Source organism: Arachis hypogaea, chromosome 13 (assembly GCF_003086295.3).
Source record: "Arachis hypogaea cultivar Tifrunner chromosome 13, arahy.Tifrunner.gnm2.J5K5, whole genome shotgun sequence".
Classification (NCBI taxonomy): domain Eukaryota; kingdom Viridiplantae; phylum Streptophyta; class Magnoliopsida; order Fabales; family Fabaceae; genus Arachis; species Arachis hypogaea.
Window position 1 is genome coordinate 9,853,273 of NC_092048.1, and position 71,883 is coordinate 9,925,155.

Consider the following 71,883-nt stretch of genomic DNA (forward strand, 5'->3'; position numbering starts at 1 on the left):
TAACTAAGGCTCTTTATGGTCTTAGACAAGCTCCAAGAGCTTGGTATGAAAGGCTTAGTGCCTTCTTGTTGGAAAATCAATTTCAAAGGGGAACCACCGACACTACTTTATTTATCAAAGCATCTAATGATGACATACTTCTTGTTCAAGTTTATGTTGATGACATTGTATTTGGATCGGCCAACATTTCCTTGTGTGAAGAGTTTGGAAAACTCATGACTAGTGAGTTTGAAATGAGTTTAATGGGAGAGCTTACTTTCTTTCTTGGCCTCCAAATTAAACAAACTCCTAGTGGTACCTTTATTTACCAAGGAAAGTATGCAAAAGAACTTATCAAAAAGTTTGGCCTAGAAAATTCCAAAGCAATGGGTACTCCAATGCATCCCAACACAAAACTTGAAAAGGATGATGATGGTCAAGATGTGGATGAAACAAGGTATAGAGGAATGATAGGTTCACTCATGTACCTTACCTCCTCTAGACCGGATATTGTTCAAAGTGTGGGTGTATGTTCAAGATTTCAATCTCACCCAAAAGAATCCCATCTTACGGCTGTTAAACGCATCATTAGATACATTAAGGGAACTTGTGATTATGGCTTGTGGTATCCTAAATCTGATGAATTTTGTGCAGTAGGGTTTTGTGATGCAGATTATGCGGGAGATAGAGTGGATAGAAGAAGCACGTCCGACATGTGTTGCTTCCTTGGAAGCTCACTCAATATGTGGTCAAGCAAGAAACAAGCCACAGTGGCTTTATCCACAACTGAAGCAGAATACATTTCCGCATCTGCATGTTGCACTCAACTAATTTGGTTAAAAACACAATTAGAAGATTACAAATTAAAAATCAATAGTATACCCTTATTTTGTGATAATATGAGTGCTATAAACATATCAAAAAATCCTGTTTTGCACTCAAGAACAAAGCACATTGAAATTAAATATCATTTCATTAGAGAACATGTGCAAAAGGGAACTATTGATATTCAATTTGTAAAATCTGAAGACCAAATTGCTGATATTTTTACAAAACCACTCTGTGAAGACAGATTCTGTACCTTGAGAAAAAGTTTGGGAATGTTTGATTTAAGTTTCATTGAAAATTTGTAAATTTTTAAACTATGTTCAGTTTTGTCTCGTAGGTTTGGACGAGATAAAAACGCAAGCTTGATGAAGGAGCTTTGTTCAAGGGGGAGGCAACACAGATTTAAATTCTCCTGGGCCCCACCTAATAAATTCTGACCCCACCATGGCAGTTTAGTTAGTTATTCCTTTCTTGAAAAATAAAATCACAAAATCTCTTAGATTGTCTTTTCAAATCTAGTTGGAAGATACATATTGTCAAATCATATCTTTTCCTTCCAACTAATCCCTTGATTTAAGGAAAACTCCCTTTTTCAACTTTTGAAACTCCCTTCTTTTGGTTAATAACAGCGCCATTATGGTCATTAACTTCCTAAACTTCTCTCTCTCTCATCCTCATTTATTGCATCTCTAACCTCCTTCCATCATCCTCTCACTCGGCCCTCACCCCTTCATATTCAACCCATCATTCATCCACCATGAAAAAGAAAACGGCTGTTAGGCGAAGTGGCCGAATCCCTACTTCAAAAAATCCACCATTTTCTTCTCCTCCAACTCATACCCATATTCATCTCCATTCTACTTCCTCTTCCACCCATTCACCCCCCTCCAAGAAAACCGAAACCATGCGCCGAAAGGTTATTGCTCAGAAAACTTCAGGGAGAGGCAAGACAGGGAAGAACAAGCAACCAAGTATTGAAGAAGATGAAGAAGAATCACATACTACTCCACCTCCATCACCACCAAAAAGATCTACCCCTCATGCAAAAAGCTCTCAAAAGAAACAGAAAACCTTTGCTCTGCATGACACAAGCGAACCCCCCAATCTGGAATCTCTAGAGTTCAAAAACAAATTCCACAAAACTCATTCACATTTTGATCCTTCTCGCTTCCACTCATGTGCATTCTATGAATTTCACAAAGAAGTTCTTCTGCAGCGCCATCTCTGCCCCTCTTACTTGGTGAAGCTTCCAAATCTTGCCACCAAAGGAATAAACTTTTCGTATCTGTTTGATGCTCTGAAATGGACTCCTCTGACTCACATTCAGAAATTGGTATACCCGGGGCTGGTCCGAGAATTTTATGCAAACATGCGTTTGATTGGTGGGTCAATCCACTCTTACGTCAAGCGTGTTTACATAACCCTCACCCCTCAAACCATTGGTGCTGCTCTTGGGTATGAAGATGAGGGACCAAAGGTTTATATGGTTGATAAATGGGATGATCAAGTGGGAGTTACTCAACAAACTGTCATGCAACACATCTGTGCCAACCTCTCCGGGCTTGATGGATTAATCCCAACTCACAAATCCCTCGGCCCAGAGAACTCTCTGTTACACCGTATCATCACTCATATCATCACTCCTCAAAGTGGTTCTCATCATAGAGTAACAGTTTCTGATTCTATCATCCTCTTTGCTCTTATTACTTCCACTCCAATTTCATTTGCTTACATTATGACACGTCATATGTGGGAAGCAGTAAGAAGCACAAAAAAGGCTAATCTTCCTTATGGCATGTTTCTTACATGTATATTTGAATATTTTAAGGTTGATTTGTCTAATGAATCTGTTGAGAACAAAGTGTCACAGATTAAAGGAGGAGGAGTTTCGAACAAGAAAAGCAAGCAGTCTGTTGCCTCCGAACCCTCTCTAAGCGATTTGGAAAGCCACCCTGAACCCTCAAAGGTCACGGCATCCATCAGGGAGGCTCTCAGTGAATTCCGCAATATGTCCAAATTGATGCTTAAGTCAAGCAAGGCTGCCCGGAAACTGGCATATGCAAATGAGAAAGCCTGGAAGAAATGCTATGAAAGGGTCGGTTTCATGATTCAAACTTTTGATGATGAAATGGGAACAAGAGATTATGAAGATGATTCTGGTTCTGAGTTCAATGTTTCTGATGATTAGTGACTATTTCTCTACTTTTGTTTGATATTGGCTCCACTAGGCTCAATCCTTCTTTTGTTTTTTGTAAAGGCATGACTTGATACTCCCTGCCGTATGATACTCTGAACAATTACTGCTTTGTTATAAATATTATGTATTGCTCATGTCTCTTGTTGCAGGTCTTTTATGCCCCTTGATGCCAAAAAGGGGGAGGAAATTTAGATTCCAAAATTGAAATTGGAATGAAACAGGGGCTGGAAAAACAGGGGATAAGGGTTGAAATTTTCAAATTGAAAATTCATGATTACCCTTATTCAAAGAATGCATGTTTCTATTATACTTCCTGCTGTATGAACTGCATTTGGCATTCGGTCTATAATGATGTTTTACTGTGATGCATGATGTTTTATTGTGATGCCTGGCTGATGGTTCATATTTGACAAACTTGTTGGTTTGAAAATTTATTTTTGGCAGTTCCTTTAAACTGTGTTATCTAACATCTGCCATGCTTTGATGTGCTAATATGTGTTTCAAAAATATTTTCCTTATTTTGAATAACATTGCTCTGATATCTGGACTGGAAAATATTTGGAAACTTTCTGAACAACACTGGTTTGTGTTCTGTTGATATGTGTATGGTTGAGCAGATAATCAATTTATTGATAACAAATGAGTTTTGATTATCATCACACTCTGCTCATAAATCAAGCATTCAACATTTCAAAATAAAATATGTTGAATAACATTGTTACTTGAAGCTTGATTAAATTGTTACAGGTTAAGTGCTTCCCTTGATAAAAATGGCACATATTAAGGGGGAGCCATGTGACAATTTGAAAGGGGGAGAAATTCAATCTTCAAAGGGAGTATTCTTTACTCTATCTTTAAATTTCTTTCCATTTCAATTTTAATATTGTTTGTCATCAAGGGGGAGATTGATGAGTTTGGAAAACTCTAAATTAATATTTGTGATGACTAAACATTATTAAAATTAATTAATTGCAAAATTATTAATCTGAATTTTTCATTCAACATATATTGATTAAATAATTTTGCTGCAGGTCTTATTGGGCCGAAATAAAAAGAAATGGTGCTAGCCCAATTTACATTCAGCCTTGGTTTTGATAATAAATAATGAAAATGGCTGTTTTAATGTTACTTGGGCCCAAATGATTTTGATTACTCTAAGCCCAAGTGGGTTACATGCTTTCCATTTGTTTTATGCATGCTCCAAGTTTTATCAGGAAAGCAAATGTTATTAATGGGCCAAGATCAAATATTGTTGCAATCAAGCCCATATTTTATAAGAGTTCCTCATGCATGATCCGAAACCAAAAAAGGAAGAAAGCAAAATTGCTTTCAACGGATCCAAGGATTCAAACGTTAGATGGATTCCAAAATTCATTTAATTACAATGTGTTGCATGGGAACTATGAGAGAGAATATGAGTGACTTTGATTTGATGGACATCATTGAGCTACACGTTACTCAATAAAGGGAAGTGAACATTTATTTTGCTTTATCAATCTTACATTAGTTAATGTTCAATTTCTCTCTCTTCTCTCTCACAACTCTTTCTCTCTTCGGTCATTACTCAGAAAACATTGGCAGCCATGGAAGAAAAAGTGAGCTACCGAAATGGAGAGAAAGCAAGCCTAAAGACCATCACAATGATGGCAAGAAAACATACTAAAATAAAAATGAGCTGTGGCTAAGATACTTACCAAATATGGTCAGATTTGGTGAGGTTATCTTGAGCTTTGCATGCTCAAAAAGGAAGAAGAAGATTTCGGCCAGCTGGAGGAGATTCTTGAAGCATGGCTTGTCTTCGATTCTGCTCAACCACCACAGGAAGTAGCTAGAGTGGCGAAGTGATGGTTGAAGGCAGAGATTGAAGCAGATGAAGTCATCATCATCATGAAGCATCAAGGGCCAGAATTTCATCTTGGAGAGCAAGCCAAGGATGAAGGGCTCGGATTGATGAAGGGTGATGATCAAGAAAGGACTAGAGGTAATTGCATGTTGGTTAATGCATGGTTATCTCTTCTCTCTCTATGTGGCCGAACCGGTTTTGTTGAAGGAAGAATAAGTTGGTTCAGTTTTGGCTTCAATAAGTGGAGGCTCCCCTCTTCTATATTAAGGGTGGACAGCCACTGTTTGAAGCAAGGAGAAAATTTGAGAGTGCAAGGCACAGAGTTTTCAGAGCTACCTGAGCTAACAGTTTTCTCTTCTCCTTCAATGTATTCTGTTTTGTATTTTTCTGTTTAATTTTGTCATGTCTTGAGTCTCATGGTAAAAGGCAAACAGTGAGGTTTGTAATGAAAAAGCCATAGAGCGGAAAAAGGCAGAGAGTGCAAAATTAAAAGAAAAAGCCATAGATGTCTTAGAGTTCCTTTGTTCATCTATGTTGTGTTTCATGATTCTGTGGGAATCCCCTTGTAAGTTGGGTTAGCACTTTACAAGTTGTAATCTGTTTGATTATAGTGAAATTCCATCATTGTTGTGATGGAGACTGGATGTAGGCTGCACTGCACTTAGCAGCCGAACCAGGATATATCTAGGTGTATTTTTCTTCCTCTCCTACTCCATTTCTGTTTTCTACTGCATAGGAGCAAAAACCAAAAATGTCTCGTGCCAAGTGACGAGACAAAATAAAAATGTCTCGTGGCTAGGGACGAGCTAAAAACAGAAAAGTCTCCTCTGAATCCAGCAAGTGTTAGCAAGCGAAAAAGGGGCTAAGATTCAACCCCCCTTCTCTTAGCCACTGAAACCATCATATAGATAATATTTTTTTTTGAAAAATCACTAATAATTTAAGTTGTATTTAATTAGAAAATTAAGTTTCAATTTAATTATCAATTAATTAACTAATATAATGAAGTTAATTATCACTATTTTTTGAGTTTATTTATTTATTTTTATACTAAATCAAATTTAATAATATAATTATTATTATATGTTAAGTTTAACAAAATATTTTTTTAACATATAATACGAAAGAATTATTTATATTTTATTTTGGGATAAATATAATATAACAAGTTATATATATATATATATATATATATTAAAGTATTACTTTTTTTTTAGAAAAAAAATTGTGGGGGCAAATGCCCCTCTTCATTGAGTGTAGGTCCGTTCCTGTTCACATCCTAAAGCACAAGAATCTCAAAAACTTACTTCTTATTTTCATTTCTTAGACTAGTATTTCATCAACTTACACAGCAATGGGTTTTGGTTTATCCGGTATCGTAATTCATAAGAAAGGCTTCATTTACTTGATCTTCAAAAGCTATGGAAGTGCCAAAGGGCTATCTTGCAGTTTATGTTGGAGAGAAAATGAAGCTGTTTTTGATCCCCATATCATACTTGATCATCCAACGGGTGGCCTCAGAATTCCTTGTGAAGAAAATGTGTTGAATATCTCTTCTCGCTTGAGTTGATGTTTTAGGCTGACTTAGAGATAGACTATTTATGTGAGATATTTCTTAGTTGATGTTAGTATCATCATCTAGTTAGTAGCAATTTTTTTTTTTTTTGTAATTAGACCCGAATTGATCCGAACCACTCAACCAAATTAAATTAATTTGGATAAATGAATACTCGATTAGAATTAAATTGGTTAAATTAGTTGAAAAAAAAGGAGAAAAAAGAGGGGAAAAAAAGAAAAAAATTCATATAATGCTGAAAAATAAAAATAAATAATATGAGAAAAAATAGTAATCATAATTGAGGTGATTTGGAATTAGTAAAAGTTATATAAATATTATATTTTATATTTTTCTAATATAATAATATATTAGGTAATTGAATAGGTTCGAATATGACGACACAATCCATTTGGCACTTCCTCTTCAACATATAATAATAATATATTGGTTTACCTTAGCTGCCTCTATGCTTCCATGTCTGACTCTCCTTCCTCTTCCTCATCCTCGTCTTTGTCCTTATCTCTGTCATGTTGCATTAAGCAAAAGCATTGCTCTTCTTCTCTTGGAGCCATAAGCCGCTTCAAATTTTTTACCACAGTTTTGAGGCTTTTTGAGAAGCTAGCAAGTTCCTCAGCAGAAAGTAATCTCCTGAAATTCAATCTATGTACTGTTTGTTGCCTTCCACCAAAGCGGATACCTTCCATGCTTGTTTGTTCCTTGTAAACATACAGTCCCCATTGAAGTGGGATGATGTCTGGTACACACTTCACCTTCACTGTCTTCCATTCGTTATCATGCTCAACATGTGCATCAAGTCTCTTCCACTCCTCATCACTGAACAATACTCGTAGGTTGCAAAACAACACATGATTTTCTGCAACTCTGAAATTATGCGATGGTTGGTATGCAGAGCTTACATCTCTAGAGTCAATGGACAAGTGCAGCCTAACAGGTTGATACTTCATTTCTCCAAACGCAATTGCCAAAGCCACAACAGGGAACTTGCCACGTGCCTTGAAATTCAGGTCCCTCCTCCAACTTCCATGATAGTCCCACCATTTTGGAATCTTTGTATTGGGAGTTGGCATCACAACTTGTAATTTATATCTCTCTTTGCACACCTACACATCAAAGATATTGCTTCAGTATTTTTCTCTCTTCTTTTTAATCATTATTTTGGTTAAAAAGATATGAAATGATTTTAAAGTAACAAACCTGTGACCATAGCATACTTCTTGTCTTTGCACTTAAGGAATTGCAGTGTCTCAGATCCACTTCCCTAACACTAGAGGGAAGTTCTGGAATTTTTTGAAGATTTAGGCAGTAACTCAAATCCAAACTTGTCAAGTAGGACAATTCTTGAACGCATGCTGGAATAGACACGAAGTTGTTTGATGAAACATTTAAGACTTCCAAGTTTGGAAAACTCTGCATAATTAATTGAAGATCTTTGTCACATAAACTTGCATGGCTGAAATGCAGAGTTTTTAAAATTGGACGGCTCTCTGCAGTAGTTGAAAGGCTTTCTCTGAATCCTGCAAATGATCGACCAAGTTGAGGGCATCCTCCAACTTTCAATGTGACAAAATTTGGCAGCATAAATAAGCTGCTTGGAAGATAACCAAGTTTCTCGCAACTTGTCAAATCTAAATAGCGAAGTCCTACAAGATCAACAAAAGAATCTGGAAGCTCTTCAATAGCAGTAGCTTTCAAACAAATCTTTAATGGCTTATTCATCATTTCCACTATGAGTGGGAAGAGACCAAGTCTTGCACACCAGTTAAAGGAAAGGTGCTCTAGTGAAGGCAGACAAATTCTTGAAAGAAACTTTCTTAATTTAGTGCACCTTGAAGCTCTCAAATATGTAAGGTTTGGGAGAACTCCAACTGATTCATCAAAGCTAACCAAGTTTATGCATCCATTGAGTATCAATTTTCTTAAACTTTGGGCTTCAGATACATTAGGAAACTGAGTGATGGATTCACAATGGGAGAAATTCATGTAAGTCAAATGCTTAAACTTCTGCAAACAAATATTCAATAAATTATATGAATTGTACCAATCCAACCATTGAATTGAGACACTTAACCATATAGATTAATCATGTAACATTTTATAAAATTTGGAAGTGATTTAATATGTTAAACACTACTTTATTTTGACATAACACAATTTTGTAATATAAGTCAATTCTCATCTTTGGATTTTTGGTCTATTATTGGTGCCCTTTTGAATTTTCTAAAATTTGCTAAATTAATCACAAAGGTAATATAAATATATAAAAAGTTGTCTAATGGTGTAAATTAACAATAATTACGCATGGTCTAAATGGATCCTTGTGTATAAATTTCAAGTTTTAGAAGACAGTAGTATGCACAATAAAAGTGAACCTTTTACAAGAAGGGAATCAGACAACTAGTTGTACCTGAAACGGCTTTTCCAACGTGAGAGGACTATGACGTAAACTGAAGGCAACAATTTTTTTTAAGTTCGATGGAATAGAATTTGAAGGGTACCCCTTCCAATCAAGCAGCCTTAATTGCTCAGGTAGAGGAATAGTCCGACATGAAAGGTTTGTGTTCCGAAGAATGAGAATTCTAAGTTTCTTCATCTTTTCAAAGGCATTGTCAGTCCAATCATGTTCTTCACATTGAACAAGCTTTATTCCTTCAATTTTTTTATTTTCCTATGAAATAAGAATATGTCAAATTAAATGTTATTATTTTTTAGGAAGGCTTGAAGGGGGAATAAAATAAAACTAAACTTTTCAAAACTTTTGCAATGCCTATTGATGGGAGGAAGACAAATAATTAGAATACCCTGTATCTGACAGAAAAAGCGAAATAAGAAAGAAAGTTTGTGTAGTCTCACTTTATCATCGGGTAGTAGCTCAAGAACATCTTCATGAAACCATAATCTGCTGCGGTCTCTAACTTCTTTTGGTGCCTCCTGCTTCACAATCTCTCTACCCATATTCTGTATTAGATCATGCATCCTCAAGTAACCATCATTGATAGTTAAGAGAGATTTATCAACTAGTATTCTAATACCATCTTCTGTAAACATACCACATCCATGTAATACATTTTTTACATATTCCCATTTCTTCCCATTGAAGAAGCATGCTATGTCAAGAAAAATATCCTTTTCATTGCCTTCAAGACTATCATAGCTTACTCTAAGAACACTTTGAATGTCTTTAGGAGGATTCTTCTCATATTTGTCCAAAGCAGACTTCCACTCTTCTAAATTTTTATTAATCAAATTAGAGCCTATAACCTTTAAGGCTAATGGGAGGCCCTGGGCATAATGTATTGCTTGATTGGATAGATCTTCATAGTTTTCTTTGGGCCTTGTCATTTTGAAGGCGTTCCAACAGAAGAGCTCTAGAGATTCAGGGTCACTTAACAATTTCGTCTCGTAAATCTTTTCAACTTCATGAGCTGCTAAAAGATATTTATCCCTTGTTGTTATAACAATTCGAGTCCCGTAACTAAACCAATCACATTCTCCTGCCAATGCTTTTAATTGTTCTATCTTATCGACATCATCAAGAACAATAAGAGCTCTTTTTTTGCTAAGTTTCTCTTTGATCTTACTGATTCCTTCCTCAACACTGCGGACCTTGATTTCCCACTCCCCAAGCAACTTTGAGAGGAGCGTTTGCTGTAGACGTACTAGGCCCTCTTCTTGATCTAAAATTTTTCTAACATTGAAAAGAAAACAAGCACATTCAAACTGGTCGCAGATGGAGTTATACAAGGCTTTGGCAAGCGTCGTCTTTCCACTCCCACCAATTCCAACAATCCCCAACATGGTATTGTTGTTGTAGTGCTTTCTTTTGGGTGATTCGCCATTGGATAATACCCTGTCCCAAGAATATAGATCTGACTCCACTTCTTCAACTCGAGTTTGCATTCCAACCATATAATCCCCAATAAGTAATTTTCTTGGAGGTATACGAGTCAATGCCTTTTTCACAATTTCTTGAATAAACTTGAATTCATACCTGTAGATGTGCAAACAGCTTTCAAATATTGAGATTGGGCATTGAATGATCATGCAACATTTTAAGGATAATCTTTATAAGTATTGAAGAACTCTTTGAGCCGTTAAACACTCTATTCTAATAAAAGTTTTATTTAGTTGAAATTAAAATAATTAATGAATCAATCTTCACTTATATGGCCACGTACATATTACCACACAAGATATGGATTTAAATTAATATAGAAGTAAATAATGAAAATTAAGGATATCAATTTTAGAGATTATTGTTAGTTTATCACTCACATTCTTAGAAGACATCAAGACGACTAGACGAGATTTTTTTTTAACTGTCGACGAGTATTGTAATATCATCATACTATCCCTCCAATCCTTTGATAGTCAAGCATGGTATATAGTTATATAAATAGTGAAGCATACCACACATCCTCACAATTATAAGAGAATTAAAAATGTGATTTAGACACAAACAATAGGGGGAGAAGGTATTTATTACTTACCCTTGTTTCAAATGAAATCCTTTCATGTTGGATGTTTCGTCCAAAGCTTCCTTCCATTCTTTCACCTTCTGAGAGTGACAACCAAACCTGATTCCATGAGCATCCATGGCTTCCTTGTAAGTGTTCCTCTGATGCCGTACATCTGAGGGTTCTACTTTGTAGAAGACCGGAAACACAAGCTGGTTCCTTTCCCTGTGACACCGCAGGATCTGGACGAGTTCATCAAGGCACCATGTTGAAGCTGCATAGTTTGTTGAGAAAACAATAATGGAGATCTTTGAGGCTTCAATGGAATGAAGGAGTTGAGGTCGAATTGTTTCTCCTGTTCTGAGATTCTCATCATCGATGAAGGTGTTGAGTCCTTTGCGGCAGAGAGCATCATAGAGATGACCTGTGAATCCATGACGCGTGTCTTCACCCCTGAAACTCAGAAAGACATCGTAGTTAGTAGCCATGGTCCCAGAAGTTGAAGCTCGATTTGCCATCCATGTACATGCATTTACAAGCGGAACAATGTAATGATAGCATGATTCACAAATCACAATGGCAACCTGGCTTATATATTAAGCAATGAAACTTCCTTGGAAAAAAGGTTGATGAATCAATGCGAGTACTTGACTTGTTGACTTCACTTTCAACGGTAGCAAAACTTTTACAATTATATAATCTTACAAACATTATGGATGTAAATGCGGATGACAAGAATTCACTTTCATTAGTGAAATACTCAAGATATATACTTATATTATCCTCTCACATTTTATATTTACTAGATATATAATCATTTACAATTTTTAATATGGAAAAAAAAAATTATTGTCTATCAGTCTATGTGATGAACTACATCTAATTGAGCCAATATGTCGAGACAATTTTATAAAAGTCATGAAAATGTGTATGAAACAAATAAAAGCATAATTAAATTTATTATATAAAAATTAAATCCCAAAAATTATAGATAAAGTATTCTCCTTCGAAAGCTGCTGCTTTTTTTCTTCCCCGTTCCCACTAATTTTTTAGTATTTTCAAAGAGGTATCAATCTGTTTTTGTTGTAACATGTGATATGTGATAGCAGCCGCAACATATTAACCACGGTATAAAATAGAGTAAATAACAAAAAAAAAAAAAGGTAATCGTTGATAAAAATGTCTTTAAATTTTGTTTTCGACCAAAATATTTTTAAATTATATAAAAACTAGAATAAGACCCGCGCAATGCGCGAGATGGTAAATTAATGATAGTATATAATAAATATTAAAAATTGTTATATTTTATAGAAATAAATTAAATATGTATAAATTGAAGTTAAATTTAAAAGGTGTTTTATTTTAAATAATTTGTAGTACAAAAGATTCGGATGTTGGAGTTGTACAAAGTGATATTTTTATTTGGTGGTTTGATTTTTGCATTTGTTTTAGTTGATGGACTTAATCATCTTATGTGGCGCTCATCCTTCTTTTTTTTGTTGGTTGTTAGAGTTGGTGCTTTCTTCTTTTTGTCGTAGATTCTTGCGAAGATATGTTCTTTATGAATTGTTGAGTTTGATGCACTTTCTATTGTGTTATTTGGTTCTATTTTTGTATGTATGTTCTTCTTTCGAAGATGTGTCTTGAATTTGTATGGTTTTCTTTCTCCTTAATCTCTTGATGGGGTGATGCTTCAATGTCATTATTTTTTTGAAATGTCATTAGATTTGAAGCAGTTGTGCCTAATAAGTTTTTTGCGTCGCCATCAAATAGTACAAAAGTTATTGTAACACTTTAATCTAAAACCTTTAATTGAATTCTGAACCTAAAATAAGTATTGGGCTAGCAACTAATAATTTGATAGATGAGATTATGAAAAGTATATAGAGTTACCTTATTGTTGGATATTGTGGTGTTTGATTACATGTGCCACAAATGTAGTTGTTTCTTTTCTTTTATATGTTTTCTTCTGATATTTTTTACATTTAACATAGTTCCATCCTAATTTGTCATCAATTTTATTTATAGTTGCTAAAATTGTGAAGATCTTTTCCTATTCCAATATTCAATTTATGTCATCATTAGGTATATCAGTATATGGTATTTGAGTAAGTATAAATGTATGATGCATGTTTTGATTTTTTTTGTCATACCTGATCATCAGATTTTCATTGCATGGCCAGTAGATCTTTGATAGTTATTCGATTTCTAATCGTGCTGCTCTGAAAGAATAATGCTCTATTGAGTAAGTTTGAGATGTGCAGTTTGGAAATAAATTTTTTGTGCTAAATTTGATGTTATGTGAAGGAATAGTGATAAGAGACTTATATATGTAGTTTAAATGGTATGGAATTTAAATACTTCTAACGTAAAATGTAGTTGTTTCTTTTTTTTTTATATGCTTTCTTCACACTTTTTACATTTAATATAGTTCCATCCTAATTTGTCATCAATTTCGTTTATAGTTGCTAAAATTATGAAGATCTTTTCCTATTCCAATATTCAATTTATGTTACCATTAGGTATATGGTATTTGAGTAAAGTATGAATGTATGATACATGTTGTGATTTTTTTTTTGTCATACCTGATCATCAGATTCTCATTGCATGACCATTAGATCTTGGATAGTTATTCGATTTCTAATCATTCTGCTCTGAAAGAATGATGCTCTATTGAGTAAGTTTGAGATGTACAGTTCAGAAATAAATTTTTTGTGCTAAATTTGATGTTATGTGAAGGAATAGTGATAAGAGACTAATATATGTAGTTTAAATGATATAGAATTTAAATACTTATAACGTAAAATTTATTATGATTAATAATATTATTATGACATTTGTAATATGGATGTTTATTACCTTTAGTGAGTTATTTATAAAAATTAATAAATTAATTGTTGCAGTTATAAATTTATTGTATTGTTTATAACGGTAAGATATAATAAATATAGGAATATGAATTCAATGTATTTGAAGGTTACAAATTTATTAGATTCTATTTTTTAGTTTTTTATTTGTATATATTTTTTTTTGCTGATTTAAAAATAATAGTTGATTTGGCAATAATTGAGTGGTTGATTTTAACCAAATAATAATTATTCTAAAGTTGGCAATGCAATTGATGTAGTCAATGGCCTAAACTTATGGAGTTGCGGTCAACATAATTATTGTAATAATTATATATTTAGATTTGTATCCATGCGTGATGCATCTTATATGTACAAATAGACGCAACAAAAGCTAAAAGTTAAACATTTTTAGTAAAAAAAGAAAATAGTTAATTAGTATTTTGAGGTAAACATGCATGCATGATGCATCTTATATACTACGAATATATTTAATATGAAAATGTATGTCTAATATCATATATTTTTTGGTTTCGTTTTGATATTCTTTTAATAAATTTGTTGTTTTTTTTTTAGTTTTCAAATATCCTTTTCAAAATTTATATTGGTAAAATAAAATAGAATTTGTTTTTAATAATAAGTAAAAACTACAATAATAGTTCTTTGTACCTAGTGTTACTTCTAAAAATTAAAATGATTATTTTTTTTTACCAAAGATACAGAGACTCGAACTCGCGATCAATATGGGAGACTATGCCATTTGAGGTATAACTCATTGGTCAAAATTAAAATGATTATAATAAACATAATTATAATAATAAAATATATTTTTCATTTTTTAAACTTTTAATTTATAAATTAATTGTTGCGGTTATAAATTTATTGTATTGTTTATAACAGTAAGATATAATAAATATAGGAATATGAATTTGTTACGGACTGACGGTCCAGCCCAAGAAACCGCCGGGTCGGGGCACCGCCCCACCCAAACCCAAGGAGCCCTAACGGATCCCTTCGGGTCGGTTAGCCATAACCGACCCAGAGACCAACCACCTCACAACCGCGCCACTAGCCGGGTCGGAACCCCCAGGGTCGGTACCCGAGGTACCGACCCCCCAGTACGGACGACCCGCATGCGTGGAAAGTGACAGCTCAAACTCTCCACCAATGGGCCAAGCCACCACTAGGCCCACCCAACACGCTATATAACGGGAAAGGACAGCTCTCCCCCGAAGGTACGTCACATCCTTACCTAACTTTGCCACCCTTAGTACGGACTCTGACTTGATCGTCGGAGTGTCCTTGCAGGTGGCCACCCCCTCACTCCGCTCGCTCCCCAACGTTGCCGGTACCCGCTCCGCACTCGCCCGGGATCTCTCTCTCTCCTTATCACCATTCATCGACAACCCGATTACCCGAGAACCCCAGGTAACGAACATTGGCGCCGTCTGTGGGGATCCCGACGCAGACATGGAGCGGCACATCACCTCAAAGGAGCTCCGTGAAGGTGGCGGAGCCCGCTTGAGTAGAGCGAGCTCGACAGCCCGGAACGCCGAGCACCCGAGGCCGTCCGTTCAGCCCAACCAAATGTATACCCAGACCCCTAAGAGGTGCCATCCTTTCGGTGGGACAGGAGCCGACAGCGCCAGGATCATGCAAGAACTCAGGCACAGGGTTCAGAACTTGGAGCGGGAGTTGGCGGCAAGGGACCAATCCCAGGGAAACGCCGGCCACTCACACAGCGGCGCTAGCCAGTCCCACGCCCGCACCCACTCCCCCTCACATGTACACAACAGCCAAGCAAGAAGCCTAACAAGGCGCGAATAGACACACACAAGCGACCTCCAGACCCACCCGAAGCAAGTTGGAAGGTCGTTGGGGTCCCAGAAAGAGGAGGACCGTAAGAGAGAAAACCCCATCATCGTAGGGGCAACTCCTTTTCATCCCTCAATCCTTAAGGTCCGGCTCCCGAGGAACTTCGATAAGCCAACGGACATGAGGTATGATGGGACCAAGGATCCCCAGGAACATGTCACGGCTTTCGAAGCAAGAATGAATCTGGAAGGAGTAGGCGACGAAGTCAGATGCCGGGCGTTTCCTGTAACACTGGCCGGCTCGGCAATTCGGTGGTTCAACACTCTCCCACAAGGATCTATCATGACTTTCGCAGACATCTCCCAGAAGTTTCTAGCACGGTTCACGACGCGCATAGCAAAGGCGAAACACCCGATCAACCTGTTAGGGGTCACCTAGAAACCCGGCGAACCAACCAGGAAGTTCCTGGACCGGTTTAACGACGAGTGCCTGGAAATTGACGGCCTCATGGACTCGGTCGCTAGCCTATGCCTAACGAACGGCCTATTGAATGAGGACTTTAGGAAACACCTAACAACCAGGCCTGTATGGACCATGCAAGAAATCCAGAGCATAGCCAAAGAGTACATCAATGACGAAGAGGTCAGCCAGGTTGCGGCGGCCAATAAACGGCAGCCACCCAACCCGCCACCTCGGCATGCGCACCAGACTGAAAGGTACAAGGAAACTCCTAGAGACAGCACCCCAAACAAACTACCCAAGCAACCACGGGTAGGGAGGTTCACGAACTACACGCCACTCACGGCGCCTATAGTAGAAGTCTACCAGCAGATTGCAGACAAAGGAATCCTATCCAGACCAAGACCCCTGAAGGAGAGAACGGGAGGCAACAAAAGCCTTTACTGCGATTACCACAAAGGGTTTGGTCATAAGACCCAAGACTGCTTTGACCTCAAAGATGCCTTGGAACAAGCCATCAGGGAGGGGAAACTAAACGAGTTCTCCCGGCTCATTAGGGAGTCGAGGAGACGGGAAAGAGAATGCTCCGAGGAAGACCGAAATCGGGCCGTCAAGCCTAGGCAAGAACCTCCAGGGGACGCCAACAACCCAGCCTTTGTGGTTAACATCGTAGTTGGACGAGATAGTCCCCCTAAGTCCAAATCAGCAACAAGGAAAGATTCTCGGGTGCTCTCCATCTCAACAGAGAGCCCCACTGCCAGCAGGAAGCCCCCCACCATATCATTTGGCCCAGAAGACAAATGGTTCAATGACCTTCCCGAGGACCCCCCCCATGGTAGTCACAGCAATGATTGGAACGGGACTGGTCAAGCGCATCCTCGTCGACACGGGAGCCGACTCAAATATCCTATTCAAAAACGTCTTCGACGCCATGGGACTCAAGGAATCCGACCTCCAAAATCACCAACATGGAGTCATGGGACTCGGCGACAATTTTATCAAACCCGACAGGACGATCTCCCTCCCAATCAGCCTAGGAACTGGCGATGCCAGGAGATCGGTTATGGCAGATTTCGTAGTCATAAGAGACTCCACCGCCTATAACATCATCCTAGGGAGGAAGACCATCAATGAGTTCTCAGCTGTAATATGCACCAAGTTTCTAACAATGAAGTTCATAACGGACAAGGGAACGGTTGGTTCCATAAGGGGAGACCTAGAAACGGCAGTCGCTTGCGACAACGCCAGTCTCTCCTTAAGGAGAGAGTCCAAAAAAGCAGCTAGTGTGTTCCTAGCAGACCTGAACGCCCGAATAGAGGACAAACCAAGACCTGAACCAGAGGGAGACATGGAGAAATTTCAGATAGGGAAGTCGGTAAAGCAATTCACCTTCATTAACAGGAATCTTCCCCATGAACTAAAAGGCCCCCTCATGGAAGTCGTAAGGGCAAATAGCGACCTCTTCGCGTGGACCCCATCCGACATGCCGGGGTTGGACCCCGAAGTCATGTCTCACCGACTGGCCATAAAACCCGGAGCCAAACCGGTAGCCCAGCGAAGAAGGAAGATGTCGCGGGAAAGAGCTGAGGAAGTCGCTAAGCAAACAACAGGGCTGCTAGAAGCAGGGTTCATCAAGGAACTCGAGTACTCGACATGGCTATCAAACGTTGTCTTGGTCAGGAAAGCCAGTGGGAAATGGAGGATGTGCGTAGACTACTCCGACCTGAACAAAGCATGTCCTAAGGACTCTTTTCCCCTCCCCAACATCGACACTCTGGTAGACTCGGCAGCAGGATATCGATTTCTCAGCTTCATGGATGCCTATTACGGATACAACCAAATCCCGATGCACCGACCTGATGAGGACAAAACTGCGTTTATAACCCCAGGGGGCACCTACTGCTACAAAGTAATGCCCTTTGGACTAAAGAACGCAGGGGCCACCTACCAGAGATTGATGAGCAGAGTCTTCCACGACCTCATCGGCAAGACGGTGGAGGTATATGTCGACGATATACTCGTAAAAACGGCAGAACCGGGCCAACTGATAAAAGACCTCCAGGCCGTCTTTGAGGCACCAAGGAAATACAAAATGCGACTCAATCCGCTCAAATGCGCATTCGCCATGGAAGCAGAAAAATTCCTAGGATATATGATAACCTAGAGAGGTGTGGAAGCCAACCCGGATAAGTGCGAAGCCGTTCTCAAAATGACAAGTCCTGGGTGCATCAAAGACATACAACGGCTGACCGGGAGGCTCACAGCCCTATCTCGGTTCCTCGGAGCATCTGCGGAAAGAGCCGCCCTGTTCTTTAACCTAATGAAGAGAGGAATCACCTTTGAATGGACCCAGGAGTGCGAAGAGGCATTCGAGCACTTTAAAAGGATACTCTCGGAACCTCCCGTACTCAGCAAACCCGGGAAAGATGAGCCCCTAGACCTCTACTTGGCCGTGACCACGTAAGCAATGGCCGCAGTACTAGTCAGAGAGGAAGATAAGACCCAACGACCAGTATACCTCATCAGCAAAACACTTCAAGGGGCAGAGACAAGATACACAAAGCTGGAGAAGCTAGCCTATGCCCTACTAATCTCATCAAGAAGACTGAAACAATATTTCCAAGGACACACAATCATCCTAAGGACCGACCAAGCCATCCGACAAGTCCTCCAGAAACCCGACCTGGCGGGAAGGATGATGGCATGGGCAGTAGAGCTATCCCAATACGACTTACAGTATGAACCAAGGCAAGCAATCCAAGCCCAAGCCATGGCCGACTTCCTCGTTGAGGTCACAGGGGAAGCACCCGACGTACCGAATACACGGTGGAAGCTCCATGTTGACGGAGCATCCAATCAAACGTTCGGAGGAGCTGGAATCATCCTCGAGAACTCGGCTGGCATAGCCTTCGAGCAATCCATCAAGTTCGAATTTTCAGTCTCCAACAACCAAGCCGAGTATGAAGCCTTGATAGGGGGACTGATGCTAGCCAAAGAAGTCGGAGCATCAAGATTGGAAGTCAACAGCGACTCCCAAGTCGTTAGTTCCCAAGTAAACGGCAGCTATCAGGCCAGGGACATGCTGCTACAGAAATACTTGGAAAAAGTAAAAGAACTATGCAAAGGCTTCAAGGAAGTAACAATCCAACATGTTCCTAGAGAAAGGAATGCCCGAGCCGACCTCCTCTCCAAGCTCGCAAGCACTAAACCCGGCACGGGAAACAGATCTCTGATCCAAGGGCTGGCAACAGAACCTGCGATCGTCATGTGCGCAACCCAAGCTCCAAACCCGCCCTCGTGGTTAGACCCGATCTCCCGATATCTAGAGCACGCAGAAACACCTCCCAACCAAAAGGAGGCGGAATTTATCAAAAGGGAGGCCCCCAAGTACACGATCATACAGGGACAGCTGTACAAGCGAGGGCTCCACCAACCACTATTAAAATGCCTGCGCCCCGACCAGACAGACTACGTCCTGAGGGAGGTACACGAGGGGTGTTGTGGTCACCATATCGGGGGAAGATCTCTAGCAAGGAAAATCATCAGGGCAGGATACTACTGGCCCACCATGATGTCAGATGCTCAGGAATTCGTAAAGAAGTGTAAAAAATGCCAGGAAAATGCCAACTTCCACAAAGCGCCTCCCGAGGAACTCAATCTAATGTTGGCCCCCCGACCTTTCGCCCAGTGGGGAGTCGACCTCCTGGGCCCATTTCCCCCAAGACCCGGGCAGGTGAAGTACTTAATAGTAGCAATAGATTATTTCACCAAGTGGGTAGAAGCAGAACCACTAGCCAGCATATCCGCAGCGAACTGCCAAAAGTTCATGTGGAAACAAGTGGTCACAAGATTCGGGATACCGGAAGCCGTCATATCAGACAACGGGACCTAGTTCACCGACAAGAAGTTCAAAGGATTCTTGGAAGGACTAGGGATCAAGCAAAAGTTCTCCTCAGTCGAACACCTTCAAACCAACGGCCAAGTTGAAGCGGCCAACAAAGTTATCCTAAAGGGGTTGAAAAAACGACTCGAGGGGAAAAAGGGCTCATGGGCAGAAGAACTAGCCCCAGTACTATGGTCGTACAGGACCACCCCCCAGTCATCCACCGGGGAAACCCCTTTCCGACTCATGTACGGGGTCGACGCCGTCATCCCAGTCGAGATCGGGGAACCGAGTCCAAGGCTGCTCCTCGGTGGGGGTAGCGAGGCCGTTGAAAAAGACCTAGCCGACGAGACGAGGCAAATGGCACACCTGGCGGAAGCAGCTATCAAGCAGAGAGTAGCCCTCAGATACAATGGCAAAGTACTGAAAAAAAACCTGAGAGAAGGCGACCTAGTCCTACGACGAAACGACATAGGCCCACCGACACCAAGAGAAGACAAGCTAGCCGCAAACTAGGAAGGACCTTACAGAGTAAAAGAAGTCCTCGGCAAAGGGAGCTACAAGCTAGAAAGGTTGAATGGGAACGAAGTACCGAGAACATGGAACATGGCGAACCTCAGAAGGTTCTACTCGTAAGAAGGGGCGGCCAACGTGACCCCAACCCCCATTCCCATGTTCCGCTTTTACGATTTCTTTTATGCTTTATGTGAATACCTACCTTTGTTTAAATTTGTTTATGCATTACAAATCCCTTTGTCTAACAGTATGATAAGTTTATCTTTTGCAAGTTCATGCTATCCCAAGCCTCAAATAAAATGCAGCGTGAAACGGTCGACCTAACGGTGACCCGGGACTGATCACCCCGGGAACCATAAGGGACCAAAAAACGGCCCAAAGAAAATCAAAACGATAATAAACGAACAGAAGCAAAAAAGCCACGACGGCCCGAACATACGGAATAAAAAGCAACGACCACGACAGCCCGAATAAAATCCAACAAAAAGCACAAAGAAGTGTTCAAATATAACTAAAAGGCGTCCACCAACGGGCCCAAAATGATGAACATTACAAAATAAACAAAGTTAGATCCTAACAAATCAAAGGATGTCAACAATCTTCCCACCTTCCACAGTCTTCACCGCGCCAACCTGAGAGAGATCAAGGTCGGGAGCCAGCACCGCCACCTGTAGCTTTATCCCCTCCTCGGTCAGCTTAACGGCATCACGAGCTCCCCTGGCAAGATCTTTGTTTCTCTTCTTTAGGGCCGCTACCTCCCGAGCAGCCGCCTCCGCCGAACTCTCAAACAACTTCAACTTCTCTTCCAGCTCCTCAACCTTTTTCTTCACGGCTGCAGTCTTACCACGGGAGGCATTCAGGTCCTTCATTAAAGCCATGTCCCGATCCACTAGCCTATTAATCTCCTTAGCATCCTCCTCAATTTTCTTTTCACAGTCAGAAAGCTTGGTTTTTAGAGACTCCTCCCGGGATCGTGAATCCGTCAAATCCTTTTGGGAGTTCCTAAGCTTCACCTCCATGGCGTGATAGCTACCCAAGACAGGTTCAACCTTCTTGGTGATAGCAGCAGCACGGAGGAGACTACGATAGATCCACCTAGCCTGCCCGGAGAGGTTGGCCTCATGGAAATACTCCTCGGTACTGGGGAGTAATTGAGACTCGATGAAGCCCCCGGCATCGAAGTTCTTCTCCATAACAGAGAGGGCCTTGCCGGTGTCCCGTTTTCTCTTTTTAACATTTCCCACGAGTCTCAGTTCTTCATCACCAAAGTCGTCCTCAAAAATCTCCACCCCCACATCAGAAACCTCCTCAACCTTCTCGGAAGGGACAGCATCTCCCTGGTGAACCGGGCCGGTCTCGGCCGCCCGATCTCCGGTTTCCCCGGTCTCACCAACCTCCTCCTACCCTTGGCCCGCTGGAGGGTTCGATGGAGAGTCACCTTCACCCTCCTCATTTCCCTTGATGAGACTCATCAATTCAGCTAAAGTTTTCTTCCCGCCAGCCATGGAAACTGTGAACAAAGGAGAAAGGAAAGACGTCAATAGATAAGAAAAGGAAAATACAAAAGTGCAAGGAAGAGATATCCCACCAACATACGACCGATCGGCTTCCCGGTCTCCCATTAGCAAGCGAGGATTAAGATTCTTTTCACCAAAAATAGACAACAGAATGTCAGCAATGCTATGATCCTCCTTATTCAACCAGTCATAAGATACTTTGATAAGATAATCAGATCCCGCACCAAAACTCTAATAGGTCGGGATCAGACGAGCTCCCTCAGCCGAGAGCCAAAAAGGATGATGCCTTTCTACCGGTCTAACTTTAAAAAAGGTAGACTTAAACCCGTGAAAGGAGTCCTCAAAGAGACCAAAAATCCTACGCCCCTGTTGGGCCCTAAAAGACATATAACCCTTCTTAACCTTCCCCTGGCTAGAAGGGTTCGTGAGCAGAAAAAGGTAAAGAAAGACGTTCACTGAGATCGGAAGCTCGAGGAACTCGCAGACCATTTCAAAACACCGAATGGAGGCCCAGCTATTCGGATGAAGTTGCGATGGCACAACATCACAGCGATTCAGCAAGCCCATAATAAAAGGGGAAAAAGGTAGACGAAGCCCTAAAGTCGTGAACATAGGCTCGTAAACCCACAACCAATCAACAACTGTCGGGGAAGCCAAATTCTTATGGCACACGCGCTCACGAGCAGCAGGGACAAAGACCTGGTAGAGCGCCTCCTCGGGACCCCCCCCCCAAATAAGAGTCCAGCTTGTCGTAACTTCTGGAGACTTTCCCTAGTCACCTTGGAAGGGGTATCCTTCACGTCTGAGGAAACCCAAGCATAGTGGTCGACGAAGTCGGCCAGGGGGCGCTGGGCCTGGCTCGAAGAAGCAAGACGATCGTCCATACCTACATTGGGGGCACCACTAAAGTCAACATGGGAAGTCGGAAACCCTCAAAACAAGAAAGAGAAAAAGGAAGCTACAAATCTCCCCCTAAACCCAAAAATGCAAGCAAAAAACCCAGGAAAAACCCAGAAATACAAGCAAAAAACCCAGGAAAAATCCAGAAATGCGAGCGAAACTAAAGAAAAATCCAGTGGCACCCCCTCTAAAAAGGAAAAACAAACAAGAAACGCAAAAGATCCAAGCATGCAACAAAGCAAAAGCGCCAGAAATAAAGCAACAATTGAAACAAGGGAAGAACGAACAGAAAACTCACAAGAAGAAACAGGAGATTGCAAAGAAAACAAAGAGCAAGATGCTTCAAGCAACAACAGCAGTATGAACAAAAGAGGCAGCAACACTGAAGAACTTGCGGAGAAGAGAGGAAGAATAGTAAAAGAGAGGAGTGGGGGTTACGAAATTAAAGTAAGACAAGAAAAGCGTAACCGCCGAGGAGGAGCCCCTAAAGGGTAGGGGCATAACTGCCATTTCACCTAAAATTTCAAAACAACGAAGCGACGGGCATTAAATGCTCAGCGCCAAAACCAAAAGGCGGCACGAAAATCGAAGCGACCAAACGCGAAGAAAAACAAAGCGTCACCCACGAACTGCCGAGAAAAAGAAGAGCTCACGACGAACGCGCCCAGCCACGAGTCTCGGACCTCGAGGCTAACGCGTTGGGGGCACTGTTACGGACTGACGGTCCAGCCCAAGAAACCGCCGGGTCGGGGCACCACCCCACCCAAACCCAAGGAGCCCTAACGGATCCCTTCGGGTCGGTTAGCCATAACCGACCCAGAGACCAACCACCTCACAACCGCGCCACTAGCCGGGTCGGAACCCCCAGGGTCGGTACCCGAGGTACCGACCCTCTAGTATGGACGACCCGCATGCGTGGAAAGTGACAGCTCAAACTCTCCACCAATGGGCCAAGCCACCACTAGGCCCACCCAACACGCTATATAAGGGGAAAGGACAGCTCTCCCCCGAAGGTACGTCACATCCTTACCTAACTCTGCCACCCTCAGTACGGACTCTGACTTGATCGTCGGAGTGTCCTTGCAGGTGGCCACCCCCTCACTCCGCTCGCTCCCCAACGTTGCCGGTACCCGCTCCGCACTCGCCCGGGATCTCTCTCTCTCCTTATCACCATTCATCGACAACCCGATTACCCGAGAACCCCAGGTAACGAACAGAATTTAATATATTTGGAAGTTACAAATTTATTGGATTTTATTTTTTAGTTTTTTATTTGTATATTTTATTTTTTTGCTGATTTGAAAATAATAGTTGATTTGGCAAGAATTGAGTGGTTGATTCTAGTTGTGCCAAGTAAGTAATATTGCTGACATGATATTAGTAGGAGGAAAGAAATGTCTCAAAAGTAATGTGGTGCATGCTTATGTATCTACTTTTATATATTAAGAATAGATGTGACAAAAATACACATTTATAAACTTAGATATTCTTCGTTAATAGAAAAGAGTAATACGACAAAACAAAATTTTCTCTGTGACAAATAAAATTTTGACAAGTGAGCCACCTTAGAATTTTTTGTTAACCGAGTATTCTCTAGACACAGCAAGATATTTTTTATAAGTTTTTAAATTATTTGAGATATTTTTATTAATAACAAAATTAAAAACATTTTTATCAGTAAAAAGATAATTTTAACATAACTCATTTAACTCTAAACCCTACGACATTAAGCTTTGTGGGAGTAATGAAGATTTTGGTAAAAGAAAAAATAATGGAAATTAAGTATCAAATAAAAATTTCTTTGAAAAAAAATTGGATATCAACTAAGTTGAAATTAGAATAGGTTTTGGGAGTCAAAGTGAATTGACTGTTTGACTTGATCAAAAGAAGACGTTAGTAACATGCAGCATAGAAACGGACCTATCAAATCTTCAATGGTGCGCAGAACATATAGAGCTCGACGTTAACGGCGGCGCCGGGAACGACTAAACTAATGCCGTCGTGGTGGAGGCCAGAGTAGTCTCTGTTCGTGTTTTCTGTCGTTGAAGAAACTGATGACGGCGAGCGAGGAGGCGCAGAGATCAAGCTCCTTCGTCACTCGTCAGCGAACTTATCATCATGATGATCTTCACGTCGCCATGCAGCACCTCAAACCTCTCCAAGTATAGCGGCGGGTGCGTGGGCATCGCATCCATCGCCGCCGCGTCACCATTTCTCTGGAATTACTCGACGGAATTGGTAGGATCGTGTAAATGCGGAGGGTGGCTGTGAGGAAGGGCCCTGCTTATTTTTTAGGGAAAAATCAAAAATCACAAAATAATGCATTTTTATTTTTCTTTTCGTTTTCTTTTTTTTAATCGACTTTTCTTACTTAAACTAAGCCTTCAAGGAAAAACATTTCTCTTCTTTTTTTAGAATACAACCACAATCAGAAAGTATAAATTGTATATATTTTAGAGATGATGATCTAGTTAAAAATTATTAAATAATAATTTATTTAAATATGTTAATTTATTCGATAATTTTAAATTAAATTTAATTATTTTATAGATCTTTATAATTTTATTAAATTTTTAATATTTTTTAATTAAGTTTTATATTATATAATTTTTTTTAATTTAATTTCTGTTAAAGTTAAATATTTAAAATATATTAGTAAATTATAAATTTACTTATATATTCTTATCTTTTATTTATAATGGATTCATATCAACTGAAATTTTTTATTTTTCATTTTTTTTATTTTTTTGAGACATACACACATAAAAATAGAAATATGGATCAAAGTCAACAACTTCTTATATTATTTTTTTAAAAAGCTGTGTATCAAGAAATTTCAATAAACTTTGCATAATAACAAATGCAAAATATTCAAGTCACCAAAAAAAAATGCAAAATATTCTCAAAATACCATATTATTGTCTATTTGTTTTCTACCATCACACTTTCCAAGATTACGACTCACTACAATAAACTAGGATTCCTACTTCATAAAAAATGTTATATAAGAATCCGATTTTCGATAAATAAATTTTTTTTGGCTATTTTAAAATTTATTTTGCAAAATTTTGAATCACGGTTCAATAAGAAATAATGAGACTAATCCAATAATAAAAAATTAAAAATTAAATAGAAAAAAACTATTAGTGAGATTAAAATTAACTTTATAAGAATAATTAATCTTCTTAAATTAAATTTAACTAATAAATAATAAATATTAGTTTATTATTGATTTATTTCTCATTAGAGATTTTTTTAACCGAAAATTTACTTTTAATGACAGTTTTACATGCTCCGAAAAAATTCTTATAACCGAATACTAGAAAGTAGTGTCATTGATGAAATCCAATCCCAATTATATCATTCTCTGCAGCAATTTCTTCCAGCCATCTAACTAAAATTGTTGAAAATTAAGTCTTGATTGGTTAAAAGCCCTTGATTGAATCCTCATCAATCATTCAAGTGGCATTATATTTATAGCATATCATTTTATCTATATATATATGTTGATGGTTGCAAGCATTTAGCAGCAACACAATTCATTCACATCCTAAAGCACAAGAAACTCAAAAACTTACTTCTTATTTTCATTTCTTAGGCTAGTATTTCATCGACTTACACAGGTTTTGGTTTATCCAATATCGTAATTCGCAAGAAAGGAGTCATTTACTTTATCTTTAAAAGCTATGAAAGTGCCAAAGGGATATCTTGCGGTTTATGTTAGAGAGAAAATGAAGCTGTTTTTGATCCCCATATCATCCTTGAACCAACTTTCATTTCAAGACTCACTAAATCAAGCTGAGAAAGAATTTGGGTATCCAACGGATAGTCTCACAATTCTTTGTGAAGAAAATGTGTTAGATATCTCTTCTCGCTTGAGTTGATGTTAGCATCATCAAGATTAAGTTGACTAAGAGATAGACTATTTATGTGAGATATCTCTTAATTGATGTTAACATCATCATCTAGTTTTTTTTTTTTTTAAATGTAATTAGAACTGAATTGGTCCGAATCAATCAAAACCGAATTGAATTGATTTGGATAATCGGGTACTTGATTAGAATTCAATTGGTTAGATAAATTAAGAAAAAAGGGGAAAATGGAGGAAAAAAATTATGTAACACTGAAAAATAAAAATAAATAATGTGAAAAAATAAAAATGATAACTGAGGTGAATTATTTTTAGTAAAAGTTATATAAATCTTATGACGACAAATTATTTGCACAAAACTAAACTGACCAAGTACAGTGAGAATTGGTCACCTATAACCTTGTCAAATGTCAACTCATTACATGTTTCCTATGGGGGAACCTTAGCTGCCTCTATGCTTCCATGTCTGACTCTCCTTCCTCATCCTCATCCTCATCCTGTTGCATTAAGCAAATGCTTTGCTCTTCTTCTCTTGGAGCCATAAGCCGCTTCAAATTTTTTACCACAGTTTTGAGGCTTTCTGAGAAGCTAGCAATGGCAAGTTCCTCAGCACTCTTCTTCCAATTGGATATCTGTTCACTATATAGACCATCAACGAATTCCGACTCCTGAAATTGGATATCTTTCATGCTTGTTTCTTTCTTGTAAACATACACTCCCCAATGAACTGGGATGATGTCTGGTACACACCTCACCTCCACTGTCTTCCATGTGTTACCATGCTCAACATGTGCATCAAGTCTCTTCCACTCCTCATCACTGAACCATAGTCGTAGGTCGCACAACAACACATGATTTTCCGCAACTGTGAAATTATGCGATGGTTGGTATGCAGAGTTTACATCCCCAGACTCAATGGACAAGTGCAGCCCAACAGATTGATAGTTCATTTCTCCAAACACAAACGCCAAAGCCACAACTGGGAACTTGCCACGTGCCTTGAAATTCAGGTCCTGTGGACGACCGCGCTTCCAACTTGTACGATGGTCCCACCATTCTGGAATCTTTGTATTGGAAGTTGGCATCACAACTTGTAATTTATTTATCTCTCTGGACACCTACAAATCAAAAGATATTGCTTCAGTATTTTTCTCTCTCTTCTTTTTAATCATTATTTTCGTTAAAAATATATGAAATGATAAAAAGTAACAAACCTGTGACCATAGCATACTTGTTGTGTTTGCACTTAAGGAATTGCAGTGTCTCACATCCACTTTCCTAACACTAGAGGGAAGTTCTGGAATTTCTTGAAGCTTTAGGCAACAACTCAAATCCAAACTTGTCAAGTAGGACGATTCTTGAATGCATGCTGGAATAGACACAAAGTTGTTTGATGAAACATTTAAGACTTCCAAGTTTGGAAAACTCTGCATAATTACTTGAAGATCTTCGTCACATAAACTTGCATGGCTGAAATGCAGAGTTTCTAAACTTGGACGGCACTCTGCAGTAGTTGAAAGGCTTTCTCTGAATCTTGCAAATGATCCACCAAGTTGAGGGCATCCTCCAACTTTCAATGTGACAAAATTTGGCAGCATAAATAAGCTGCTTGGAAGATAACCAAGTTTCTCGCAACTTGTCAAATCTAAATAGCGAAGTCCTACAAGATCAACCAAGGAATCCGGAAGCTCTTGAATAACAGTAGCTTTCAAACAAATCTTTAATGGCTTATCCATCTTTCCTACTATGTCCGGGAAGAGTCCAAGTCTTCTACACCAGTTAAAGGAAAGGTGCTCTAGTGAAGGCAGACAAATTCTTGAAGGAAACTTTCTTAACTTAGTGCACTTTGAAGCTCTCAAATATGTAAGGTTTGGGAGATCTCCAACCGATTCATCAAAGCTAACCAAGTTTTTGCATCCATTGAGTATCAATTTTCTTAAACTTCGGGCTTCAGATACGCTAGGAAAATGAGTGATGGATTCACAATGGGAGAAATTCATGTAAGTCAAATGCTTAAAGTTCTGCAAACAAAAATCAATAAATTAAAAAAAGGTAACAATATATTATATGAATTCCACCAATCCAACCATTGAATTGAGACATTTCACCATATAGATTAATCATGTAAAATTTTTATAAAATATGGAAGTGATTTAATATGTTAAACACTACTTTATTTTGACAAAACAATTTTTCATATAAGTCAATTATCGTCTTTAGATTATTTGTCTATTATTGGTGCCCTTTTGAATTTTCTAAAATTTGATAAACTAATCACAAAGGTAATATAAATATATAAAAAGTTGTCTAATGGTGTAAATTAACAAGAATTACGCATAGTCTAAATGGATCCTTGTGTATAAATTTCAAGTTTTAGAAGAAAGTAGTATGCACAATAAAAGTGAATCTTTTATAAGAAGGGAATCAGACAACTAGTTGTACCTGAAACGGCTCTTCCAACATGAGAGGACTATGACGTAAACTGAAGGCAACAATTTTTTTTAAGTTCGACGGAATAGAATTTGAAGGGTACCCCTTCCAATCAAGCAGCCTTAATTGCTCAGGTAGAGGAATAGTCCGACATGAAAGGTTTGTGTTCCGAAGAATAAGAATTCTAAGTTTCTTCACCTTTTCAAAGGCAGTGTCAGTCCAATCATGTTCTTCACATTGAACAAGCTTTATTCCTTCAATTTTTTTATTTTCCTATGAAATAAGAATATGTCACATTAAATGTTATTATTTTCGAGGAAGGCTTGAAGGGGGAACAAAATAAAACAAAACTTTTCAAAACTTTTGCAATGCCTATTGATGGGAGGAAGACAAATAACTAGAATACCCTGCATCTGACAGGTAAAAGTTAAATAAGAAAGAAAGTTTGTGTAGTTCTCACTTTATCATCGGGTAGTAGTTCAAGAACATCTTCATGAAACCATAATCTGCTGCGGTCACTAACTTCTCTTGGTGCCTCCTGCTTCACAATCTCTCTACCCATATTCTGTATTAGATCATGCATCCTCAAGTAACCATCGCTGATAGTTAAGAGAGATTTATCAACTAGTATTCTAATACCATCTTCTGTAAACATACCACATCCATCTAATACATTTTTTACATATTCCCATTTCTTCCCATTGAAGAAGCATGCTATGTCAAGAAAAATATCCTTTTCATTGCCTTCAAGACTATCATAGCTTACTCTAAGAACACTTTGAATGTCTTTAGGAGGATTCTTCTCATATTTGTCCAAAGCAGACTTCCACTCTTCTAAATTTTTATTAATCAAATTAGACCCTATAACCTTTAAGGCTAATGGGAGGCCCTGGGCATAATGTATTGCTTGATTGGATAGATCTTCATAGTTTTCTTTGGGCCTTGTCATTTTGAAGGCGTTCCAACACAAGAGCTCTAGAGATTCAGGGTCACTTAGCAATTTCATCTTGTAAATCTTTTCTACTTTATGAGCTGTTAGAAGATATTTATCCCTTGTTGTCATAACAATTCGAGTCGTATCACTAAACCAGTCACATTCTCCTGCCAATGCTTTTAATTGTTCTATCTTATCAACATCATCAAGAACAATAAGAGCTCTTTTTTTGCTAAGTTTCTCTTTGATCATACTGATTCCTTCCTCGACACTGTGGACCTTGATTTCCCACTCCCCAAGCAACTTTGAGAGGAGCGTTTGCTGTAGACGTACTAGGCCCTCTTCTTGATCTGAAATTTTTCTAACATTGAGAAGAAAACAAACACATTCAAACCGGTAGCAGATGGAGTTGTACAAGGCTTTGGCAAGCGTCGTCTTTCCACTCCCACCAATTCCAACAATCCCCAACATGGTATTGTTGTTGTAGTGCTTTCTTTTGGGTGATTCGCCATTGGATAATACCCTGTACCAAGAATATAGATGTGACTTCACTTCTACAACTCGAGTTTGCAATCCAATCATACGATCCTCAGTAAGTAATTGTCTTGGAGGTATATGAGTCAATGCCTTGCTTACAATTTTTTGAATAAACTCGAATTCATACCTGTAGATGTGCAAGCAGCTTTCAAATATTGAGATTGGGCATTGAATGATCATGCAATATTTTAAGGATAATTTTATTAAAGAACTTTTTGAGGCGTTAAACACTCGATTCTAATAAAGGTGTTATTTAGTTGAAACTAAAATAATTGATGAATAAATCTTCACTTATATGACCATGTACATATTATCACACAAGATATTGATTCAAATTAATATAGAAGTACTGAATAATGAAAATTAAGGATATCAATTTTAGAGATCACTAGATTTAGACTTGTACAATTTGAAAAATACTCAGGCCATAAACTTTTGTTACAAATCTTTTTGGATAACTAAAAGGATAATAGAGGAATTTTGACTTTGTTAATTAGTTATAAAACAATCTATATAGCTGTTAAAACAAATATAATAAATTTTATAGTATATTACACTGAAAATAATATTAATTCGATCAATATATATATATATATATATATATATATTGAAATATTTGTTTAAGTAGTATTTTTAACTCTTAAAACGAAGAATTATATTATAATAGATTCTGTAGTATAATAAAATCTAGTTCGATATCTACTTAATATACTAAAACTGGGTTTTCCCCCAACTAATGAAAGTGAGGTGTCACTTTCTCGTGAACCAATTTTCCCTCCAAAATGAATGCATTTAATGAATAATGCATAATTATACTAATTTAAGAAAATATCTTTATTTTAATTATATAAAATTAATATTTAATACATTATTAAACTACTTATCAATTATTAGTAGAATATTTTTAATTATTTTAATGAATAATACATAATTATACTAATTTAAGAAAATATCTTTATTATAATTATATAAAGTCAATATTTAATGCATCATTAAACTAATTATCAATCGAAAATATTTTTAAATATTTTAATTATATTCATATCATTCTAATTCTTATTCATTATCCAATGATTTTATTAGTGACAAGTTGTTAACCCATTTATATTGATAATAATCCTAATTTTATTAGGATAAATATCAAATTCTATTCCTAATATAAAAATATAAAAATATAAAATTTAATTCTTTCCATTTTTATTTTACTACTATAAAAGATCATGTATGCTAGAAAAAAATATCATTCGTTTACCAATTACTCTTTCATTTGATAGCTTTTACAACAATTCTTTTTCTTCCTATGAGGGTCGTTGCAAGAAGACAACTATCGTGGATACAAATTACTGCACACTCCAACTTTCGTACTCATCATTCGGAGCTCTATAAGATATGTTATCATGTATGCATAAATAAAAAATATTTCGTATTTAAATTTAAGTTATTTACCTGTTTGTGATATATTGTAGTATAAAATTACTTTTAATATGTGTTGTGTAATGATATTATGTTCTAATTTAAACTTTTACTTTAGAACTGTATTACGATTTTATCTCATCATTTTTTCTTAGATATCAAGTTGACATATTTTTATTTGTTATTATTATTATTGAAACGGATGTGATATGAAATGTACCCAAAAAAAAAATTCTTACATTCAATTTATTTTATTATAGTCTTCTATCTATTCTATTTATTTTTATTTTCTTCTTATTCATTTTATTTTCTTTTTAAATGTTATATAATTTATTATAATTTATACCAATCTACTTCTATTTAATATACTAAAATTGGGTTTTCCACCAACTAATGAAAGTGAGGTGTCACTTTCTCGTGAACCCATTTTCCTTCCAAAATGATTGCACTATTACTCTCTTTTAAATTTATTTTTAAAAATTATCTTTAATTGATATAATTATATTATAATTAGTATGTAATGAATGATACATAATTATACTAATTTAAGATAATCTCTTTATTATAATTATACTAATCTCTTTTAAATTTATTTCAGAAAATTATCTTAATTATAATTATATAACAATATTATACTTAGCATTTAATGAATAATTCATAATTATACTAATTTAAAAAAATATCTCTATTATAATTATATAAAATCAATAATTAATACATTATTAATCTAATTATCAATAAAAAATATTTTTAACTATTTTAATTATATTGATATAATTATATTTTTTATTCATCATCCTAAAATTTTATTAATGACAAGTTATTATCTTAATGATGACCTATTATATAATAATAATAATAATAATAATAATAATAATAATAATAATAATAATAATAAAAAGATAGAAAATTATATTTTAGAGAAATATAAATTGATTATTAAATAATTGGTTATTAATAATGATAATTATATGATTAATTTTTAGTAATCATTAAATATATTTAATATAAATAACGAAGTTTAATTAGTTAACAAATGAAAGGAAATATTATTGTACGGTTGTAGAAGCAACAATAAATATATATATATATATAAATAACTAATTTAATATTAATGATAATTCAAAATATATATATATATATATTAATAACCAATTTAATATTAATAACGATAATTATGTTATTATTCCTTTTATTAAAATACTCATTTAATTGAATCAATATAAGTATTTAATGAAAATAAAAGATGGATTTTTTGGCTTAAAAGAAAATAACATTTACCCGTTAAATTGGTTAGTTGCTCAACAGATTCATCTTATTTATTGTGATTGAAATTGATATATAATCATAAAGATTTTTTTCCCTCCATTAATTTTAGTAAAAAAATTCATGATGTAAAATAAAATAAAATAAAGTCAGTATCTACTTTTTTTCTCAATATTTTTTATATTTACGGTAAATATTAAATGTAAAAAAAAAATAATATTAATTATTATCACTTTTATTTATTTACATTCATAATTAAATTTAATATAATTATAGTAAATCTCTATAATTATAACAATTTATATCTGTTACATATATAGTAATTATATTATATATAATTATATATCTCCTCTTTTATATATACTTAACAAGTATTTCTATTTATATAATCTACTTAATATATTAAAATTAGATTTTTTTCTTAACTAATGAGAGTGAGGTGTGAATTCCTCATGAATTCATTTTTCCTCCAAAATGAATGCATTTAATGAATAATGCATAATTATACTAATTTAGGAAAATATCTTTATTATAGTTATATAAAATTCATATTTAATACATTATTAAACTACTTATCAATTATCAATCGAAAATATTTTTAATAATAATAATAATAATAATAATAATAATAATAATAATAATAATAATAATAATAATATACTTCTACTTAATATACTAAAATTGTATTTTTTCCTAATTAATTGAAGTGAGGTGTCAATTTTTCATAAATTCATTTTTCTTCTAAAATGAAAGCACTATTCTCTCTTCTAAATTTATTTTAGAAAAATATCTTTATTATATTTATATTACAATTAACATTTAATGAATAATGTATGATTATACTAATTTAGAAAAATATATTTATTATAATTATATAAAATTAATATTTAATACATTATCAACTAATGAAAGCGAGGTGTCAATTTTTCATGAATTTATTTTTTCTCCAAAATGAAAGTACTATTCTCTCTTCTAAATTTATTTTAGAAAAATTAAAATTCCATGGTGAATATAGGTGGCAAGTTTAAAAAAAATAAACAAGTTCATAGAATCAAATCATATTTCTATAACATATATAAGAATGTATATTTTTATTATATAAAAATTGAATTTCTGCACTTCATGATGGGCGTGACATACTTCTTAGTGTGTTTTTTAATTTATTTTTTATAACTCATTGAATATAATTTATTACAGTAAATTAATTATATCAACTAATTGATTTGATTAGATATTTAAATATCACACGATTTATTATAATTTATATCAATCAAATAATTGTAATTTATTATATCAATTATTTTAATTCATTAATTTATAAGGTACATAATAACATAGATGATTTGTTACTTATACTGATTAAATACAATAAATACATATTAATTTAGTTAAAAAAATTATTGTCTCCTATGTTTTCCTATTTTTTTTAATTCATTAAATCCAATCAATTATAATAAATTAATTATATCAACTAATTAATTCAATCAATTATTTTTTAATTTATTTTTTGAATTCAATAAATCAAATAAAATTAATTATACTAATTATTTGTATTGACTAATTGATTTGATTAATTCTTAAAAATATTTTTATTTAATTTATTTTATTTATTTAAATATAACCAATTATTTATTTAATTTTATTAGGATAAATATCAAATTCTATTTCTAAAATAAAAATATAAAATTTTATTCCATTTTTATTTTACTACTATAAAAGACCATATATGCTAGAAGAAAATATCATTCATTTACCAATTACTCTTTCATTGGGTAGCTTTTACAACAATTCTTTTTCTTCATATGAGGCGTCCTCACAAAAAGACAACTATCATGGACACAAATAAGCACACACTCTTCAACTCCCGTGCTCATCATTCAGAGCAATATATGATATGTTATCCATTAAGCATTTATAGACTATGGTATTATCATGTTTGCATAAAAAATAAAAATCCGTAATTAAGCTTAAGTCATTTGCCTATTTGTGTGGTATATTGTAATGTGAAATTACTTTTAATTTGTGTTGTGCAATGATATTATGGTTTAATTTAAGCTTTTATTTTAGAATTGTGTTACGATTTTATCTCATCATTTCTCTTAGATATTAAGTTGATGTATTTTTATTTATTGTTGATGTATTTTTATTTATTATTATTGAAGCGGATGTGATATAAAATTTGTAAAAAGAAAAAAAACTTACATTCAATTTATTTTATAGTAGTCTTCTATTCTTCTATTTCTTTTTATTTTTTTATTTATTTTATTTTCTTTTTAAATATCATATAATTTATTATAATTTATATCAATTAATTAATTATAATTCATTATATCAATTAGTTTAATTTATTAATTTATTAATTTATAATAAACATGATAAAATAGATCATTTGTTACTTATACGTTTATTTTTCTAAAATCTAAATTTGAATAATTATATTTTCAGTTTTTGTTATGAACAAAATATTATTAATAATGAATAATAATTAACCACTCATACTTTTAATCAAAGTGTTTGGATGATTTTTATATTTATTAATATTAATTATTGATTATTTTTTCATAAATAAATTATATTATAATTTTATGTTAGTTCATAATTGATTAATGATTAATGTTCATGAAGCTATGTTACTCTAAATTTTATATTTTATAAATATTTTATTTAAATATAATTTTTTAACATAAAAATGTATTATTTTTAATAATATCATAATTTTATATTTTTTAATTATTCTAAATGAATATTTTACCAAATACTAATTAAAGTCATTCTTCCATTTGCTTTTACTAATCTATTTTCTAACTATTATATAAAACTAAAATCGTATTAATGAATTTAATATTAAAATTAATTTGACTTTTTATTATTTAGAGTATTTTTCAATCAATAATTTTATACTCTTTACTTTTTTTTTTCAGTTTTATTTTGAATTTTAATTTAGTACTCAAAGGTAGTGAAATTCCATCGATACGGAAATAAAGTTACAAAAGGGTCTATATGGTAGAATAAGTAAAATAATGTGATACCCACATTATAACATCCAAATGAAACAACTTAGGATCTAAAATGTTTATCTTTCTCTTTCTCGTTGTCTATTATATTATCTATTCTATCTATTCTATTATATAAAAATCGAATTTTTACCTTTAATGATAGAATCAACGTAGCACGCTTCTGCTTTATTTTGTTTAACTCATTAAAGTCAATTCATTATGATGAATTAATTATATCAACTAATTGATTTGAATAGATATTCAAGTATCACACAATTTAAAATTATGTATATTAATTATTTGATTTAATTTTTATGATATATAAATTTAAGGAATAAATTAAAATAAGATAATTTATTACTTATTTAAATTGAATACAACAAATATAAATTAATTTAGTTAAAAATTTACTATTTTCTAATCTTCTATACATAAAAATGACAAAACAAAATTATAAAAAAGGTCTCTTTTTCACTTTTGCTATTTTAATTTTATTTTCTTTACTTTTTTTATGTATAATTTTATTTTATATTAACTTTATTTATTTAATAATAAAATATACTCATATTAATTCTATCATATAATAATATATTTTTCTTCTATATTAATCAAAGAATTTCAATAATTATCAACTATATTTAATAGAATGACTGAGAAGTTAGAACTACGAGAAGTTAAACTCAGGTTCAAAATGCTGAAACAAAGAAAAGAAAACAGTAGATGTATGATTAGAGAAAAATGTATAATAATGACAAAATATATTAAAATTGGATTTTTTCTCCAACTAATAAAAGTGAAGTGTTAATTCCTCATGAATTCATTTTTTCTCTAAAATGGAATCACTATTTTCTTTTCTAAATTTATTTTAGAAAAATATATTTATTATAATTATATTACAATTAACATTTAACGAATAATGCATGATTATACTAATTTAGAGAAATATTTTTATTATAATTATATAAAATCAATATTTAATACATTATCAACTAATAAAAGTGATGTGTTAATTCCTAATGAATTCATTTTCCCTCCAAAATGAAAGTATTATTCTCTCTTCTAAATTTATTTTAGAAAAATATCTTTATTATAATTATATTACAATATTACAATTAGCATTTAATGAATAATGCATAATTATAATAATTTAGAAAAATAAAATAAAGTCCAGTAATTTATCTTCTGACTGCACACATGTATATAATAACTTTTAAGAAGGAATCATGTATAGTAAATACGCTCGATGATTGTAAAACTGTATACTAACATTGATATAATATTATTTCAAGTATATGTTTTGCAGGCATCAAAGAAAAGTGTTGAGTTATTTTTTAGTAGATTTAAATTATTTATTGTTTATTAGAGAATTTTGTACATTAGAATTCTCTAAGAGTTTATTATTTATTTTGAGCTAATTTTGATATGTTTTTACTTGACAGTAAAACAACATATAAAAATTTGTTGGTGGGTCTAAGTATTATTAAGTTATTTATGGTTACATTGAATATATATGTTTAATTTATTGAAAAAAGTAAATTACTAAAATCAATTAATAACTATTTTAGAGTTAATATATTTAACATTAGCTTAAGAAAAAACAAATAATACATAACATGTTATATTTTTATTAATCAAATTATTATAATTTAAATTAATCTTAACAAAATAATTTAAAATTATAATTTTAATCTTATCACGTGCATGGCACGGGTTAATATATATATATATATATATTAAAGTATTTGTTTAACTAGAATTTTTATAAAGTACGTATAAGAAAAAAATAATCTTTTTTTATTTGGTTTTGATAAATTCAAGTATTTTTGCAATAATTTATTTTAATATCGTTGAATATCAATTAATTTCACAACTTATAATTTCACCTTAGAAATTCAAAAATCTATAAAAAAAATATAATATATAGATTATTTGATCTATAATATAACATATATAAGAATAGAATACTATTTTAACAAATAGAATTAATTAATGACAAATAAATAATATGATAGTTTTTTTTCTTAGAGAATAAACAAATAATGGTATTAAATTTATTATTAATTAAGAAATAATTCTAGTTAATGTCATTAGATGAGGAAGATTAATAAGAAAAACAAATTTAAAATTCTATAAAAGTTATAATTTAGCAAAAGAATTTATGTGACAATAGAATAAGCAGAAGAAATGTCATTCTCTAGTTGCAAGAAAATATGGGTATCAACTTTTATATAGATAAAATAGACGTTTTTTAATTTTGGTGTTGCCTTTCCAACAGTGTTTTTCAACAATGTTGAATCTTGGTGTGTTTTTTTATTGGGAAGTTCTCCAGTGGCTAAGGTTACCATGACTAAGAATGGCCAAGATTTGACTATTCTATAAACAAATGACATATGAAAAGAAGCATACAGATTTTGGTAAGATTGATTGTTATAAATGCTAGTAATTATTGCAGGATAAAAAAGGAAATGTCATGACCAAAATTATGTGTACATTATATGGATCTTTTGTGAAAAAAAAAAAAAAAAAGCCTTATTAATCATTTTTGAATGAATAATACCCAAAACTAAAAGTCCATTATAATGATGGTAAACAAAACCTCCTGAATTATTAATAAATAACGGTAATATAAGGGAAAAAGAAAAAGAACAAAATCATGGGACATTTATATAAATTCTTGCTATTAATATATTTGTAGTATGGATTATATGAGAGAATAAATTTATAAAGTATTTAAATTTTATAATGAAATATTATTTTAATAAAAATAACTATTATTATTATTATTATTATTATTATTATTATTATTATTATTAAAAGAGAAATTATTGGGATTAATAACTTTTAGAATTTTTGGTCATTTTTTGAGCAACATAAATATTAAATTATATTTAATAGATAAATTTTATTAATTCATGTGTATAAATTTTGAAAAATTTGAGTGAAAATAATAAATATAGATATAAATTAGATGTTTATTGTGTGTAAAATCTATGTAATATATGAGTACAAATTATTACTGATTAAGTACGGGCCAAAAATAATAATACTTATTGATCATGTAGCATTACTTTTATTAAAAATCTTTATAATAGATTCTATTAATAATATTTATCTTTTCACTTTTTGAATTCACTAAAGTTAGTATCTGTAAATCTTAAATTCATAATGTCATATCTAGGATAATTTATTTAAATGAACTAGTTGAAAATCAATAATACTAGATTGTATTAAAAATGGAAGCATCATAATTTTGTCCTCTCAATATTTATATTTTTATCCTTAAATAATGTTAATTGTTTTACAATAGATTATTATTGATTTTTTTTCTAATTTTATTCTTATTCGAATTTAAATTTACTTAAAAAGAAAGTAATGTGATTAAGAATAAAATTTTAAAAAATATATATTTAGAATTAGAGTAACAAGATTAAGTGTAATTTATTTAGATGTAATTAAAAAATTAATCAAATAATTATGTACTGTAAAAATAGATATTATTGCAAGATCAAATTAAAATTTATTTTAGAGTTAAAAATAAAATATAATTAAATTAAATATTAGAAAATTTTGGTATATTCAAAGCAAAAAGTTATAATATATATTTTATTTTATATGTATCATTCACTTTATTTTTTATATTTGGGATTTGCTAATACAGCCGCTTTTAAAAACATGGAAGTCTCAAAATTTAAATTTGAATAAGAATAAAATTAGAAAAAAAATTCAATAATTATCTATAGTAAAACAATTAACATTATTTAAGGATAAAAAAATATAAATATTGAGAGGACAAAATTATGATGCTTCCATTTTTAATACAATATGATATTATTGATTTTTAACTAGTTTATTTAAATAAATTATTCTAGGTATGACATTATGAATTTAAGATTTACAGATACTAGCTTTAGTGAATTTAAAAAGTGAGAAGATAAATATTATTAATAGAATCTATTATAAAATTTTTTAATAAAAGTAATGCTACATGGCCAATAAGTATTATCATTTTTGGCCCGTACTTAACCAGCAATAATTTGTACTTATATATTACATAGATTTTACACACAATAAACATCTAATTTACACCTATATTTATTATTTTCACTCAAATTTTTTAAAATTTATACACATAAATTAATAAAATTTATCTGTTAAATATAATTTAATATTTATGTTGTTAAAAAATAACCAAAAATACTAAAAGTTGTTAATCCCAATAATTTCTCTTTTAATAATAATAATAATAATAATAATAATAATTTTTATTAAAATAATATTTTGTTATAAAATTTAAACACTTTATAAATTTATTCTCTTATATAATCCATGCTACAAATACATTAATATCAAGAATTTATATAAATGTCCCATGATTTATTTTTATTTTCTTTTTTCCTCATATTACCGTTATTTATTAATAATTCAGGAGGTTTTGTTGACCCATTATTATAATGGATTTTTAGTTTTGGGTATTATTCACTAAAAAATGATTAATAGCCTTTTTTTTACACAAAAGCCCATATAATGTACATATAATTTTGGTCATGACATTTTTTTTGTCCTACAATAATTACTAGCATTTATAATAATCAATCCCACCAAAACCTGCATGCTCCTTCCCATATGTCATCTGTTTATAGGATAGTCAAATCTTGGCCATTCTTAGTCATTGTAATCTTGGCCACCAGAAAATTTCCCTTTTTTATTATGTGAAAACCACAGATCTGAGCTCTGAGGGACCTTTAGATTTGTGACTTTCAAATTTCTTTTAAACATGTAAATCTGAGGATTAAATTTGTTTTTTTTTTTTTGTTTTAAATTTTTTTAAACATACCAATCTAATATTCAGATTGTCATATTTGTATTTTAGTATTAAAAAATTGTTTACATGTGCAAATCCGACCTGAAAAAATTATTTCGACACAAACCAGACCCTCCAATCTGATTTGTGCGCTATGAAATTTGACAATTAAATTTTTCTACAAATTTTATTATTTTTCAGATCTGAAAGTCTGATTTGTTATTTAAAATTAAAAAAAATTAAATCCATATTTTAAAAAAAAATACATAAATTCACCGTTACACTGAAAAAAATAGATTGTTAGTTTATCACTCACATCCTTAGAAGACGGGAATTTATTTTTTTAAACTGTCGACGAGTATTGTAATATCGTCATACTAATCCCTCCAATCCTTTGATAGTTAAGCATGGTATATAGTTATATTAATAGTCAAGCATACCATTACCACACATCCTCACAATTATAAGAGAATTAAAAATGTGATTTAGAGTTTAGACACTAAAACAATCGGGGAGAAGGTATTTATTACTTACCCTTGTTTCAAATGAAATCCTTTCCTGTTGGATGTTTTGTTCAAAGCTTCCTTCCATTCTTTCACCTTCTGAGAGTGACAACCAAACTTGATTTCATGAGCATCCATGGCTTTCTTGTAAGTTTCCTTCTGATACCGTACATGTGAAGGCTCTATTTTGTAGAAGACTGGAAACACAAGCTGGTTCCTTTCCCTGTGACACCGCAGGATCTGGACGAGTTCATCAAGGCACCATGTTGAAGATGCATAGTTTGTTGAGAAAACAATAATGGAGATCTTTGAGGCTTCAATGGATTGAAGGAGTTGAGGTCGAATTGTTTCTCCTGTTCTGAGATTCTCATCATCGATGAAGGTGTTGATTCCGTTGCGGCAGAGAGCATCGTAGAGATGACCTGTGAATCCATGACGTGTGTCTTCACCCCTAAAACTCAGAAAGACATCGTAATTAGTAGCCATGGTCTCAGAAGTTGAAGCTCGATTTGCCATCCCTGTAAATGCAGAACAATGTAATGATAGAATGATTCACAAATCACAATGGCAACCTGGCTTTTATAGGGAAATTTGTAAATATATTCAAAATATCGATTTTCTAGTAATTTTAATATGGAGAGAAGGTTGGTGTATAGCAGAGTTATGAAGGTATACGGTGTTTTATCATGGTATGAGGACTGCGTAAGACAAATCAAATCGGCCGATTTGTGTATTGGTAAAAAATCCTGGGTCCGAGACGGAAAACCCTAGGTCCAATTTCAGTATCCATAAAATTCTGCAATGAAAATTTTGGGTCCGATTTCAGAAAATCCTAGGTCCGATTTGTGTCCCTCTCTCTCTTCAATGAAATCGGACGATTCGATTTTTTCCCACTAAAATAAAAAATTGAACGCCGTCACAACCGTGTATATCTCCCTAATACTTCATAACTCAACATAACTCACATATCAACTTCATTAAAAAAAATTAGCCTTAAAATTTACGGTTAATCTACTAGAATATATTTTTAAAAATAAGAATATATATATATATAAAATAAGATAAAGTATAGGGAGTCAATGGCTTAAGTGTACAATATGTACAATGGAGGTTTAGCTAGTATTAGAGATATGACCATTAGTGTTACATTATTCTGTCAGGTTATGTTTTTGGGATGAATGGGTTCATGACATGGTATTAGAATTTTAGATCCGAAAGATTAAGAGTTCAATCATTGGTGAATTCAAAATCAGCTTAAGTTTTTGGGATGAGTGGTTTTATGATATAAGATGTTTATTATCCCTACTATCGGATGGTTATTCTTGATAGTATGGGTGATGTTCATTTTATTTATGGACCAAAGATTTAGTCCATTGTATATATTATATACTTAGACCATTGACTCCCTAGCAATACTCGTAAAATAAATTACATATACGTCTCTTATCCTTAATATTGTCAGGAAATCTTGAACATTGTCAGGAAAATCTTATCCATGGGTAAAAAGTAAGAATTTCATGTGACGGGAAAAAGGTTGATGAATCAATGAGAGCACTTGACTAGTTGACTTGACTTTCAACAGTAGCAGAACTTTTATAATTATATAATCTTACAAACATTATGGATGGAAATGATGATAACAAGAATTCACTTTCATTAGTGAAATGCGAAAGACGTTTATGCTTTTACTTATCAAATTTAGAGTAAAGTATCATTTTTGTTCCTAATGTTTGGGGTAAATCTTATTTGTGTCCCTAACGTTTAAATTATCCTATTTGTATCTCTAACGTTTGTAAAAGTGATTCAATGTTATCCCGTCGTCAATTACACATCATGAGCACTTTAGTTTGAGTTTTAAAAATCTCTTCTTGAAGTTAGAATACAAATGTCTGGGATAAAATCGATGATCTACTTTAAAAAATAGCTCATCAAATGTTGAAACTAATTCCTACAACATTTACATAATTCATTTTTCTAGGGACATAATTAAATCTAAACACAAATAGTGGGTATAATATTAAATCGAACACATCCAAGTGAGACCTAATTGAGAATGAATACATCCAAGTGATAATAATTGAAAAATATAATTTGATTTGTTAGTATAATTGATAGTAGGATAACATTAAATCACTTTTATAAACGTTAAGGATACAAATAGGACGATTTAAACGTTAGGGACATAAATAGGACTTACCCCAAACATTGGGGACAAAAACGATACTTTACTCTCAAATTTATTATAGGGCCTCAGAACAAAAGAAAAAGGAGAGTATGTGGGCCAAGTCCATAACTCTTTTATCCATGTTTTTCACTCCAACAGCGCGCGCGCACACACATTTTATATCACTCAATTTTTTCTCACCGAGGGATGTCTCCTCCTCCTCCTCTTCGTGCTATTCTTTCTTTAAAAAAATAAATTTTCATACACTTTTCTTTGATTATTTTCACTACTACTTTCCTACTTTAATTCTATTATACTCTATCAATTGTGTTCGCTTAGGTAGGTTCTTATTCCAAAACTTTGTTAAAATAGCCTAAATTTAAAGAAGAGAAAAATTACTTTTAATTTAAATATTAACAATTATTAAGACATCAAAATAATTTTTTAGTTTGATAATTACTTATATCTTTAATTTTTGTCATAGTTATAGTTATGAGTATTAATAAATCTAAAAATTTAGAATTAAAATAAGATAGAATTTGAGATTTTTAGATATATAAATTTTATTATATCAATTAATGTTAAGATTAACGTATTAAAATTATTATTGTTACGTTTGTGATATTAAATTCACCATTCTCTTTGTTAGTTGGAATATGTGGAATAAAAATTTTTCTCTTAAATTTTAGTTTGTAGATAAATTTTGTATTTATAGTTAAATTTTAGTATTGTATCAATTTTACAATTATTGAAAATAATTTTAAAATTAATTATTTAATTATTTACTAACTTATTTGTCAACATGATGTTTATGTTAAATATTTTACAAAAAAAAATTCTAATTGAGATATAATATTTTGTGTTGAAATTAATTAAGTTTGTCATTTGAAAAATTAAATTACAATGTAAATATTATTTTGTGTATACATTTTGAATGTAAAATTAGTATTAAATTTGGATAAAGTTATTATATGAATTATTATTGAATTAATTATTGATTTGTTTGACAACTTTTAGCTTGATCATGGTTTGTATGTAAAAATATTTTGAAAGATTCCATGACAAAAATTACAGTTAGTGACAATAAATGCTACACTTGGTACACTTTGTCAATATATAATTATATTTTTAGATCTATATAAATTAAAAATGATACATGTGTATTTCATGTCTACAAAATTAATGAAATATGTTCACAGATGATGGATGTGACAATGGTGGGGCGAAGGAGAGGTAAGGTGATGTTGAGATGGAGATTCTAAAGTTAAATAGTTAATATTGACGAAGACGGTGGTGCACCGACACAGTGGGAGAGGATGAAGGAGGGTTGAGAGAGAATGATAGATGATGAAAGGGAGTAATAACAGGGATAATTAGGGAAAGAATTATTTTGACCAACTTTGATTATTAAAAAATTTAAGAAAATGATAAAATTAATATTTATTTTAAATGTTAGGAATAAAATTGAATTAAATTAAATATTAAGAATATTTTTTAAAATTTTTAAAAATATTAAGAATAAAACAGTATATTTTACTCTAAAATAAACTAATTATTTACTTAAATAAATTAAAATACACAATTTTACTAATTTAAATATTTAGTTTTATTTTCACTAGTATAAAAAGGAAAAACCTAAAGTACAAAGATTCTGCAGGTGTTAACAGTAAAAACTATGCAAAAAAGATTTCACAATTTTACTGTTGTTGTTACCAAGACAGGGAAGCATTTTCGCTTTCCTTGACAGTAAAAATGGAAGAGCATTTTCGACTATGTAGCCAACGAAATTGAGAAGAAATTTTCTCCTACTTTCGTAGACCATGTGATAGCAAAAATGGAATATATATTTTATGGATTTGGATCCTCTAAAGTTTGAATTTCACTTTAAAGAATAAAGTGTGATCTCTCACCATTGATTTCATAGGTGGGACCAATAATAAATATGAAAGAGAAACTATTTAATGGTAGAAAATCACACTTTACTCTCTAAAGTGAAATTCAAACTTTAGAAGATCCAAATCCATATTTTATGACTTGATGCCTGCGAAAATAGAAACATTAATGTTCAAAAACTTTTTTATAAATACCACAATAGCCTAGCACAATATGACATCTCTAACTATCATTCTTCTTATTTCTATTTCTTATTCTTCAACTTTTTTCTCTTAAACTCTATTCTATTATATAAAAATTAAATTTCTACATTTAATAATTTAATAATAGACTTGACGTAATATATTTCTAAGAATATTTTTTTATTTATTTCTTTTAACTTATTAAATACAAGTTACTATGATGAATTAATTATAACAACTAATTGATTTGATTATATATTAAAGATCACACAATTTATTATAAATTATATCAAACAATTAATTATTAAAAATATTTTTCAATTTATTTCTTTTAACTTATTAAATATAATTCATTATAGTAAATTAATTATATCAACTAATTAATTTAATTAGATATTTAAATATCACACAATTTATTATAATTTATATCAATTAATTAATTATATCGATTATTTTAATTTATTAATTTATAAGGTACATATTAAAATAGATAATTTGTTATTTATTCTAATTAAATATAATGAACACAAATTAATTTAGTTAAGAAAATCATTGTCTCCTAAAAGAGTGTTTCTCTATTTGCCTTTTAATTCACTTAAATTTAATCAACTATTTCTTGATTTTTTTTTTAATTCAATAAATTAAATCAAATCAAATCAATTATACTAATTATTTGTATTAACTAATTGATTTGATTAACTCTTAAAAATATTTTTATTTGATTTGTTTTATTTATTTAAATATATTAATTATAACTAATCCATTATTTAATTTTATTAAGATAAATATTAAATTCTACTTTTAATATAAAAATACAAAATTTTATTCCTTCAACTTTTATTTTATCATTATAAAAGGTCATAAATATTAGAAAATGATCTCATTTTTTTATCAATTACTCTTTTGTTTAATAGTTTTTACAACAATTTTTTTTTCCCTATGAAACGTCGTGGCAAGAAGGCAACTATCGACTTATCGTGGATACAAGCCACTGGACCTCCAACTCCCACTCAAAGCTATATATAATATATTAACCATGCAGTATTTATGGACCATGTGGTTGACAAGTTCTCAAATTGAAATTTTTGAAAAGCCTATCCCTGACAATTTTAACATGGACTACGAGCACTGAAAATATGTTGGAATAGAAATTCAATGGTCAAATATTCAAAATGTTATGGATATAAGATAAATCTACAGAGGGTAAGAAAAATCACTTTTGAAATGTTAATCCGAATTATATAAATCTATCGTTGTCACTACCTTTTTTTATAATTTTTTTTTTGTCTTCAGGTTTGCTGCAACTATAAAAGATTTGAATATTTAGGTCATGAATGTGGTTTTAGTAGATACTCTAGATACACTTCCTATATTATATATAAACGCGGTCTTTTTGGCATGTATCATGATTGGTGTAAATCGTTTAGCACTTATCCTAGATCCTACGACTTTCTCTATGCAGATCATCTGTTTTCAAGACTCAAGAAAATGTGTATAATTATTTTATTTCTTATTCATCAAAATCAATAGTTTGTCAGATCATATCAACAAACAATAATTATCTGTGTCATTTTTTTAATATATTTATTAGTCTCTTAGGTGCAATTTTCAAGTTGTTGTAGTTGAGATTGATCAAATTATGAGACCCAAAAGTATGTTTATTATTCGAGACACTGCTGAGGTAATTAATGAGCTTGAGAGCATGGTGAAGTCTATAAATTGGGAGATTTGCATGACTTACACTAAAGAAAATGAGAATTTTTTAGGTGTTCAAAAGTCTACGTAGCAGCCTACAGACGTTCGAATGCGTTGTTTAATTGATAGAATAGATAGGTGAATTTTAAATTATGGCTTAAAAAAATTCTTGTGTAATTGTACTTTCACATTTATCTATGTATCATAGTAGTTAGACATTCATGTATTTGGCTTTTTTTTTTCATTTGGCCTGGTTATTGATTTCGATCTCCATTTAGAGGTTGGTGTATTTTGTTATAACATGGTGATATAGATAAAGAAATTTCATCACATTCTTGAAAATATAGAGGTCCTCGTATTAGAAGCCAAATAATTAAGATTCTGGACTATTGTATAATGAAATAGATAATATTTATGTAATTGAATATTTCTAAAGGAACAATATATTGGGGAACATAGACTAAAAAAGTTAGAAGAATTAATATATATTATTAAATTATACAGTTTAAAAATAAGGCCATTTAAATTTATAGTTAAATTTTTTCAATTTATATTTATAATCCAAACTTATCAATAGTTTATAATATAATTTCATAAGTTATAAAATGTGATATTAGTCATTGTTATATATATGAAAAATGTGACTCATTTAGTATTTAAACATTTTATTTTTTATTAATATTATTATAATAAGATACATGTAATTTTATGAGAATAATATAATCTGGACTTTGGTTATCTAAGAATTGACTAAGTGGTTGATATAATTCCACGTCATGAACTGACGAATGCTAACAATTGAAATGATAAAAAAAAAAAAAAAACAGCCAAATAAATATTCGTAGGGATTAATCGCGATTTGGGACTTAATAGAAATATGTCAAATTTTCATGGGTGGTATTGTAGAACTTATTCACATGAAATGGACGGGGACATAGTTACCTTCTCCATAAAATCTATTAAAAAACGCGAATATAAAATTACTGATTTTTTCTAATATATATATTTTTGAATTTAGTAACCTTAATTCTTGTCTCCAATTCGAACACTTTTTTTCTAGACACATCCTTAGTCTTGATTTTGCATCTCCCTAACTCACTTTCTCTGCCTCTTAAATTTGTCACTACATCGCTCAGTTTCGTTCCAAAAAATTATCTTATTTGTTGAAAGATGTTTTTATATTTTTTTGAAATGTTATTTATTATAATGAATATATTATGACTTTTTTTATTTAAAAGAAAATTAAAAAATATCTATAGATAACTATGGGTGTCTGCATTTCTTAAGGGAATAATTAAAGAGGAACTTCCGACGAAAATGGAGAGGGGACGAAGGGTATTTTTTTAAAAAATAGGAGCAAGGGACGGGAATAAAAGTATGCCGCATCCACATGAGCATCCATTACCATCTCTAACTAACAACAGAAATTCAATTTGAACCGATTTAAGATGGGACACATGGACTTCATCTTCATTGAGTCATAAGATAATGAACCTAATTCAGATTTGAAATGCGGACAATGGACCTAGATTGATCTTGCTCACTTGAGTTAATATTTTGAGTCATTGTTAAAAAATATACTATACTATTAAATATTATTATATTTAATATATATAAAAGTTAGATATGCTTACAAGATATTTTTTAATCAAACTAAAAAATTTTAATTATATTTTTTCTCTTTTAGTCTAAAAATTATTTACTAACGTAATAAAATAATGCTACTCATCCTTTAAATATTATCTTTTATTCAGTTTTTAAATTTAATATTTTATTATTTTAATTTTCTAATTAATCATATTTTCTATTTTTAAGGAATAATTTTTTTTATTTAATTTATTATTATACTTGTTACCGTAAAATTTGTAACAACTTGTAATGCATTGATTTTTCGCAAACTAAACTATAAAACTTATAACAACTTTTTGTGCACTTATTTTTAAAATATCAATGAAGTTTTCAAAATAAATTAAACTCCAATTTTTTTTTTCTCTTATTCAAAACATTCAAAATTACACAATTACACACAAAGTGCTTTTTGAACACATCCAAAAATTATACAGGTAAAATTTAAAATTTAAAAATACACTTCTAAATTATAAGAATGAATACTAATTATTTTATTAACACATCCAAAACTCATATCAAAATAATTTATTTATCCATCCAAATTTATAAAATTATACAATAAATAATTAATTGACACACTTGTAAGTCAACGGTAAATAATTGTGCTTATTATAAGAAGATGTAGATCGTACGTTCATAAAAATTAATTTTTTTTAATTATAATACATATAAAAATATTAAGTTATATACAAAATATTTTTGCAACACATCCAAAATTATAAATCTAAAATGATTGTTTTTTTTCAACTATAACACATATAAAATTATTAAGTTATATATAAAATATTTTTGAAATACATCCAAAATTATAAATCTAAAATTTTATTTTTGGATGTGTATTTAAATTATAATCAATTAGTAATTAAAAATCTTAAAATCGAAATAAAAATTTTAAAATTTAAATTTTAAATTTCAATTTTATTTAGTTTGTATTTTGGATGTGTATTTAATTTTAAAAAGATACCAAATTTATTTGGATGTGTTTGTTTTAATATTTTTAAACTATTATAATAAAAAACTGAATAAAAGACTATTTTTAAAAGATACCTAGTTGAACCGATTTTGTTATTAGTTTCCTGACATAGAAAACGAAATTAGAGAAATTTTTCTACACAATTTTTTGCTATCAACACCTGCGCAATCTTTGTAGTTTAGGTTTTTATTTTTTTTGCTATCGAAAACACAATTAAATCTTTAAAATAGTAAAATTTTTTATTTTGATTTATTTGAATAAATAATTATTTTTTATTTAAATTAAAAAGGGCCTATTTTAGACACTTGTTAGAGGTTGGGGGCACCATATTTTGCGTCTTTGATATTCCTCTATGCAAAATCGTACTTCTGATGATTTTTTTTTTTTTTTGAATTTTCCGTAAAAGTTTTCAAAGAGAAAAACATGTTAATGTTTTTTGAATGAATGACTAAAAGCTCGTAATTTGTTGTTGTCCTGATGAAATATGTTAAGTATACATAGGATTCTCTTAATTTTTTTTTCAATTATTTGATAAAGTGTAAATTTTTATTATTTAATATTTTTTTTACATACTTAATATAAAAAATTATATTTGATTAAACAATTTAAAAAATTAAGGAAATTTATTTTTGATATACACTAATAAAATTAACTATTAAAATCAGTCTTTTATATAAAATACATATTAAAATATAAAACATATATTTAAAATAAATTAAATAACATTAATGATTAATTTTAATGTATAAATAATATTTTATTTTATTATCAAAACAAAACTTCTACTTTTCTTCTCTTGCTTTCTTCGTCTTTAATGATACTTCAAGATTTGTTGTTACAATCTAAAATTTGTGGCCCCTTTATAAAGTGTATTAACTCTATGCTTTTTCCTTTAACAAACATGCTAAATGTAACAAAAATGATATATATTAAGGTGTCACTTAGATAAAGATATTAAAAATATTTTTTTTAAAAATATTTTTTAATAATTAAAATTCAATATATATAATCGACTAAACTGTGTTATTTTTATTAAAATTAGACTAAACAAACCAATTTAACCGAAAAATCAATAAATTAAATTTTGAACTGGTCTAAATTAATATTTTTTTATAAAAATGACTATAATATCCCTATTTTATATATATATATATATATATATAAACTTTAAATCCTAACCCTATGACGGCAGAGAAATAAAGAGTTAGAATTTAAGATTCTCAAAATTAATATATATAATACGAGTATTCTAGTCATTTTCTATAATAAGGGTATTGTAGTTATCTTCTATAAAAATAATATTAATTTAGACCAATTCAAGATTTGATTTACCATTTTTTCGATCAAATTAATTTGTTTAGCCTAATTTTAACAAAAATAACACGGTTTAATCGATTATATGTGTTAAATTTTAATTACTAAAAAACATCTTTAAAAAAGACGTTTTAGACATCTTTATCTAAGTGTCTCCCATATATTAAAATATAAAATTAAACATTTATTATAAAATAATATATATTAAAATATAAAAAATTTAATTACTCTGTAAGTCCCTATAATTTTACCAATTTTCAATTAGATCCCTATTTTTTTTTAATTTGGTTTCTATACGTCAATTTTTTTTTTCAATTTAATCTCTATTAACATTAAAAAAATGTTGGTAAATTGTAAAATTACTTATATATCCCATATCTTCCACCATCTTCGTCACCTTTTTTTTTTTGGTGACTTAAAAGAAAATAAACAAAAACTAAGAAAGAAAAAAAAAACAAGAAACTGCTTAAGAAAGACAGTCCCGCTGAATGCTACTCTCAAACTCCTTCCAAGGCAATGGAAGCTCCACTTGGGGAGAAATAGTCCTCATTGCAGTCTTTGCCATGATGTCTGCTACTGTATTTGCATCTCTCAAGATCAACCGAAGATCAGCACGCCATTTCCAAGACATGATATCTCGGATTTTTAACACCAAAGGATCAAGCAATCTTGTAAATTATTGACAATAGTAAAAGCTTCCACACAGTCTGTCTCACATATAATGTCTCTTTGTCCCGAGTCCCATGCTAAAAGAAAGCCTCTCCAAATAGCAAACAACTCTCCTTGCAAAATGCTACGACTCTCAATTGTTCCCAGACAGCCTCGTTGCCACCTTCCCTTCCAATCTCTGCTAACACAAGCAAAACCAACTCGAGCACCACTGCCAGGATAGCTAGCATCACAATTAATCTTAAAGGTACCCACTGAGGGGAAATCCAAGAGCCACTAATGGTTGAGGGGATAGATAGTCGTTGCAACTCAAAAATATTTCAGAGCTCCTTTTCTAAGGACAAAGCCATACCAATCACCTTGTCTGTGGTCCAATGCTCGTGAGGATGAAAGATCTCGTTATTTCTCGAACACCAAATCCACCAGAGACCACATAGCCACTTTTTAAAATCTTCTCTCTTATAACTATGGAGGAAAAATAATAATAATAAAAGTAAATAATAATGATAACACATTAATTAGTGAGAGCCACTAATGACAGAGAAAATAGCAATGTTGGATTCCCATTCTAAAAAACAAACAAGACTTCTGCTCTCGACACTCCAAATCTGTAAAAAAAAACATAAAAAATAAAAAAAAAATAAAAATAACAATAAAATATAGACAAAAGTAAAGAGACTGAAGAATCCCAACCTTCCATTCACATGTTGGTTGTAGTAGTCTCAGCTGTGAAATTTGAGTAGTTAAGATTAAAGCTAGTTTTAAATCCTGAACCATGAATCAAAAGATACTCGGCCATGAAAATAAGTCATGTGACAATGTCCAGAAAATCTCAATTAAGATTTCTACACAAAAAATTAAAAATAGAAAAAATGAAGAACTTATGCAGATAACACAATTAAAGCATATTGACAAGTATGATAATAGAAAAATTCAAATTATATATACCTCAGACAATCAGATGCAGATTGAATATCCTCGTTGGAAAGGTATTCCAAATGCTTTTTCAGAGTTTTCAAAATAGAAACATGAATGCTATCAAATAATATACTTAGGATTTTGGACTTCAAAGCAACTACAAGATCCTCCAACTTAAATGGACTCAAAAATAATAAAGTATTGAATAACCTTAAACAAGCATAAATAGAAAAGACTTCAAGAACAGAAACATCATCTGAATTTAAATCTTGGGAAGAAGAGGGTAATTGCAACTTTGCTTGAAAAATTTTGGACTCCTCATGACCAGATATTACAGGAACATCCTTTGGTGTGGAATCTTTGAAAACCTCATTCAAATCACTACGAACATCATCAACTTCCATAGATCTTTGATTAAGATTTGTCATGTCTCTTTGGAGTTGACCCATCTTACCCGATATGACATTTGCCTCATAAATATCATTCCCATTGGCAACATTGCCGCAGGTTTCCTTACATCTTCGCACACCTCGACATTCAAATCAAAATTACATTCTCGCTGAAACTTCCCGCCGCCCAAAGATCCCTCATTCATGCTGATTTAGGAACCAACCTACCTGAATCACCCAAAATAGTTGACGAAGACGACGACATCCATATCGGAAGAATTGCCCAACGTGACGACGGCGCGCGATGCAGAGCCAAAAAGGGCGCTGAGGGCCGTGCCATCGTGAAGGGAAAGATAAAGACGAAGGTGTGCAAGATGGCTGGGGTGTGTGGCAATAGCAAGGGGAGAGAGAGAGGCACCCAGCCACCCTCACGACGGCTGTTCCTCCATCTTCGCCATTGAATTACTGCCAGTTTCATACTCGCTGCCGCCTCCGCTAGTCCACCGCTTGTATACGCTTTCCATAAATTTTCTTTTTTCAGTTCATTCTATTCAGATGCGAAGGGGGTGAGAGCGGGGATGAGAGAGCGGGTTTAGAGAGGGAGGGCATGGAATTTCTGAATATAAAAAAATGTTAAGGGTATATTTGGAATTTAAAAAATATTGAGGTAGTCTAGATTAGGTTTTTTATTTTTAATTTTAGAATATTCTTTTTTAATACAATAATTTGTTATCTTAAACTTTTTTTTTAGACGGTAAAAACTTAATTAAAAAAATTAAATAGTATAAGAACTCAATTAAAAAAAAAAATATCGAGGCCTAATTAAAAATTCGATAAAATGGTAAGAATTTATAGAGTAATTAAACCAATATAAAATATATATTAAAATAATAAAATAATATATATTTATATAAAAATATATAGTAACTAACTTAGTATCTGATTTTTAGTTTTTCATCATATTCTTTGGACCGACACCTCAAAGATAATCCGTCATGAATCGCAGTTCTATTGAAGAATTTATTGTTGAGTAATAAATTAAGGCATATATTTCTGTAGCAAATAAATCCATGAATTATTGGTCACTTAAATTTATTGTGAATAAAATTGAACTTCTTAAATTTCAATTCAATTAAATCATTCCTTTCTCAAGATTAACGAAAGTGTATCATAGATTCATATTAGTGAAATAATTAAATAATCACCAAATAAATTGTCATTTGGATAGTATGACACTGCTAGTAACAAATAAATTTAGATAAAGAAAACCAAACTTACAATTCCTTTTATCATTGAATAAAGAAAAATAGTTACAAATTACAATTAAATGAATCAATATGAATTTAGAGAACACCTTATTGACAACAAGAACAACAAGAATTTATGAAACATGTATAAAACAAAACAATAGGAGTACAAATTGAAGCCAAGATTCAAGAGCCATTAGTTGATAGCACTGCAAATTTTTCTTATGATTCCAGCTGATCCAGTCAAAGGAGAAATATCTCCCATTTTTATCATAGCAGCTGCAAAGTCCGATTTAAAAGTTGTAGGATTTTTACTATACTCAGAAACAAATGAATCTGTAGATCCTCCACTAAACAAAACTTGATCCGATTGAAGAAGACCTTTTTTCTGAATCAGGTTTTTGAAGTAATTGTTATCAAACGAATTGGGTGTGACCAAGTCTAATGGCGACAACTTTTTATTGTTGTCGTTGTTAATCAAAGATGGACAACCACGTTGGCGAGTGCTAGCAAAACCAGCATCAATGTCACTTGTATTACCATATATTCTATTTCTGAATGTGACACATCGAGCTTGGCCAATTGTATGGGCACCTACAAATTAAAAATTAGATTTATTAATTAATGATTGCCATATAATTTATAATTAACATTTTATCTCTATATTAAATTTAGTGTGAAGAGTATGTTACATATTATTAGCAATGAATATTGAATTACCAGATAAAGTGACCATTTCTTTTGCACTAAATCCTTTGTTACTGAAACGAGAGATGAGAGTGTTAAGATCATCTGAGGCAAGTGGAAGGTCACTATTAGCCAAAGCTATACTTGCGGTAGTAGAATCTCTGCGTCCAAGCTTCACAACCCATGATGGACCACCCACCTGATCAAGAATTTGTTAGAGAAAGAATAAAAAAATGCATCCTTTAATTTGAGTCTTACTATATACATCTATATTAAAAAGCCAAGTTATATGAATTGTTATCTAAAATTTAAAAGAGACGTGTTAAAAATATAATTATTTATGTGCATAATTTTATTAATTAACTTAAACTTTTAGGATAAATGATTTCATAATATACTTACAGCGAATGATGCATCACGAGCAGCTACAGCAACAATGTCAGCGCATGAAACGACTCCAGGGCATACTTTCTCTACAGCAGCTTTAGCTTGATCTATGACTTCAAATCCTCTAACTGAGTTATTATTAGGTAATGCACCTTTCTCACTCACAATTATGGGGGGGCTATCATCTAGCAAAATTGATGCATCACAACCCTGCATATCAATAAACATTTAAATGTTTAAGATTCTATTATGCTAGTGAGAGAAGATAACATTAATAGTTATATCTCTAATACTCTCCTTTGAATAAGAGTCTCTTTTAAGTTTGTTTTATTGTTTGTATAGGCATTTTTTTCTCTTTTATTTGCTTTATGCTATTTTTTTGTTACTTTCGGGATTCACCAAAGATCGAATTATGGATTTTTTAGATATAAAACTCTGATACCATGTTATGAAACCATTCATCCTAAAAGTTTAAGCTAACGAGAGAAGGCGACATTAATGATTATATCTCTAACATGGTAGTCAATAAGGAAGCTGAATAATGTAATTAAGTATACCTGAACAAAGCAGTCATGGAAATGAAGGCGAACAAGAGAAGCCGCCATGCGGCGCTCCTTAGAAACCGCCGTGCGAATGGAGGTTCGAATGGTGGAAAGGGCATTGGGGCATGTTGTATCATAAAATGTTGAAGATAACTGTGCATCACATGCTGTGCCTAAGAGAACCAATATGATAGCAAAAGTAGTAGTGACACTTTGAATTCTGCCGCCCATAATTTTTATTTTTGAACAAATAATTGAAGATGATAATGAATATGTTTAGATTTGGCTTAGTTAAAACAATTGAGAAATTAAAGAATGAAGAATGGGCAACAAGATGTAGAATAATTATTAGTGATGAGAATGAAGAGATGATGGAGGAGTGGGTGTAAGTGGTGATGTATTTATAGTTACATACTTTGGTTATGTGAGAAATTGTCATAGTCACTAATGTCCGCTAAAACGCGTAGCAAAGGTTCCTTAATGGCGAGTTGAGAAATTTCAAATTTCTTTTGTTTCCAAATGGCAACTAAATGCCACTTTATGCCTTCATAGGAGCGTTAATTAATATCACGAGGAAGACTTTATCAATAAAGAAATTTCTTTTATTTATCGTAATAAATAAATAAATAATTCCATATATTATATATTGTCTGTATTTATACATACATATTGTTTTACATATTTTTCTAGTTAAATAATTAGTTATTTAAATAATTAAATTTATAATAAATAAATAAATTTATTTATAATAATATAATAAAAATGATAAGATATCAAATATACATTTTTATATCGATAATTAATTAATAGTTAATTTTTAATAATGTATATTATTGTAAATAAATAAATAATGGTGGAAACTCAGGTGCAGTCGATTTCACGTGAAATTGATATCTGAGAGCCGTTAGATGATTTAACTGATTTGACTAAATTTTCATTCAATTTCTCAGATATTAACTTCACGTGAAGTTGGCTTCACCTGAATTTTCACCATAAATAATGCACGCGAGTGTCAAAAACTCAAAATTGATTCCTGACTATAATAACGCGCATGCAGCAGAAGCTAAGAGCATTTTGAAATAAAAAATGCTCCCACAACACGTATGTGGATTCATGGCCTACGTTCTGATTTGGCTTAATTTTCATAGGAAATTATAAGATTAAAAAAAAAAAAAATTCGTGCATGTTTGGACGCCATTATTTTGTTAAAAAAATATTTTTTTTAATAAAAAAAAGATTTTTTTTTATTTTTTAATGTGTTTGGCAAATTTCTAATAGTAAAAATAAAAACACTAGTAAAATCAAAAAAAGATTTTTTTTGAGAAGTTGTAATTTACATCTTTTTTTAAAAGATGTTTTTTCCTTAAAAAAAAGATGTTTTTCATGTAATAAATAAACAAAAAAGTACTTTTATATTATTATACCCAAACATAATTGATAGATAAAAAGACTTTTTTACATGAGATATCCAAACATAAAATTACTTTTACTTCTCTATAAGATCTTTTAAAAAAAGATAACTCGAAAAAAAAATATTTTCTTAAAAGCTCACCCAAACAAGCCCTATAAGTAGACGATGAGAATACTAAATAATGCGAATAATAAATATGTCAGATGTTTAATTCAATAGATATGCAGATGATTATGTTCATTATTTTTAATTGGATAGTTATTTTTTTCATTCGATTTACTCATGCACAGTTAACAATAGCGGCATGTTCAATTCACTAGAAGTGTAGATAGTTATCTAATATTAAAGTTTAAGAGGTAATTTTGGAGTGGAGAGTTTTTTTAGTTTATTGGGTCAATTTTAAAGCCTATTGTTCATATTGTTTATAAAAATCATTGTTTACCTAGAAAAAAAAAAAAAAAAAACAAAAAAGACTGAACCTAATCAACGAAACTAATAGGGTATATTATTTAATTAGTATACATATTTATAAAGAGTAAATGATTAAATTAATTCCTAAAAATTATCAAATTTTAAATTAGTCAAGTTAGTTTTTCTATTATTTTTAAGTGATATTACAACACACATCTAATAGTTTTAATTGGTGGTTAACATGATAAGTTTATAAAATTAGATCAAACCAATCACAAATTAAAGAATTCTAATGCCTCAAGGTCTCTTCTCAATTAGGTTTAGATTGTTGTATACATAAAATGGAATTCGAATCTTCAATATTTGTTTAAGTGGATTAATGAATTAACTACTTGACCAATTTAAATTGATTTAAATTTATAGTATCTGTATATAAAGTATTTTGAATAATTTCTTGTATTAATAATAAGTTGGACATATATGACTGTATTCAAGTGTGTAAAAAGGTTTTTTGTTTTTTCATTAAGATATAACTGAATATGAAAGATACAGACGTTGAACAATTATAGTATCATGTCTAAAATGTGTGATTGTTTCGTATATGAAATATAAACAAGTGATGAAATGATCTCAATTTAATTTACATAATTTAGTTAGTTAGTTCTCGTGTTGAAATGAGTAATGACTATGACTATATATCCCTTTCATAATATTCGGCGAGACAATAATAAGCAAAAATGATTAGCACACCATGCAATTTTCCGCTGGGACAAATATTGTAAGTCTATATATAAAACTAATTATTCCTTGGCTTTGGCTATATTATCAGAAAAATATAATAGACTGGTCAAACACATCAACTATGAATCTATGATATACTTGCTGGCTGCCCTATACTAGTTCGAATCGAACTTCAAATTGAGGAAGTATTATTAACCGTTCCGAAATTTCTTTTGGTAAATTTAGTTAAACCACGAACGTAAATGCAATTTCAATTTGCAAAGATAAGCACACTACTGTTGTTAGTAGGATGATCATGATGATGATGATGATGATAAAATATATAGGAAAAAACACCATTAAACACCGTTAAGAGATATTGATTAATCAAACGGACCAATTATAAAGTATAAACAAACACGTATTGAACGCTTAGAAAGAAAAATAAATAAAAGAAAGGCAACTTTTCTTTATCAATAAATGCAACTAATCCAACGAACCAATCAAAAATTCAAAAAGTAGGAACAAAATTTTGAACAAATCTAAAAATTATTTGGTGGCCTGGTGGCTAAAGAGAATTGGTCACCTCTTCTATTCTTGTCATAACAATTAGCTGGCAGATAATAGTAACCAGAGCATGCCAGCTTTCTTATTTTCAGTGGAGAATCTATATATGCTTCTCAGTGTCTCGTATTCATATTGGTTCATTTAATCTATGCATGTAACCCGTCTATCTAAATTACAATCCCACTATGTTATCAACTCAACAGTATTTCTGTCAACTTCTGCTAACCCTTATTTATAATGATATTTAATAGAAGTGTCTTTGTAGATGTGTCTAATAAAAATATTTTTTTTTATGATTGTGTCTAATAAAAGTGTATTAAATTATGATTAATAAAGAAGGGTATAATTAAGGATATAATTCAAGACTATTCTTGTGCCTCCTCTTCTATGGTCTTTTCATCCAATTAAGAATATGACTTCTTCTTCACACGTGACCCATATCCTAAACTTTATCAAATTCAACACATTTTTTAAAACTATATATTTTGTCACTCTTTTTGTTGTAGGAATCCAATGTATATATTCAAATTAAGTTCCATTTCAACCTTTACTTTATTAAATCATTACCTTAATATTTGAACTTGAGTTCTTATCTTACCTCCACCAACGCTTTATCGCATTAATCATAGCATGATCTAACGTTAACTGTCTTGAGTTCATTTCATGACATCTTTTATGCTTCCATATTTGACTCTACTTTCCATATTTAACTCAGTGTCTTCTAAGCACGATACTTCGTCCACAGTACTAGCCCAGTCTTTTTGCAACTAGAATGATCATCATCAATGTTTGTTTCTTTCTTGAACACATACACTTCACAGATTGGAGAGGGAATTCAACAACACAGCGGTGCAACACAATCTTATGACAAAGTAACTTAGTTTTACTCCTCTCCCCTCCTTTCCTTAATTAAGAGTAAAATGTCAATTAAATCTTCGAGCATTTTGACTTCAAACTAATTAGTTATTAAAAAAAATACCAATTAGATCTTTTACGATAATAAACGGTGAACATCTATATCCTTCCGTCAAAGGATAGTGTAAAACGAAATGGAGTGAGTTTTTATATAATCTTTAGTAACTGCTCTTTATTTATAACAAATCCTATTAAAATAGATAAAGTTTTGTTCCAAAAGTTGTTATCTCCATGATGATCTTTCATAAATAAACTCATTAGAATAGGTAACGGTACATATAAATACCACCTTTAAGTTTTACGTGATGAATTGTTAGAAGGATATTACGTATCCACTGTTTGTTATTGTGGAGGACCAAGTTGGTACTATTTTTTCTTCGGAGACTAATTAGTCCGAATTTAAAATCTTCCTGTAGTCCTATGCTTCCATGTCCAAGTCTCCTTCCCCATCGTCCTCAAAATCAACATCACTCAATTCTGAGTTATAACAGTCTTCTCCATGGCTCCAACCTTTGTCTTCTCTTGGAGCTGTAAGCCTCTTCAAGTTTTCCACCACAGTTTGTAGGCTGTGTGAGAAGGAAGAAGGAACACGCTCCTCATCAACATTTTCAGTTGATTCTTCTTGTGGTCTTGAAATCATTGGCCCTGGCTGTGCCTTTGTCATCTTTACTTCTCCATAAGGCTCATCATTATCAAGCCTACTACAGATACCACAAAGCAGTCTCCTGAAACTTGAAAGTAATGCTGAGAAGCAGAGGCTACAGGATTGAGCACAACAATTTAAATTATCATCTAGCATGAGTCGCGCTGGCTGCGCCTTTGTCATCCGTGCTTCTCCACAAGGCTCATCATCATCAATCCTACATCTGCAGGTACAGCAAAGCAGTCTCCTGTAACTTGAAAGTAATGCTGAGCAACAGAGGCTACAAGTTTGAGCACAACTATTTGAATTAACATGTAGCACACCATGTTTTGAGTATGATGCTTCTAAAGCTTGTACAATACTAGCTGATGTCTCTTCAACTGAGCTTGAAGAAGCCCTTGCACTTTCTATTTCCATATCATCCTCTCTTGATATGGTTTTAGTATTTGTAATAACTAGCAAGGATTGTAGCTTTGAGGACTCAGGATATGGACATGTGAATTGGATATCATTCATGTTTGTTTCTTTTTTGTACACATACACTCCCCATTCTCTTAGGCTTGTGTCTGGTTCACACACCACCTGAACTTGCTTCCAGTTATTATCATGTCCAATGCGTGCATCAAGCCTCTCCCATTCCTCATCGTTGAAGAAAGCTCGAAGGTCACACAGAAGAACATGATTTTCTGCAATATTTAAAGTATGCTTGTGTTGGCGCTGGACATTTACATGCTCGCTGTCGATAAACAAGTGAAGCTCAACTTCTTGGTAGTTCATTTTGCCAAACATGAATGCTAGAGCCACAGCAGGGAACTTGCAACGTGCCCAGAAGATGGGAATTCCGCCTTGATCACGATAGTCGAACCAATCTGGAATATCTGTCTGTGGCATCAAGACTTGTAATTTGTTTATCTCTTTACACACCTGTCACATCCAATAATACATAATAAACTTGTTTAGTGCTGATTTTCATTCTTCTTTCATCAATTCTTTTATGCATGCTCAAATGGAAAGAAATAAGATTAAACCTGTGACCATAGCATGCTTGACGTATCTGCTGTCAAGGAATTGCAATGTCTTGCATTTAATTTTTGAACGTTAGAGGGAAGTTCTGGAATTTCTTGAAGCTTAAGGCAGTAGCTCACATCAAGACTTCTCAAGCAAATAGACTTTTTAATGCTTTCTGGGCATGACACAAAATAGTTTGACAATACGTTTAAGTCTTTCAAGTTTGGAAAACTCTGCATAATTACATGAAGATCTTCATTTGACAAACATGCATTGCTAAAATCCAAGGTCTCTAACTTTGGCCGGTGCTCTGCTTCAGAAAGCCTTCCTTTGAAACTTGTTAATAATTCTCGAAGTTGGGAACATCCTCCAATTTTTAAGGTGACAAAATTTGGCAACATAAACAAGCTACTTGGTAGATATTTTAGTTCCTTACAACCTGTCATATCTAAATAGCCAAGTCCACTAAGTTCAGCAAAAGAATCTGAAAGCTCTCTTAAAGCAGTATGTCTCAGAGAAATTTTTAATGGCTTATCATTCTTTCCCAGTATATCTGGGAAATGTGCAAGTCTACTACACAAGTCAAAGCTAAGATATTCAAGAGATGGCAAAGAGATTTGAGGCAGAAAACTCCTCAGTTGAGTGCATTCTGAAGCACTCAAATAAACAAGGTTAGGAAGAAAACCAATTGAGTCATCAACCTTAACCAGTTTCTTACAACGATCAAGTATCAATTCTCTTAAACTTTTTGCTCCAGACACATCAGGGAATTTAGTGATGGACTGACAGCAAGAGAAATTCATGTAGGTCAAATGATCAAATTTCTGAAAAACAATTATCAGTTAGTTAATAACATTATGCCAATTTTGAGAAGAAAGGAACCATCATCATATCTAACTTTCCCATTAGAGGAATGAGAAGAAGAGAATCAATTGTACCTGAAATGGCCTTTTCAATACAAGAAGACTAAAGCGTAAATTGAAGGCAGCAATTTGCTCGGGATAAAAGCCAGGTGGAAGGGATTTTGAAGGATATCCCTTCCAATCAAGCAGCTTTAATTGATTCGGCAGATAAATAGGCCAAGATGGGAAACTCGTGTTTCGAACGATAAGAATCCTAAGTTTCTTCATCTTCTTAAAGACAGTATCACTCCAATTAACCCCTTCTGGCAAATCAAGCTTTATACCTTCAATTTTAGCACTTCCCTTTAACACGAGGGAAAAAACATCAAAAGTTATTTACATGGCATTAATTCCTAGTAAGAAGGGGATTCAATATTTTGATTAAAGATAGCAATTTATTGGTGTACTTACTGTATTTTTTGTTAGTACTTCAAGAACATCTTCTCGAAACCATAATCTGCTTCGTTCGCCGGCTTCTTTTGGTGCCTCCTGCTTAACAATGTCTCTACCCATGTCCTTTATTAAGTCATGCATCCTCAAGTAACCATGTTCAATAGCTATGAGAGATTTATCAATTAATATTCTGATACCATCTTCTGAGTAGAATCCACACCCATCTAGTATTCTTTTAACATAATCCAATCTCATTCCATTAAAGAAGCATGCTATGTCAAGGAAAATCTCCTTTTCATTGTGCTGCAGACTGTCATAGCTTATTCTAAGAATACTTTGAATATCTATATGAGGATTCTTTTCATATTTGTCCAGTGCAGACTTCCCCTCTTTCAAATCTTTGTCAATCAAATTCGAGCCTATAACTTTTAAAGCTAATGCAAGGCCTTTGGCATATCGAATTGCTCGATTGCACATGTCTACATAGTTTGTGGGCGGGCTACTAGTTTTGAATGCATTCTGACAAAACAGCTGGAGAGAATCATGTTCATTTAGCATTGGCATATTATAAATCCTTTTGACCTGATGAACTGCTAGCAAATATTTATCCCTTGTCGTTATGATAATCCTACTTCCAGAACCAAACCAAGCACATCCTCCTGCTAGTGCTTGTAACTGTTCAATTTTATCAACATCATCAAGAACCATAAGAACTCTTTTTGTGCAAAGTCTCTCTTTTAATGTGGAGATTCCTTCATCAACACTGCCCAACTTGACTTTTCCCTTCTGAAGAATTTTTGACAGTAGCATTTGTTGTAGGCATACTTTACCCTTTTCTTGACTTGAAGTTTCTCTCACATTGAAAAGAAAACAAGCACCTTCAAACTGATTGCAGAGAGAGTTATACAAAGCTTTTGCAAGTGTTGTTTTGCCAATTCCGCCGATTCCAAGAATCCCTAACATGAATGTGTTGTCATTAGACTCAATATCTAGAATGGACTTCAGTCTTGCAACTTGGTATTGCAATCCAACTACATGCTCCTCAATGGGCAGTTGCTTAGCAGATACTTTAGTACTGATCTTGTTCACAATATCTTGAATAAACTCAAATTCATAGCTGCAAATGTAGAAATGAAATGGTTTAATGCAATTTTTTTCAGAAGTAGGTAATTATTTCTTCAAAACAAATAGACTAGAATTCTCATTTAGCAACTAACATTTCTACAGCTCTAAATTCTTTCATTTCAATTATATAAACAAAGAAAAAGGTATTCCTGCATATACCATATAGTTAGTACCCTGAATTTGTTATCATTTTAAGAGCTACAAAATATATGCATTGTTAGCCATTTTTATCCTCGTAGATTTGTTATCATTCATACTTGGAAACCAAAATGACTTGTTAGTACCAAAAGGATCAGGATCAAAGTAAGTAGTATTAGTTAATTTACTCACCCTTGTGTCAAATGAAACCCTTTCATGTTGGAGATTTCAGCCAAAGCTTCCTTCCACTTCTGAACCTTGTGAGACTCATAACAATACCTAATTTCATGAGCATCCATGGCTTGCTTGTAACTATTATTCTGATGCCTTACATCAGAGGGCTCTACTTTGTAGAAGATTGGAAAAACGAGCTGGTTCTTCTCCTTGTGACATTGGAGGATCTTGACAAGCTCATCAAGACACCATGCTGAGGTTGCGTAATTTTCAGAGAAAACAACGATTGAAACCTTTGAGTCTTCAATGGCTTTGAAGAGTTGAGGTCGAATTGTTTCTCCTTCTGTTAGATATTCATCATCCATGAAGGTGATGATTCCCTCGCGGCACAAAGCTTCATAGAGATACCCTGTGAATGTTTCACGCGTGTCTTTACCCCTGAAACTCAAGAAAACTTCATAGTTTTTATTAGTCTTTATTTCAGAAGCTGCAACTGTTCTTGCCATCACTTCAATAGCATAACACTCAAACACAGTACTATCATGAAAAAAGAACCAATATTTGCAGAAAGAGAATGATTCACTCACACAAGAAGCATGAACTTTGACTTACATTTTAGTCTTCATTTTTTACATTTTATTTTAACGTGTATTTCTAGCTTTCTTGAATTTAATAATTGGTTTCTGGAGCTAAGGAATACATGTACTTCTTACCTCCTCCTATCAATTTTAAATGAGTGGTTTTAAGACATAATATATAAAAAATATAACATAAATTAAAAAATAAAAAATAAAATCTATACAAAAATTTAACAAATCCAAATTTTTTTTTTGTAAGTTAGAAATAAGAATAAAATTCGAGACCTCTATTTTAAAAAAAACAAAGACTATGTCATTTGAATTATAGTTCGTTAACATCATGATACTACTTCCTAACTAGAAAGACAAAATTTATTAATTAACTCCTATGTCATGAGTAAATATTAAAGAAAAATGGTGGTGAAAATTCAGACACAGTCGACTTCACGTGAAGTTGATAACTGAGAACGGTTAACTGATGAACCGTTAATATAGCTGATTTGATTAATATTAACGGTTTATCAGTTTTTCGATCAGTCTGGTCCGGTTTTGATAACGATGCGTTGCATAACTTGTGTTCACAGCATAAAAACTCCACATCATCTTAACCATTAAAATATTTTAATTTAAATCTTAATGGTTACAAACCATGGCGTACTAAAATGCCATGAAAGTACATTACTTCACCCGACACGTTTCCCATATTTTATACTCTACATATTTCTTACTATTTGAGCATAGTTGTGACTTGTGGCTATCAATCTCATTCACCCGGTGTTGAATTAGCATTTTGGATTATTTTATATGTGTTGGTGCTTTTGGGATCACGGAACAATCACCAGTCATCATCACGTTCTGAGCAATGAACAATATGTTACTATGCATATCAACTCTCAAGTCTCAACTGTTATAGGCTCCCAAGTGTGAGATTCAAGATCTTTTGAAAGCTTCTGCGTCTGCATATTTTGTTGAAGAGTAAATATCCAACTCGATCTCTCTCTCTTTCGTAAAAATAGACATATCCTGGATTGGGTCTTTACTCATTTGCTGAGTGGTCGATGCCACATAGATGATAGAACATGCATTTACATTTGAAATAGCCTCAAAATTCCATTCAATGATTTTGCCAACCGTGAGTACTGAGTAGCGATGAACAAATTGTTTTTTATTTTTCGGAAAAGAATCCATGACATTGGACCACATGATATCATTGGATTCATCTAACTCAATGGAAAAAAGACTCGATTCTTAATATCTGTCACACTGATGAGAAATCATGGCAGCACGATCAGTCGTGGCTGGTTACTATTAAATTTTTCAAACGGAAAATGTAGATAAAGCAGTCAGATACTCATGTCAAGTTCATCACTAAAAGATAAATGTCTAGTAAATTGGAATTATTATTTTATATACATTCAAGGTTTCAATATGGATGATTACTCCTTTTGCTTAAATGGTGATTGCTACGTAAATTCGTCTGTAAATCGTGTCACTTTAAAAATTTCAACTGCTTGTGAGTGCAGTTCTCTAATCTCTATTCCTTTCCTTCTTTTTTCACTTCTCTGTTGCCCATATACTTTTTATCGTTTTTACTAGTATCAATGATTCTCACAAAGGATATCCAACTACTTACTTGAAAACCCTTTCTTTTGTCAATTCCCATCTCAAAAAACAGCAGTAATATACTAATATGCCATTTCTCATGAATATCACTCCATAAAATCCCATTTGGTAGTTTATAAATATCTTATTCAATTCAAATACCTTAATCTGCAAAGCATTTTCTAAAACAAACAAACTTTTTCCTTGCAAGTTTATTAACTTATTATATTAAACATTTATCTACTGACGGATAATAAGCTAACTTTACCAACACAAGGATAGGACGCAAACATTGCCAGACAAACATGCAATAGATTGGATGCATTACAAATAATCCGCAGAGTAGGGCAACTTACACCGAAAATGCATAACTTCATGAAGGGTTTTGAGCATTTAACCATGTACTCATGAAGCATATCTGTTGTCAGCATAGATAAGTTGCTATAACTGTCCTCTTATCTGCCAATATTTAAATGATAATTCCTATAGACAGTGAAAGAGAATACATGATGCTACCTTCTCTCAAGGGGAATGTAACTCTTGTCAACAAGGGTCTTCTCCTTGAACGGTTGAGTAGAGGGATCAGCTAGACTGGGAACCCTAGAGACACTACCCTTCCCTTTCTTAGCATTTGGTCCCACCACCTCTATCATATATTTCCACCCATCAATTGGTCTCCTCCGACTAAATATATGAGTCTTGATAAAACTAGCGATCTGCATTCCAGATTCACAAGATTGTGAATAATAAGTGCTGCAAATAAGGACTGAGGAAGAAATTTGAAGATATAACTGACTGACATTATAGAAAACCAGAATGTATCCATAAACTTTATTGTTTGTGAAAATGGTGTTAGTGCCTTGTTTTGGCACTAGAAATGCATAATTTGAATATATTTGTAGACAAACCTGAAACTTGCTATAAGCAATTCGACGCTCAAATTCCTGGAGAAGTATATCCTCTTCTCTCTGGGACATCTCCCATATGTTTCCATCTTGAGATTTAGATATTGTTTCCCACCCATCAGGCATGTTTTTGAACTCAGAAGTTGGAACTTCTGTGTTGTTCAGATCATTGTTGCCGGAGTCGAAGATGCTACAAGTGTTTAGAGCATTAAGTGCAACACACAGAAATAGTATAGCACTATTGTATATGTATTTGGAAATTATTGAAGTTGCTGTAGCATACATAAATTAGGAAAGGAGGAGGATTACAACACCATTTAGCTAAATAAAAAATGGAATTTCATCACATAGAAAAGCACTACACTGAGCTATACTTTGTCCAAACTTCAAGCCTAATTATCTATTTATAACATGGGGTGTGTCATAGAATAATTAGAAATGAATCACGGGCATTAGCAAAAAGATTAAGTTATCAGGAGAGCTGGTCATTAACAGTAGAAAATGGAATAAACTAGGATTAATTGATGAAATGAGATATTATCAAACACTCCTGAATCCTTGTTGAATGGCAACTTGTCAAAGCAACATATACATTAACATTCCCATTGACGAGACCACATTCAACACAAATTTGACATGCCCTACTCTATTAAAATAGCTATAATGCCTCATAAGATGGTGTGCAGTCACCAATAACATAAAGACATTAAGGCCTCAGTGCCTAACAAAGCCGACTTGAGTTCAATTCTTGAGATTTCTCATTGATGGATTATTATAAAAATGTAAGAGCAATACTATATGACCAACAAATTTATCATATTTTACCAACACTTGGCCAATAAAAGTATTTTTATACTAAATTCAAAACCCTACACCCTAAATCTTAATAGTATAAAAATAAAGTGTTACCTAATATTGATAAAAAGTGTTGGCCTCTCACATTTCTCAAAATGTAAATTATAGTAAGTACCTCATTGATCTCAAAGCCCTACACTAAGACAACTCTACCCTGCAACATAAAATTTATGTTTATCTCATAAAACTAGGAACCCTAAACTTCACTAACATGGTCCAATCACATCTAAAATTCTCCTCACTCATCAGTATGAGGCAACTTCAACTGACCAACTCTGAATACTTACTCAATCCAATTAAGGGACCATCCACACCATGCATTAATATTACAAAACCTTCATTATTTGAAGAGAAAAGTAACAATTAGATCTTTGAAGATGTTAAACTTGGACTAATTAGTCCTTGAAGAAAAAAAATACCAATTAAGTTCCCCGAGATAGCAAACGGTGGACATGTATTTCCTTCTGTCAATGAATAGTGCGAAACAAAACAAAACGATATTTACGGTAGTGCATGTCTCGTTACTATCACATCACATGAACATGAAAACGACATAGTTTTGAACAATGAAACATTTATTATCTTTTGAGTTTTTATATATTTTTTTATATCTTTATTTATCACAAATCCTATCAAAACAAACAAGTTAAGTTTTACTCCAAAAGTTGTTATCTATATGCCTATCTTTCATAAATGGATACCCAGATAATTACCAATACATATAAATATCACTGTTAAATTTTAGTTGATAAATTGATAGAAGGACATCATGTATCCACCATTTGGTATCTGAAGAACCAAATTGATACTTTTCTTTTCTTTTTTTTTTTTTTTTTTTTCTTTAGGACTAAATAGTCCGAAGTCAAAATCTTTGGGACCTAATTGTCCCTTTATTCTTATTTGAAAATAATAAAATAAAAGTAAAAATAGAAATGCAGTTCCAATTTTCAACACCGAAATTACAAGAGAGAGAGGCATACTCCGAGCAGCTATCAAGCAATCTCTGAATGTCATCGCCGCCGCCGCCGCTGCCATTGGAATCCCCCAACTTAGCCTCCTCGAGCTTCTCAATCTCCTTAACCCACAGCCCAGCGTGCACCCTTTGCTTCCTCAACCGGTAATCCTTCTTCATATTCTCCACGCTATAAACGGCACCATTTTGCACCTTCTCTTTCTCCTTCGATCCCTTCTTTCTCCTAACCTCCCAATTCTCGTTCATCTCCTCCACGAACGCCTTCGTCTCCGCGTCAGCATGAGCTTCGGTTTCCGCCACCGCAACGCCGGCAGAAATGGCGGTGGAGGAAGACTCCGGCAAGGACGTGGAGGGGGAACCAAAGTTAACGTCGGTCTCCCATGGCGCCCGAGACTTGGGCGTGAGATCCTCCGGAAGCCACGCTGACTCCCACGCCTCGTTCCATTCATCTTCGCCGTTGCCGGAATTGCGCCCCGACGACCAGAACCTCGTCGCGGGAACTTGGTCGGAAATTTTGAGATAGGGTTTGGCGGCAACGGTGAACGACGGTGCCTTTAATTGCTTGGGTTTTGATAGTGAGATAGAGGTTGCGATTCTTCGAAACGCTTGCATTTTTTGTTTGTAAGAATTAGGAAGCTAAGTAGCGAAGTAGGCAAGTAGCTAAGCGCTACTCAGACCCGGAAGTAGACATTGGATTCGGAGTGTAACTGTGTAAGAGGGTAGAACATAGGGTAATATCGGCTATTCGTCATTGGGCTTTATACGTTCGGCCCATATGAAAAAGTAGGCCCAATTCTAAAGGGTTCCCAAAAAATTGAAACGCTACCATGACTCGGGGGAAAGAGAGTTTTTATCTGGGTGAAAACTCAGGTGCAGTCGACTTCACGTGAAGTTGATACCTGAGAGCCGTTAGATGATTTGACTGATTTAACTAAATTTTTATCCAACGTCTCTCAGATATCAACTTCACGTGAAGTCGCCTTCACCTGAGTTTTCACCTTTTATCTGTCTTTTGTCTCTATCATTTGAATTTAATGTTAAGTTGTAATATTATAGAAACTAACATTATATTTAGGAAATATTTGTAAGGATAAAAAAATAAATAATAAGTTAAAAGGACACAAAATTATTTATTTCTAAAAATAATACAGAAGACACATTAAAAGGTAATAAGAATAAGAATGAAAAAAACTATAAAATAAGTGTAGGAAGCTAGGATCTTATGATATGGTAATTGTGAAGTTCATAACAATATACTCTAAAATCTCAGCTTTCCTAAAGTCTAATAAGGCTTGAAATATTCTTTTTGACTTATTTAAATACATGAAAAGTGTGTGTGTTTCAGTGATCAAGAAGCTTACAGAAAGATCCCCCAAATGTATATATATATGCTGTCACAGTATTTACACCTTACAAGTAATGTTAGTTTATATCAGGAAAAAACACCATCTATCTAGCCATTGGTGAATGAATTAATATCTTTTGTGTCTTTTGAAACAATTGATCAATGTAGTTGGCACCAACTGCTTAACACCGTTGCAAAGCCTCCTAACTAATTTTTGAAGAGTCTTATAGAGTGGGAATTGCATCCATGCAAATATAGCCACAGGAAGGAATCCAGCACAATAGAACAAAATAGAAGTCCATTCCTTGTTATCCAACCGAATCGTCAGCAAAACGGTTGCGCTGAATGCCAGCATTGTGCACACCAATGAGAAGAACAGCAATGCAAATCCCAGGCTGAGCTTTCTTGGGAGGGACTTGTAGAAATCCCATAGCTCGAACGGCGATGTCAGGATTGAAAGGAACATCACCACTGAGGCAAGTGAGCTCACAAGGGCCACAACATCAGTGATAGTGAAGAAGAGGAAGACTCGTGAGCCGAAGAACACTGGCGTGCCGTTTTGGCTCCCACCTGGGATTGTATAGGCTGCGGCAAAGACAACTGTGGCAACGAGAACTGCTACGGTGGAGCATGATTGAGCTGTCTCCTTTATCCAGGACTTTGCCTCTTTGTGCATATCCTGATGCTCCATTTCCAAAACATCTTTTGCAGTTAGGCCGTCTTTGTCACAATGCATTAAGTAGTGAGGAGGAACAATCCTTCTCACTCTCTGTACCAATAACGGTGAAGTAATGATCAGTTTATTAATGATTTGTTATGAACCAGTTAATTTTAATCAATTTGAATATAGGACAAAAGCAAATCACAATTCAGACATAGATAGATGTAAGAAAGGGTCATAGAGCTGCTTACTTCGTACCAACGCAACTCGTCTTGCAGTTGGAACGCCACACCAGGGAGCC

The 71,883-nt window shown here is 32.6% G+C and overlaps 7 protein-coding genes and 1 long non-coding RNA gene across 12 annotated transcripts in view; 1 reads left to right on the forward strand and 7 right to left on the reverse strand.

The window, feature by feature from the left end:
* Positions 1-6,681: 6,681 nt before the first annotated feature.
* LOC112737091 (disease resistance protein Roq1) lies at positions 6,682-11,584 on the reverse strand. Of its 2 annotated transcripts, none has more exons than XM_072211169.1 (5): positions 10,914-11,584; positions 9,277-10,414; positions 8,831-9,091; positions 7,621-8,373; positions 6,682-7,526 (listed from the first exon to the last, which is right to left on the reverse strand). In XM_072211169.1, exons 1-5 carry the CDS (start codon positions 11,396-11,398, stop codon positions 6,870-6,872), a joined length of 3,294 nt encoding a protein of 1,097 aa, XP_072067270.1. In that variant the 5' UTR covers positions 11,399-11,584; the 3' UTR covers positions 6,682-6,869. The 2 variants fall into 2 exon arrangements, with proteins under 2 accessions (XP_072067270.1, XP_025642628.1); XM_025786843.3 differs by having other exon boundaries at positions 7,621-8,427.
* A 6,883-nt stretch (positions 11,585-18,467) lies between these two features.
* LOC112732592 (uncharacterized) lies at positions 18,468-19,892 on the forward strand. The gene has a single exon (XM_025781353.1). The coding sequence runs from the start codon at positions 18,468-18,470 to the stop codon at positions 19,890-19,892; it is 1,425 nt and encodes a 474-aa protein (XP_025637138.1).
* A 7,091-nt stretch (positions 19,893-26,983) lies between these two features.
* LOC112737095 (TMV resistance protein N) lies at positions 26,984-42,133 on the reverse strand. The gene is made up of 5 exons (XM_025786848.3): positions 41,599-42,133; positions 29,578-30,715; positions 29,130-29,390; positions 27,902-28,708; positions 26,984-27,805 (listed from the first exon to the last, which is right to left on the reverse strand). Exons 1-5 carry the CDS (start codon positions 42,081-42,083, stop codon positions 27,140-27,142), a joined length of 3,357 nt encoding a protein of 1,118 aa, XP_025642633.1. The 5' UTR covers positions 42,084-42,133; the 3' UTR covers positions 26,984-27,139.
* A 9,625-nt stretch (positions 42,134-51,758) lies between these two features.
* On the reverse strand, positions 51,759-54,017 carry LOC140177839 (uncharacterized). Its single transcript, XR_011869332.1, has 2 exons — positions 52,780-54,017; positions 51,759-52,694 (listed from the first exon to the last, which is right to left on the reverse strand). It is a non-coding gene; the product is annotated as an uncharacterized lncRNA (long non-coding RNA).
* A 629-nt stretch (positions 54,018-54,646) lies between these two features.
* On the reverse strand, positions 54,647-56,699 carry LOC112737096 (lignin-forming anionic peroxidase). Its single transcript, XM_025786849.2, has 4 exons — positions 56,272-56,699; positions 55,730-55,924; positions 55,361-55,526; positions 54,647-55,234 (listed from the first exon to the last, which is right to left on the reverse strand). Exons 1-4 carry the CDS (start codon positions 56,485-56,487, stop codon positions 54,837-54,839), a joined length of 975 nt encoding a protein of 324 aa, XP_025642634.1. The 5' UTR covers positions 56,488-56,699; the 3' UTR covers positions 54,647-54,836.
* Positions 56,700-60,486: 3,787 nt separating this feature from the next.
* On the reverse strand, positions 60,487-67,432 carry LOC112737097 (TMV resistance protein N). Of its 4 annotated transcripts, XM_025786850.3 has the most exons (7): positions 67,360-67,432; positions 67,200-67,261; positions 64,682-65,117; positions 63,245-64,343; positions 62,870-63,136; positions 61,952-62,755; positions 60,487-61,847 (listed from the first exon to the last, which is right to left on the reverse strand). In XM_025786850.3, the coding sequence occupies exons 2-7, from the start codon at positions 67,234-67,236 to the stop codon at positions 60,699-60,701; spliced, it is 3,792 nt and encodes a 1,263-aa protein (XP_025642635.1). In that variant the 5' UTR covers positions 67,237-67,261; positions 67,360-67,432; the 3' UTR covers positions 60,487-60,698. The 4 variants fall into 4 exon arrangements, with proteins under 4 accessions (XP_025642635.1, XP_072067272.1, XP_025642636.1 ...); XM_072211171.1 differs by lacking the exon at positions 67,360-67,432 and having other exon boundaries at positions 67,200-67,295; XM_025786851.3 differs by lacking the exon at positions 67,360-67,432 and having other exon boundaries at positions 64,682-65,101; positions 67,200-67,270.
* Positions 67,125-70,286, reverse strand: LOC112737098 (protein GAMETE CELL DEFECTIVE 1, mitochondrial). Its single transcript, XM_025786854.3, has 3 exons — positions 69,584-70,286; positions 67,752-67,938; positions 67,125-67,559 (listed from the first exon to the last, which is right to left on the reverse strand). The coding sequence occupies exons 1-3, from the start codon at positions 70,186-70,188 to the stop codon at positions 67,356-67,358; spliced, it is 996 nt and encodes a 331-aa protein (XP_025642639.1). The 5' UTR covers positions 70,189-70,286; the 3' UTR covers positions 67,125-67,355.
* Positions 70,287-70,933: 647 nt separating this feature from the next.
* LOC112732593 (uncharacterized) overlaps positions 70,934-71,883 on the reverse strand; it is a 3,072-nt gene continuing 2,122 nt past the window's right edge. The window contains exons 5-6 of the mRNA XM_025781354.3: positions 71,834-71,883; positions 70,934-71,690 (exon numbers count right to left, since the gene is read on the reverse strand). The exon at positions 71,834-71,883 is cut by the window's right edge and continues 537 nt beyond it. Coding sequence (XP_025637139.1) covers positions 71,049-71,690; positions 71,834-71,883 — 692 coding nt within the window. The 3' untranslated portion in view covers positions 70,934-71,048. The remainder of the gene's footprint in view (positions 71,691-71,833) is intronic.

Excerpts from the sequence above, each read along its gene's own strand:
- LOC112732592 (XM_025781353.1), top strand. The coding sequence starts at position 18,468 with ATGGCCGCAGTACTAGTCAGAGAGGAAGATAAGACCCAACGACCAGTA.
- LOC112737091 (XM_025786843.3), bottom strand. The coding sequence starts at position 11,398 with ATGGCAAATCGAGCTTCAACTTCTGGGACCATGGCTACTAACTACGAT. Across the intron at positions 9,092-9,276 it reads AGCTACTACCCGATGATAAA|GAAAATAAAAAAATTGAAGG; the intron begins GTGAGACTACAC and ends CTTATTTCATAG. Across the intron at positions 8,428-8,830 it reads CGTTGGAAAAGCCGTTTCAG|AAGTTTAAGCATTTGACTTA; the intron begins GTACAACTAGTT and ends ATTTGTTTGCAG.
- LOC112737096 (XM_025786849.2), bottom strand. The coding sequence starts at position 56,487 with ATGGGCGGCAGAATTCAAAGTGTCACTACTACTTTTGCTATCATATTG. Across the intron at positions 55,925-56,271 it reads TCCATGACTGCTTTGTTCAG|GGTTGTGATGCATCAATTTT; the intron begins GTATACTTAATT and ends ATTGATATGCAG. Across the intron at positions 55,527-55,729 it reads CTCGTGATGCATCATTCGCT|GTGGGTGGTCCATCATGGGT; the intron begins GTAAGTATATTA and ends ATTCTTGATCAG.
- LOC112737098 (XM_025786854.3), bottom strand. The coding sequence starts at position 70,188 with ATGCAAGCGTTTCGAAGAATCGCAACCTCTATCTCACTATCAAAACCC. Across the intron at positions 67,939-69,583 it reads TTGCTTGATAGCTGCTCGGA|CATCTTCGACTCCGGCAACA; the intron begins GTATGCCTCTCT and ends AAACACTTGTAG. Across the intron at positions 67,560-67,751 it reads TTGCTTATAGCAAGTTTCAG|ATCGCTAGTTTTATCAAGAC; the intron begins GTTTGTCTACAA and ends TCTGGAATGCAG.
- LOC112737097 (XM_072211170.1), bottom strand. The coding sequence starts at position 65,169 with ATGGCAAGAACAGTTGCAGCTTCTGAAATAAAGACTAATAAAAACTAT. Across the intron at positions 63,137-63,244 it reads AAGTACTAACAAAAAATACA|GGAAGTGCTAAAATTGAAGG; the intron begins GTAAGTACACCA and ends CTCGTGTTAAAG. Across the intron at positions 61,848-61,951 it reads CAAGCATGCTATGGTCACAG|GTGTGTAAAGAGATAAACAA; the intron begins GTTTAATCTTAT and ends TGGATGTGACAG.
- LOC112737095 (XM_025786848.3), bottom strand. The coding sequence starts at position 42,083 with ATGGCAAATCGAGCTTCAACTTCTGAGACCATGGCTACTAATTACGAT. Across the intron at positions 29,391-29,577 it reads AACTACTACCCGATGATAAA|GAAAATAAAAAAATTGAAGG; the intron begins GTGAGAACTACA and ends CTTATTTCATAG. Across the intron at positions 27,806-27,901 it reads CAAGTATGCTATGGTCACAG|GTGTCCAGAGAGATAAATAA; the intron begins GTTTGTTACTTT and ends TTTGATTTGTAG.